At 51.8% G+C, this 70,482-nt stretch overlaps 1 protein-coding gene across 1 annotated transcript; it reads right to left on the minus strand.

The window, feature by feature from the left end:
* Window positions 1–9,391: 9,391 nt before the first annotated feature.
* CYTH4 (cytohesin 4) lies at window positions 9,392–39,180 on the minus strand. The gene is made up of 13 exons (XM_081248119.1): window positions 39,092–39,180; window positions 30,898–30,980; window positions 28,890–28,954; window positions 27,390–27,456; window positions 25,780–25,898; window positions 24,046–24,126; window positions 22,377–22,489; window positions 20,155–20,303; window positions 14,284–14,395; window positions 12,773–12,849; window positions 12,358–12,429; window positions 11,694–11,848; window positions 9,392–10,896 (listed from the first exon to the last, which is right to left on the minus strand). Exons 1-13 carry the CDS (start codon window positions 39,108–39,110, stop codon window positions 10,824–10,826), a joined length of 1,185 nt encoding a protein of 394 aa, XP_081104245.1. The 5' UTR covers window positions 39,111–39,180; the 3' UTR covers window positions 9,392–10,823.
* Window positions 39,181–70,482: the final 31,302 nt, after the last annotated feature.

A 70,482-nucleotide genomic window follows, 5' to 3' on the forward strand; every position in this document is an offset into this window, starting at 1 on the left:
ATTTCATATAATTGTCACATGTCAGGAAATCTTATTCTTCTTTTGATTTTTTTAAATATTAAAACATGTAAAAACCATGCTTAGGTCCTGGCAGCTTGGTGGACAGGATTTGGCCGGTGGGCTGCAGTTTGCTTACCCCTGCTTGGCAGGTGGTAGAGCTGGGGTTCGAACTCGGTTCTGCAAGCCCGGTGGACTTCCAGACCAGATCAGCTCCAGGTGCCGTGCACAGCCTCGGCGTCGTCCCTCCTGCGGGCTCTGCTCAGTCTGTCTCCAAGGTCAGCTCATCTTGGGATGCACACGCGCAGCCCTGCTCTTGGGAGGAGGCCGCGAGCTCTGGGTCTGCTAGCCGGGAAGGGGGTCCCTGCTCAGCCCTCATCAGCTGGGAAGACCCGAAACCTCTCCGGGCCTCAGTTTCCCCCTCTGTTAACTGGGGCTTAGCAGAGAACCCATTCTCAGGGGGGCTGTGAGAACCTGCCTGGAGACGTGCCTCTGCCCTTATCTGCCTCAGTTTCCCTCCTCTGCTCCTGTCTCTGAGGCTGGTCTATATTCGAGCCTCGGCCTCTCCCGGCCTCCCCGCCCCCCGCCAACCCCCTTATTGGCGAGAGCGACGTCCCGGGTGTCTCGCAGCTGCCTCCCAAGCCCACGGTATCTCGAAAGCTTTTAAGAATGAGGCTCCCTCCGTGGTGGCGGGGTTGGTCGGGAGAGGGGCGCCCGCCCGCCGGAGCATCCTTGGCGGGTGGCGGCGGCCGCTCCCCGTCTTTTCGGAAGATCTGCGGCTGATTATTATGGAAATCAGGCCCAGCGGCGCGCCTGGTGGCGGTGACGCGGGAGCGGGGAGGCGCGCGTGGCTCGTCTGCAGGCCGCTCGGCGCGGACTCAGCTGCCCGGGGGAGGTGGGGAGGGGCGCAGCCTCCTCCTCCCTCCCGGCACTACTCTGGCCTCTCCGAGCCCCGGCGCCCGGGCGATGCAGTTCCCGGGCAGGGCTGATGGGCTGAGCTGTCCCTGGAGGGTCTGCGGTCGCGCTCGGAAGCCTGAACGCGCAAGGGCTCTTTGAGGCGTCGAGATTCATTTCTGCGGAGACCTGGGGACTTGGGACCCGCGGTGCTGGGTATTTTCAGTCCAAACAGAGGAAAAGGCTGTGGGGCTCATGCCTCCGCCCTGGGAACAGAATTGGGCAAAACGACAAGACCCATTTATTGAGTGCTTACTTTGCACCCAGCAGTGTGCTCAGCGCGCTGTGGCTGGTGATCTATTTAAAATTTTCCATTCATGCGGGCATTATCACTCCCATTTTGTAGATGAGAAAATAGAGTCTCAGGCGAATTCATAGGACAAACACTTGAGAGATCTGAACCTGAGGCTGTCTAAGGTCTATGGCCAGTTCTTACACCCTTGGTCATCCTGTCCCCTTGCATTTCCAGTGGCCCCATCCAACCCTGAACTGCCCCGTGCCTCTCTGGAGGGGGTCTCTGCAGATGGGGAGACAGACAACATGGCTGTGTCTGGGGCAGAGCTGAGGGTGCAGCGTGGTGGGCAGTGCTGCGAGGCCCTGGGTTTCTGCATGTACCCAATACTCTGAGAGAGGGTTTGAGGTGAGCCAGGAGGGCACCCTCTCCCCACTCCCCACCCCCACCCCCAACTGTCAGGACACACCAAATCCCATCATTTGAAATCCAGTTCCTTTATTTTATTTTTAAAATTAATTAATAAATTAATTAGTTTAATTAATTTATTTTTTAAAGCCCTCCTTTATATTTTTTTTCACATTCTGGGGAAGGGGGACAATCTCAGCTTAAAAGTGATAGAGGGAATAAAAATGGAAAAGTCAGATGGATTTGGCCACTCTGTAAAATGACCAGAAAAATGACCTCAGTAGAAAGGCAGGCAGCAACCCTGGAAAATTTTTGTAGCGAACAAGACCAGCCATGGGGTCTGTCTGTTACCTTTGCTCTCTAACGAGCTTGGGCAGACCACGAGGAAAGACAGGGAAACCCGTGGGCAAAGGACAGGAGCCGACGATTCATATTAAAAAGGAAATACAGGGGCTTCCCTGGTGGCGCAGTGGTTGAGAGTCCACCTGCCGATGCAGGGGACACGAGTTCGTGCCCCGGTCCAGGAAGATCCCACATGCTGCGGAGCAGCTGGGCCTGTGAGCCACGGCCGCTGAGCCTGCGCGTCCGGAGCCTGTGCTCCGCAACGGGAGAGGCCACAACAGTGAGAGGCCCGTGTACCGCAAAAAAAAAAAAAAAAAAAAAAAGAAATACAAATGCTTCATCGCTGCATGGAAAAAAAAATCATTCCCACCCAGAGACATAAAAGGCATGAAAACTGCAATAAATGCAATTCTATTCAGATTAACAAATATTTTAAAACATGAAGTTATTTAATCTACCACTGAATAACTGTAACTATCTTTAACTGAGCTCTTGTGACATGCTTTTAAGAGCTCTCCAGGGCTTCCCTGGTGGCGCAGTGGTTGAGAGTCCACCTGTCGATGCAGAGGACACGGGTTCGTGCCCCGGTCTGGGAAGATCCCACATGCCTCGGAGCGTCTGGGCCCGTGGGCCATGGCCGCTGAGCCTGCGCGTCCGGAGCCTGTGCTCCGCAACGGGAGAGGCCACAGCAGTGAGAGGCCCGTGTACCACAAAAAAAAAAAGAGCTCTCCAAATGTTAGCTGCACTTATCCTCACAATGGCTCCAATTCACAGATGAGGCAACTGAGGCTGAGAGAGATCAGTCACACAGTTTGCCCAAGGTTACACAGCTGGTGAGTAGTTGAGCAGAATCACCTGTCAAATTACAAAGCAGGGGCATTAAACCACTAGGCCAGTGGTTCTCAAAGGGTTGTCCCAGACCAGCATCATCCATCACCTGGGAACTTGTTAGAAACACAAATTCTTGGGCCCACCTTAGGACTACCGAATCAGAAACTCTGGGGGTGGGGCCCAGTAGTTTCTTTCAACAAGCCCTCCAGGGGATTCTGCTGCTAAGACTGGAGAATATTGCTCAGGGCTCCGGGTGAATGTTCAGGAGTGGACCTTGCTTCTGCTGTAGAAGGCAGGTTGTGTTGTTCCAAACTCTTTTGAAATATGAAGGCACGGCGGGTATTCTGAGACTGAAAAATGGCCAGTAATTGCACTTCTGAGAAGCTATATGGACAAGGTTTTATTCATGAAGCTATTAAGACAGTGGATTTATAAACGTGTAAAACTGGAAACAATCTAAGTCTCCAACAGTAGGGGATTAGGGAGGAAAACCATGACTCATCTGCTAGATGGACTGTTGTGCAGTCATTGAGAAATGAGTTTGTGAAGAATATATAACATGGTACAGGGAGGGTGAACAACTCATCCTGGTTTGCCCTGGACTTTCTCAGTTATGGCTCTGAGAGTGCATTCCAGGAAAGCCCTTGGTCCTGACAAGTGAGGACAATTGGTCATCCTAATTACAATGGGCATTAGTGCTGCAGTCCAAGTATTTCTATTCTCCCTTCTTGATAAGCAGGTGGTAGAAGGGTAACTCTCTGGCTCCTTGAAGTTAGGTGGCCATGTGACTTGCTTTGGCCAATGAAATGTGAGCAGAAGTGATAACATGTCCAAGACAGTACTCCCAGTGGCCTGTGTCAGGATGGCACCTCCCCAGCCTGGGTCCCTGCGTGACTGTGATAAACAGAGGCCCCTGTCCAACACCCCACCGGACATACAGTGTGAGCAAGGCGTAAACTCTTATGTGTGAAACTGCTGAGATCTGGGGGTTATTTGTTACCACAGCATAAACTAGCCTGTGCAGACTGGTACACATGGGGAAATATTGATTCCATGGTGTTAAGGACTTGTTACAAACTTGTCTGTGAGTAGAAGCGTTGCAGAGATGTAACATATAGAGTGTATAGGTGTGCTGGAAATAATCTGAAATGTTTATGATATCAGGTAGAAGAACTCTTGATCTAAGTTTATTTCTTCTTCTTTTTTTTTTTTTTTTTTTTGTGGTATGCGGGCCTCTCACTGTTGTGGCCTCTCCCGCTGCGGAGCACAGGCTCCAGACACGCAGGCTCAGTGGCCATGGCTCACGGGCCTTGCCGCTCCGCGGCATGTGGGATCTTCCAAGACTGGGGCACGAACCCACGTCCCCTGCATCGGCAGGCGGACTCTCAACCTCTGCGCCACCAGGGAAGCCCTGTTTTATTCTTTTTTAATAGAGGATATTTTATTCAAAAAATAATTTCTTTGGGTCAAAACCGGGTCCTTTCTGGGCTCTTCCATTTTATTAAATGAAAATCTTTTGGAGGAAACAGGAAGAGAAGAGAGTTAAGCTTCATTTTCAAGAGATCAAGGGGATTGTAAAGGTCATGGATTAATCCGCCACTTCTGCTGGAAACTCCCTGCAGGTTCCTGGCTCCTCCTGGCCTCAACAGCTCAACAAAAACAAGTTGATCAGATGCTGCTTCCTGGCCATGTAACTCTGGGCAAGTCACAGACTCACTGAGCCTCCACATCCTCATCTGTTAAATGGGAATAATCCTGTCTCCCTCGTGGGCTACTGGGAGGATAGATGAGATGAAGGATGCTCAATAAATGTTGGTACCTTCTGCCTCTGTCTTCCTCGCGGAGCCTCCGTGGTGGGTGACCCCTTAGCACATGTCCTTTGACCTCTGTGAGTCTCAGTTTCTGCATGAAGAAGGGGAAGGATGATTTTACAGGCCAAGGAATTCCTGGATGGAGCTGGAGGTCTCTTTGTGGAAGCAGAGAGATGGGGAGAAGGAGGGGGCTTGTGGGCCTTGGAGTCCAGCAGCAGAATCAAATCTCACACCCTCACTTGAGCCTGGCAGCCCCAGGCTACGAAGCCAGAAGGACTACCTGCAAACAGCCTCCAGCCCCGCCTGTCTCCTGCTATGACCTCTTCCCCTTCCCCATCCACATAGAGTCTAACTGCTCGCTGGCCAGCCTGGTCCCAGCTGCTATTCAACTCCAACTGCTGCTGTTTTAGGCACAGGCCCCCTCTGTGCCCAGTGAACAGTTCACCACTCCCCAGCCATGCCATGGTGCTGTGTGAGGGCTCCAGTCTTTTCCCTGCACAGTCCTTGCCATGTCCCCCCAACTGCCTGGCAGATGTCCCTTCTCACCCCTGACAGCCCCTCTTCCACTGGTCCTCCCAGGTGCCGCAGGCCCCCTTCCCACATCCCTACTGCAACCCCCAGCCCTTTGCCCCACAAGGAGATCATTCCTCCCTCCTCTGTCCTGCCTCTGGCCTCTGACTCTGATTCATTCTTGTTTCTCCTGGAACACAGTACCAGCCTGGAACCTGGTACTGGAAGAGCATGTTCTCCGGAAATGAGGCCCTGTGGAATCTGGCTTGTCTCCTGGAGGGAAGTTGGTAGATTTCAGGCAGAGGAGGCTGTGCTCACAGCTGTCTGGAAGAAGCCAAATTAGGTAGGAATGACACTGCCAGACAGGGAGAGGGAGGAAGGGCCCTGGCTTGGTGGGCATCTGTCCTCCCTGGTGAATGTGGGACCAGAGAGGGTCAACTACTTGTCTAAGGTCACGCAGCAATTTGGGGCCAGGCAGGACTTCAACCCAGATCTGTCTCACTCTGAAGCTTCGCTCTTCAGCCATTCTGGGGAGGTTTGGCGGGGTGGGGGGCGGGCAGGGGATGCTGGCTGGAGTGGCTAGGTCTCTGCTGCCCCTTGAGGACCAGGCTCTCAGGACAGTTGGAGTGGTCCTTCCATTGCCAAAGGACAGCTCCAGGCTGGCAGAGCCCGGGTGGGAGGAGGCCTGTCTTTGATTCTTTGATGCTCACATTTTGTGGACCCCTGGGGAGCGCCTGAGTCATCGCTGAGCTGGCAAACATATTTAGCTCCTTTCATCGTCTCTAATAAATCAATTTCTCCAGGTCTCTCACACCTGCCGCTCGACTCCTGGCTGCCTGCCCCCCACTTCCCGGCCCTGGGCACCCTGGCGCAGGGTCCCAGGGCCAGCTCTGCGTTTCCAGGCCAGAAGCGCTCCGACTTCCCAGGCACTGGGCAGGGGTCCCCCTTCCCCCCTCCTGCTCCACCCCAGGCCATCCGGTGCTAAGCTTATTCTCCCTTGTTCTGTGATGGCCTAGTTCAGCAGCCATGTTACTGGATCCCCAGCCAGAGCTTCATGACAAGGGGCACGATGGCCTTGGAGACGCAAGGGACTACAGCATCGTGCACACAGCTCAGCCCCTGGCAGGGCCCAGCTCCCCTCAACCTTTCTTCCTCTTGCTTTGGGGGCTTGTTTCGGGGGCTCAAGGGAGTTCCAGAAATACATTGCCTTATCAAGCATCCTTGTTTTGGTTCCTCCTGGCTGGAAGAGCCAGGCCTCCATTTATCTTACCTTACATGGGCACCTCTGCCAAGAAGTCTACCCAGATCTACGACTCCCCAACCCCCCCTGAATCTTTCCTCCTCCAGTGGTCCAGCCTGTTTTGTATCTCCATAAAAGCATGTACCTAGTTTGCCTTGTGATGGATAATATTAGTAGCATGTAACCCTGAGTAGGTACTCAACACTGTTCTAAGTATTTTGCATATATTCTATCATTACCGTTTTATAGATGGGAAATCTGAGTCTCAGAATGCTTAGGAAACTTGCTTAAGATACAGGGTAGAGTTGGGCCTTGAACCCAGGGCCTCTGGATGGCCTCACTACTGCCCCCCTGTGGCCTATTACAGTATGTGGCTTTTGTGGCACCTTCTCACTTGCCACCCACCCTGCCACACACAACAGTCTCAATTCATCCCAGGGCAGGGGCTGCCTGGTACCCATGTCTGAGACTCCCTTGCACAGGGAAGTCCCCGCTAAAGGTTTTGTGTCCTAGAACTCACCTGTCAGAACCCTTCAAGGAGGAAGATCGCATCTAGAGAGGGCAAGCTACTAGTTCAGGGTCCCACAGCCAGAAAGCCAGAGCCCAGGGTATCCCGACTCCTAGGCTGAGCAGGGCTGACTGTGCCTGGCATGAGGGGAGAGGGGAGGCCCATGCTTATCTGTGCCCATGGGTGTCTGGGCCTGCTCAAGCCCACAGGTCCTAGTTGACCAGGTGCATCCCTCTCCAGGAGGCCCAGTTCAAGGCTCTACCCTGGGCTGAGGCCTCATCCCTGAAAGGGGCAGCCGTCCCATCTCCGGTCTGGCTGCGTCGTGGAACCTCTCATCCACGGGTGGTGGGAGCCCCCTGCTGCCCAGAGTGAAGAGTGGCAGAAGGGTGTGAAGGTGGGCAGAGGCCACGGGAGCAGGGGAGTCCTGGGCCAGCAAGTCAGAGCTGGACCAGATTGCGATGTGGCCCTGCTCGCCTCTCTAGCCACGCCCCCCCGCCCGACACCACCGTTCCCACAGTTCCCTGCGCCTCCATATATTTGCATCTCCTCATGTGGAGCCCCAGAGGGCCTTTTCAGTTGACTTCAGTCTAACCAAGAATTATTGTGCAACCTCCTGTGTGCCAGGCACCGAGCAGTGACAGTCTGGCATGTGAGGAATTTGCAGTCAGTGTGTGTATGGTGGGGAGAAGCAGACATGAGGTGAGCTCACTGCAATATCAAATGTGTGTCCTTTCTCCCACCTGATTGCCAACACCCAAGCACAGCTCCTTTGTGAAGCCCCTTGGATTGCCTCTCCGGCCAGCCCAGCCCAGCCCTCCACCAGCCCCTGTGCTCCACTCTATATAACGGGCAATTGTTGGCGTGGGCTGTCACTGCTCATTTGCACCTGTCTTCCCCAGCAGACTGAGCTCCCTTTGAGGGCAAGGGATTTGCCTTGATCATCTTTGGATCTTTGGTTCTGTGTGTGGAGCCGGGTACATAGTAGGTGCTCCATAAGCCTGGGCCAAATGAAAGCATGTTGATCAGTCCAACACCTTAAGGTCTTCAAGGAGAGACTCAACGGTGGAATTTCAGGCAGGGGGCTGGGTTAAGGTGTAGGGGTCCCCTCAGTGCCTTACACATCCGAGGGTGCTGCCTAGAGTCCTAGAATTCAGGACCATCAAAATGTAAGCTCCATGTGGACAGGGATTCTGTCTTGTTCCACCAGTGCCTGGAACACTGTAGGTACTTAATAAACATCGTGGAAAGTACAAATAAATGAAGATGACCAAATTCAAGTCCCTCTGTAACACCCCAAGTGATCATTGGAGCCAATCTGTACTTGCATCCTTCTGCAGACAGGGAGCTTATTACCTATCTCCTGAGCAGCATTCTTTCTCTCTTTAGACAGTGCAGCCTATTGGAAAGTTCTTTTGCTTTCCCCTGGCCTTGGCAGAACCAGTGCACTCCTGCCCATGCTCTGAGGGACCCCTGACACAAAGGCAGCCCCTGGAGATCTGCCCAGTGTGGTAGCCCCAGTGCCCAGAGGATGAGGGCCCAGGGTCCTTGGAGTGTCCACTTTTCCCTGTCTGGCCCTCCTGCACTCTGGCTGGGAAAGGGATGGTGAAGGGGCAGGGTGGGCTCAAGGATGGGAGATGTAGTCACAGGCAGGACAGAGCCCCACTCACGAGCTGAATCATGAGCTTTATTCTCTATTCTGAGTGATTCCCAGAACAGTCACTCATGCCCAGAAAATCCCCCATTCCATCCTCTCAATGATGTGGGCGGCGTGAAGCTGAGGACCAGAGAGGGGAAGGAAGTGGACTAAGATCACACAGCCAGTGTATAACCAGTGGCAGGAGAGAACCTCAGAGCCCATGATGCCTGGTTGCCCCCTCAGGGGCCAAATGAGGCAGCAGAGGTGGCGCTCAGCTCCCAGGCTGACATGGAGTCTGATTGTGGAGAACCTCAAGCGTCCTGTAAGGCTTCTTCTTGCAGACGCCCAGCCAGATGCTCCTCAGTGCAATATCATTACCAGGTTCTTGCACACCTCCAGAGATAGGGGTCTCACCACTGCAAGGCAGCTACTCTATCCTGACACCCTGGAGAGTGTGCATGTGTGCATGTGGGAGGTGGAGGGGAGGAGAGGTTGCCTCCCTTCCCCGGGGGAATCCACCTTGCTCCGCTTGCCCACGCAGGCTGGGAGTGGGGCAGACGTAACCCCATATCCTGCTTTCCTGCCAGGGAACTTCCCTCCAGGGACTCCCCCAGGGCCTGTGCGATGGGGTGAGAAGTGCTACTGAGCAGAAACCTGTTCGTGGAATCCTCCTCCGGGCTGGAATCTCCCTGGAGAGCTGCCTGCCTGTAGGCTGGGAAGTCAGTTCCACTCTTGATGGTGCTACTCCAGAGGATCTCAGGATGCTGGGACCCTGCTCACCACCACGGGAGCCCTGGGCAGTGGTCCAGCAGGGAAGCTGTAGCTGAGACTCTGCTACAAGCTTCTGTGTCACTCACTGGCATGGCCGCTGCCTCCAGGTAGCCCTCTTGCTAACCACAGCTCACAAAGCTCTCTTCTTGACTTCTTTTTTTTTTTTTAGTATTTTCTTTTTTTTTAAGATTTAATTAATTAATTAATTAATTAATTAATTTTATTGGCTACGTTGGGTCTTCCGTTGCCGTGCGCTGGCTTTCTCCAGTTGCAGCGAGCGGGGGCTACTCTTCGTTACGGTGCGGGGGCTTTTCATTGCAATGGCTTCTCTCGTTGTGGAGCACAGGCTCTAGGCACGCAGGCTTCAGTAGCTGTGGCACACAGGCTTCAGTAGTTGTGGCTCATGGGCTCAAGAGCACAGGCTCAGTAGTTGTGGCACATGGGCTTAGCTACTCCGCGGCATGTGGGATCTTCCCGGACCAGGGCTCGAACCCGTGTTCCCCTGCATTGGCAGGCGGATTCCTAACCACTGCGCCACCAGGGAAGCCCTCTTCTTGACTTCTTGATTGTACCGCCAGTTCCGCCTGAGTACATCTGTCTGGGATGCTGTCTGCCATTTTCTTGAGGAGTCCCACCCGCCTGTTCTCTAAGATGGACATCCTTGAGGATGGAGCCCACTCTGCTCTCTGCCTCCCAGCAGCCTTCAGTCCAGAGTCCCCTCCAGCTCTGGTGCAGACATCTCCAGCCAGAAGCTCCTTGGGAGACCCAGTCCAATCCTGTCCTTCTACCAAGAGGAAGCAGTCTCAGAGGAGGGAGGTGGCCAGCTCACACATTGCTGGGACCTACCTAGGGCCATTGCTGGCAGGTTGGAGGTTGCAGTGGGGAAAGTGCACAAAGCCAGAAGGGCCAAGACATTTCTCACCAAACATCGCACTTTTCCAGGAACCAGAGAAGGAGGGTGACTTGGATGAGGGCACACAACAAACTGGAGACAGAGCTGGGACTGGGACTGAGGCATCAGGGCTTCTAGTCCAGTGCTCTTGGGTCTCCCAGAGATCTTGTCGGTGGGTCTGAGATGTGTATGTGTGTCCCTTGGGCCGGGAAGACCAAGCCCCAGCTGAGGATGGGGGAGGGGCTGGCCGAGAAACCCCCTGAACAGAAGGAGGGGTCATCACCATGGCGGAGGGTAGGAAGCATGCAGGCCCCTTCTGCTCTGAGGGCTGACAGCATTTCAGAGGGCAAGGAGACGTCTGACAGGAGAGGAAACTGAGCCCCAGAGAGAGGGCGGGGTGCCGGGTTCTGGGCTGCCTTCCTCACCCTTTACTGCGGTGGACTTGGGGCTGGGGCGGGGCCTTTCCTGGGTATCCAGGGCCAGCGGCCTCATGGTCAGGCTTTGAGCCCTCGGTGGTTCCCACCCACCCTCTTTCTTGAGCCCTTCCTCCCCTCTGCTGTCAGCTTGAAGTGAAGGGGGTTGAGGGAGGGTGTCTGCGGGCCAGGAAAGGGTGCCCTGGGGTGGGAGGTAGGTCTCCAGGTACCACAGGTCACGGGGTTTCCAGGAAGCCGGGCACCACCTCCCAGGAAGCTCACTGCTTGCTGGCAATCTTCTTCTTCCGAGCAGAGACCAGGTCGTAGAAGGGGACACGGGTGATGCTGGCTCTGGAGTGAGAGTAGGTGAAAAGATTTCAGAGCTGGGCAGGCTGACTTAAAGAGTCTCATATCCCAGGGAGGGGTCGGCCTGCCCCGCCTCAGGGGAAAAGCCAGACGACCCCAGCAAGGACCAAGCCAGGGTGTGTCCAGCTTTGCTGGCCTAACCCAGAGTCCCACGGGCGGGGCCAGAGGGGGTGAGGCTGAGGTCTGAGAGCCTTGGGAATTTTGCCCCCAAATGTCTTTGGACCCCTCCCCAGGCTCCCATCAGACTCTCAGAAGCAGGTGACAAGAGCCCAGGTGGAACCAGCAGAGCTGCTTGCCGGTCCCGGCTCTGCCCCTCACTGGCTGTGTGGCCCTGGGCAAGTCCCTCCCCTCTCTGGGCCTCAGTCCTCATCTGTAAAATGGAGGTGAGCGTGGCTTTGGCCTGACGTGCCCTCTTGTTTTTGCCTGCACTGCTTGTTCCACCTAGAAAGGCCTCCTCTCCACCTCCATCAGGTCTTTCCAGGGCCACTCTGGGTCCTGATGCTAACAGGCGCTGGGCAAAGAGCTTTACATGCAACATCTCCCGTGATGCTCCACCATCCCTATGAAGGCGGTGCCTCTCTCCCCTATGTCCTGGACCTGGCACTGTGCTGGCCCAGAGGGGATGCTCACAGAATATCTGTGGAAGGGATTTGCATGCCAGAAACAGGAGGGAGATTCTAGAGTTAGCCCTCTTTACAGACAAGGAAACAGGGCTCCAAGAGAAGCAGGCGCTTCTGGAAGGTGACAGGAGACACCTCCCCACCAGTCCGGCCACCCATTACCGAATGGCCTTGATCCATTGGTCCCGCTCCTCAGCGCTGGAGGCTGAGATCCGGTAGGACTCGTGCTTGCCCTCGACCACTTTGCCGTCACCATCTGTCTTGCAGGCCTTTATCTTCTGGCCCCGGCAGCTGGGGTTGTAGAGCTCCAGGCAGAACTGTGGGGAAGTGGCCAGGTGAAGGCAGGGCAGGGGTGGGAGGAAAGGGCTGCTATACTGGGCTCTCCGGCAGGCTCAGAGAGGCCTAGACACTTGGGCAAGACCAGCGCTTGGATGAGCGGCAGGACATACCCGACCCCCGGGCCTTCCTGTGAGAGGCAAAGGGGCGGAAGCTGCAGCCCCTCTTGTTGAGAACTTATTACGTGCCTGGCTCGACCTAAATCCATGATTCTTCTGAAAATATCCAGTTGACAGATGGGGAAACTGAGGCTCAGAAATGCGCAGAGGCTTACTGGACGTCCCTGAGCCAGTGTCAGGAGCAAGCTCTGAGAGAGCGAGGCCAGGCCCCCTTGATGCCATCGACCTGCCCCCAGGATCCACGGCCCCAGGAGGGAGACTGAGGCAACCCTGAGCTGCCCGGAAGGTGTGATGGGCACCCCCTCTCCTCCCACCCTGTTTTGGAAATTCCCGCAGCCGCTCTGGCCTCGGGCCTCCATACCGATACCTACTGGCTTCTTGGGGTCATCCACCTCCTGCACGGAGAGGTTCTCAAGGGGTATGATTCCCCGGGGTTCCTTGTCCTGCAGGGGAATGGGAGACAAGGTCAGGACCTGCAAATGGAGCATCAAAGCCAAGGGCAGGGAGTGACCTTGGGGGCTCCCTAGACCCAGAGAGGAGTGTGCCCATCTCTCCCAACTCTGTGCAGCCCTGGAGAGGGCAGGGGAGCAGCACGGGAAGAGCCCCGGCTCTGCCTTGCACCTTGGCCCAGCCCCTTCCCTTCTTTGTAGCTCAGTTTTCCCCATCTGTACAATGGGTATGGAGGAGGTCCGAAAGATCTCAAGGGGCCCCAAGCTCTGTCAATGGACCGCTTAGTGGAAGTCTGGAAAGGGTTTGGGGGGAGTGGCAGGGCAGGGTAAGGCTCACAGTGGTGAACTCAAAGTAGTAGAGGCAGCTGTCTGTCAGGATGAACCAGCGTCGTTTCCACGTCTTCACGCGGCCGCCTGCGAAAGCCAGTGGCGGAGTCAGTCAGCCCTCCTCTGCCCTGGGCCACCAGCACTTCCCTCCACAGAAGAGCAGGGCCTCAGACACTCTCCTCTGGGCCCCCATCTGAGCAGCAAGCCCCCAACCCCTTGCCTGCCTCACCTTCCCCCTTATCTATCCCTTCCTGACTTAAAACCTGAGTGGCTCTATCACCCCTGCACTGCCCCTGAGCTGCCTGACCCAGGGTCCTCCATGATCAGGCCCTGGGGCAGGCTGGTCATTCTCTGCACCTTCCTGCTGCCCTCACCCCTCCGTTCATGCCTTGGCCCGCTCCCTGCTTGGCACTATGCTAAGCCTTTCATCTTTCATTTGCCAGGCAGTGTTCTAGAGGTTTCAAAAAACTTTCACTTACTAATCCGTATAACCACCTATGAGAAGGGGACCATTATTAACCCCATTTTACAGATGAGGAGACCAAGGTGCAGAGAGGCTAAGTCATCTGCTCGAGGTCTGGCTGCAGAGCTGGGATTCGAACCCCAGTGTCCCAGCCCCAGAACCCAAGTGCTTGGCTTCCCACACATTTAACTGTCCCAGGGATGATTATCCCCATTTTGCGGCTGTGGAAACTCAGGCTGAGGGTGGGTGGAGGAGCTGGGATCTGTGACTTAGAGCTTCCCCGGGACTGAGGACAGTCAGCTGGGCAAGAAAGGAGGCTGCAGTCTGCAGGGGGGTAAACTGGGAGGTGGGTCTGGAGAGATAGATGGAGGGCTTGGATGGGCACCCCAGGCCAGGACCCCTGCTCCAGCACGAGGCGTCTGTGCTCCCCTGCCCTGGAAGATCACTGTGCCTGGCTGGGCTGCCCCTGCTGGGGCGGCGCCCAGGAGTGTGTGGGGGTGGCAGAAGCAAATGGCTGGGCCCTGCAGTTCCCCTGCCAGATCCTCCAGCCGCTGCAGCTGTGGCACACGCCACAGCTCCCCTCTGTAGGCCCGAGGCCCTCCGTGTCCCCTAGTCCCATTGAGGGGAGGCTCCCCGAGCCACATCCTGTCACACTCCCTCCCTCTGTCTTTCAAGGGCACCCAACCCTCTGCCCACCAAAATCCGCCACTGGCTGGCTGTGTGGCCCTGGGCAGATGCCCTAACCTCACTGGGTCTGGGCTTCCTCAGAATCGCTTCAGGAAGAATGACCCGCAGTTGAAGCGTTTATCTATGAATCAGTCAGCTTCCCGTCCCCACTTCCTGCTTATCGTTCCCCTCCTGCACTGTCCCCTCATCCCCAGGACAGACAGATGGACGGATGGGATGGGCAGACTGCTGCTCCAGGGGTCAGGAGACCTGGGGCTGACCTGACTGCACCCCCGAGGCTGCATGTCAAGTGCACGTGAGTGGCAGCCGCGTTGCGTGAGTGTGCAGGCACGTTGGTGCATGTCCCCCAGCGCGCGTGAGGACATTCTCACCCAGCTTGAGCAGCCAGCCCTCGCGGTCGGGGTTGAAGAAGGTGTGAGTGAGGTCGTTGCCATCGTCCTCGGGGATGGAGAAGGGCTCACTCTTGATGCTGTCGAAGAGGTTCTGCCCCCAGAGAAGGGAGGGAAAGACCCGCTGTGACATTCATCCCAGTCCAGGGCCTGGGTCCAGCCTGTGTGGCCTCGGGCAGGTCACTGGCCCTCTGGGCAAACTCTTTCCCCTCCTGTTAGCTCCTCTTTGGTCCCTGGCTTTCTTGGGGAAAACCTCCCCGGTCCCCCCAGGCCCAGTGGTGCTCCCCTGGCCCCAACCCCATGTCATGCCTCCCCCTGTGCTATTGTAGAATGGAGCGGGTGGGGTGAGCCCCGCAGAGAGACCGTGCTGGCTGCCTCACCCATGGTCCCCACGCTGCCAGTTATTTTGCTGTCAGTTTGCTTGCTGAGGTTGACTTCCCCAAGTAGATGGGGAGCTCCTCCAGGAAAGGCCTGGGTGTCATAACCCCAGAGCCTCCCCCAGGGCCTGGCCTAAAGCAGGTTAGCAACTGTTTGCTGACCTAGCGCTGATGGTTCCCATCCCCCACCTTCCTGCTGGAATCCCAGCCAGGGGCAGGAGAACACGCGTGGCGGAACAAGAGCACCTGCTCAGTGTCAGGCCACCTGGGTTGAAATCCCAGCTCGGTCACTTGATGACCGTGTGACCCTGGGCACATCCCTCAACCTCTCTGAGCTGCTCCGTCTTCATCTGAAAAATGGACAGTGCTGACCCCCAGTGTTCTAGGGAGAGTAAATGGACTACACTGGGGTCAGAGCCCCTCCCTGCCCCCAAGTCGAGGGGAAGATGATGATGAGGAGAAGCCCCCACCTGCACCCTGACCACCCAGCACTGCTCTTAAGGGTCAGATGAGTGAGTCAGGGTCCATCACCCCCATGTCTGAGAGTGTCGGAGACAGGATGCTTGGCTGGGATGTGTACATGCACACACATGTTCACCAGTGTGCGTGCGTGTGCACGTGTGCACATGCACACACACACACACGCACTCTGGGGCACAGCAGCCAGATTCAGGGCCTCTTTGGACAACATCTAAGGGGGAAGGGGTCTCCTCTTCTTTTAGGTGCAGTAGCTAGACTTCCAGGTGTACCGTGGGTTGGGGGACACAGAGGACATGCTAGGGAGTTGGAGATTGGCTGCCCATGTTGTGACTCAAGGTGGGATGCTGACCTAGGCTCTTAAAGCCCCCTCTTCTAGGCAGAGACCAGAGACCTGTTCTGGGGGGTAGGAATTTCTCAGAATGCAGATTTTAGTTCTCTATGGAGGGCTTTCTAGAAGTTGGAGCTGCTGAAATATGGAAGGAGCAACCTTGTAGGGTAATGAGTTCCTTGTCACTGGAAGTATGCAAGCCAGGGCTAAGACCTCCCTGTGGGAGAGATGTGGATGTTGGCAACAGATCACCCCTGTGTGTTTTGAACCCCCTGCCGTGGGGCACTGCGTTCCATAGACGAGCTGCCCAGATTTCCGAGTGTTTGGAAAAAACATTCTAAATTGTCTAATTCTGCTGACTAAAACCAGACACAATGCTGGGTCTCTATCGTTGAGATAATGACATCATTTCCTTCTGTTGCAGTTGTCTGTGCTGCTGTTCAGATGGTTTCCCTGAAATTTTAAATGAAAATTTTCCCAAGTACTGTTCGATTCCCCAAAGTTTTAGAAATGGTGTTTTCTGGTTTTTAAAGGTGTTTTCTAATCCAGGAGCTTAGGGGTGGAGGAGGGGTAAGAGATGGGGTGAGGAGAGTGCCGGCTGGAAGCAGGTTTTCCTGGGTTTGATGGAGTGGGCTCCGCTGGCTGTGGTGGGGTGAGCAGGGAAGAGCAGGGACCACTTTCTCTGTTTGGAGCCCCTGCATCCCTAAAGCAGCCGGGAAGCCCCGTTTTACCCCTCCTGCCCTGGCCCAGCCTGGCCCTGGGATTCCCCAAGTGGCGGTGGCTGGTTGAACAAGATCTGTGGTAGCAAGGCCTTGTCAGCAAAGCAAGCAGCACAGACAAATATTCTGAAGGCCCAAGGAGGTGAGCAGGGGGACAGAGAGGGCCTCATCCTTCATGACACCCACAGGGAGCACCATTGCAGCTTTGGCAGGCGCCCTACAGCCTACACAATCTGCCCCCACAAGGGAAACAGCTCAGTTCACCCACATTTCCTGTACCTTGTAAACCCCAGGCTCCCCCCGCCCCCACCCCCTGTAATAAAACATCCTTGCACCTGGACTTTCTGTCCAGGTTGCTGGGGGGTGGGGGTTGACACTCACTGCCCACCTGCCACGCCCCCAGGCTTCAGGAGACTGTGAATGACTCCCATCTGGCTAATCAGAGCATTTCATCCTACTGGTCACAGCGACGGGTTCAGAGAGGGACCTGTGACCCATGCCAGTCAATAAGCCTTAATTCAATAAACCTTAATTCTGGGACTCTAGTTTAAAGTATAAAGCAAGATGGAAGCCTGGAGCTGCCCAGGCCATCTTTGCTGCAACTTGGGGAAAGCCTATGTAAGAGGGAAGCCAACTTGGAAGAGGAGGTTGCTCAGAGATGGAGAGACCAGACTGTGCTCTTCTGACCTCACTGAGCAACTGAATCTAGCCGAGCCTGAAGCCAACCATCAATCCCCCATCTTTTCCATGATATGAGCTGAGATTCCTCCAGCCAGGAAGAAACTGGAAGCTGGGAAACATGGCCAAGATCTCCATCCCCTAATCTTGCTTTCTGGTCTCTGCAGAGGGAAGGGCTTTGGAGTCAGACAGACATGGGTTTGAATCTGGACTCCTCACAGACTGAGACCCTTGGCCAGCTACCTCTGTTGGAGCTCAGTTTCCTTCGCTGTAAACTGGGGATGGTACCTGCTGCCTAAGGTTGTCGAGATGACTTAATGGGCCCAGTATATGGTCAGCTCTGATGGAGACTCTTGGACAGGAACCCAGGAGGTCCGGCCTTGCCTGCAGCAGAAGATGCCCTGAACTGGGAGACTGTTCCCTTGCCCGGACCTCGGTTTCTTCACCTGTGACACTGGAGAGTGGACAAGCCCTCCTTCTATCCTCTCTGCTTCTTCCCCTCCTCTACCCTGGCTCCCTCTCTGGGCAACCCTGTCAAGGTGAGCGGTGCCAGGTGCTTGAAGTGCTTTGTCTGCTTCTCAGGAGAACAATGTGAGGTCAGTGTCATCAGCCCACTTTGCAGATGGAGAAACTGAGGCTCACACTCAAGGGCACACAACCATAAGGGCAGAGCTGGGATCTGATCTCCCATCTTCTGAGTCTACACCCTGTACCTTTGGGCTGAGTTTCTTAGGCACTCACCCTGTCCCCATCAGGGTGGCCAGGGCAAGATCCGCTCAACATGCCTGAGCCCCAGCTCCCATCATGCACCTCTTTGAAGCCTTTCCCAGCTGCGCACCCTCATGGTCATGGGGTGACCTCTCTTTAGATGATGTATCTGTGTCAATTTAATTTCATAAATCAGGTCACTTAAAAATGTTATGTGTCCTGGAGAATCCTTCTGCAAAGCTGCAAACTGAATACCTGAAGATGCTTAAAGCCGAGTCCTTGCTTTACACATGGGGAAGATGAGACCCCAAGAGAAAGCAAGAGGACCCCCGGTCCTGAGCAGCTTCCTGTGAAAGCCTTGAAGAGCAAGGACCAGGCCAGTGTGGTTCACTTTGTGTCCTGGGAAGCTTCTGGATTAACTAGCCAGTCCAACGACATAGGTGCTGTGCTAAATACCTTACTAATCCTATAAGCTTACCTACACTAATCCTATAAACCAGGAGCTCAGAGAGGTCAAGCCACTTAACCTAAAGTCACACAACTTGAAACTGGGGGAGCCAGGACTTGGATGTGGCTGTGACTCCAACACTCTGTTCTTTTCCCTGCTCAGTGCCTGCCCCTTTCCACTGCCAAGGAGGATAATAAACCCTTCCCAGACCTCCCAGGAAGAGCTTGAAGCTAAATTGAGATAATAGACCGGAAAGCCCTATGAGAAGAAAGTTACAAGCTCTGTACAAATGCAGTGCATTGTTATTAACAAAAGGCTTGAATTGGGAAAAATACCTAAGGAGGGAGCTGCTGAAGGAGGCTCTTCGGGGGCTGAAGCAATAAAGTGGCACCTGGGAGATCCCACAGGACTGGTGCTGGTATGTCGTTAACTCATTACCTGCTGGACAAGGTGTGCCCAGCTTCCTGCCTCAAGTACCACAATGAGATGCGTGACCAGTTTTCAAATGCTTTTCACGTTTTAGGCATTTTACTAAGGGCTGGGGATTTTAAATTGTTATTAATTACTCTTAATGCTGACCTAAGCTACCATTTAGAGCTTGTGCTATGTACTGGCATGGGCTATGCCCTTTACATTTTTTAAAATTACTACTCACAGCAGCTCTGTGATGCAGACATCATTATCCCTGTTCTCCTGGTTGAGGAAATGGTGGCTCCAAGAGGGTGAGTCATTATTTAAGGTCACCCAGCAGGCAAATGAGGAGATGGGACTTGACCTGAGCTCTAACCTACTCTCAAGCCCTCGTTTTATGTTGTGCCCCCCGCCCACCAGGATAAACTGTCTCTGGGGACCAAGGAGGGGGGTGGGCTAAGGGCGAAGCTGTTCTCAAACACCGAGGGGCACCAGAATCGCTCCAAGACTCAGGCTCTCCCCCCCACCGACCAGACTTCTGCTGTCGGAGGTACACAGGGTGCTAAGCTGCCAGGGTGGGGTTCACACAGTCTCCTCCCCTCCTGCCGCGCTCTGACCTGGAGGGAAGTGAAGCTCTATTGAGTTCTGGGGCGTCTCTGGTCCTAGAAATGAACCGTCAATTCATTTTTGCAGAGCCAGGCTTTGAATCTCACTCCTGTGTTTCTAAAACAGCTCCTGGCTCCGCTTTGCCCATAGGAAGCAGGCTAACTCCTGAGGCTGTCGTTCGAAGCTATGGTCTCTCTGGCCCAACCTCGGTGCCCATCACTGTCTGTATGTACCCAGCTGGCCACTCTGGATGCCCCTCCCTTTCCCAACCAGGTCAGGTGCTGGCCAGTTCCTCTTTCTGGAATGTCCTTTCCCTGCTTCTCCTCTGGGCAAACTCCCACTCAACGTTCAAGGCCCAGTTCAAAAGTCACCTCCTCTGTGGAGTCTTCCAGGATGGCACCCTTCCCCTGCTCCCAGGAGAGTGATAATAGTGTCCTCTGTGTCTCCATAGCTGTGTCTCCTACGGTCAGTGCAGCATGAATCACGCAGGGTTATAATTCACATGTATATCATCCTCCCACCAGACCCTGAACGTGGGTTTACTCATCCCTGGGTGCCCCGTGCCAGGCACAGGGCTCGGTGCAGTGTAGCAGGGGTGGAGCTGTTTGAGGAGGGGATGGGAGACCTGGGTTCTGCTCGACTCTCGAGCTGATGTGTAGCCTGCGGAAGACCTGTTCCTTCCTCTCTGAAAGAGGGAGGGGTTTGAGCAGAGTCTGGGGATTTTCAGCCCTGACCCACTGAGAGTCTAAGAATCTGGGATTCCAAAAAATAGACCTAGGCAGCGTGAGGCACCCTTTCTGGAAGGTGTGAATGATGGGTGCCCAGAGTTCCCCAAAGGCTGAGGTCTGGGAGGACCTCCTGGGTGTTCAGTCTTGGACCTCCTTCTTAAGATGGGCCCACTTGGGAAAGCCCTTCTCGGGATCAACCTCTTTTGTGATGGTCCCTCTCAAGACAGTTACCAACCTGGGAGGGCCGTCTCAGCAGCGCCCTCTCCTGGAGCGGCCTATCTTAGAGGAGCCCCTCTTGGGCCATGGACCTAAGGACGGGCTCCTCCTGGATGCCTGGGGACGGGGCTGGGTGAGGCCACACTCCTCTTACCCGCAGCTGCTCCTCAGGCAGGTCACTGCCATCATTGATGCCACGGTTCATGGACACAAAGCGCTCGAAGGGCGGCCTGTCCCGGACATTGGGGTTGTGGAGGCTGGTGTTGAGCATGATGATGGAGAAGGACAGGACGTAGCACGTGTCTGCAGGACGGGACAGCGGTCACAGTCTTGGCCCTGGCCACTCCCCCCTCCCTGCCCCAATCCCTTCTAGGGGCCAAGAATGGGCCGTTTCAATGTCCTGAAGGTCCACTCTGCCCTCCCGGCTTGGCATTTGAGGCCTGGCCATGCCTCCCACTCTTATGGGGCTCCCTGCTCCAAACAAGCTTCAGTTGTCAGTTCCCGAGCCCCTGTGTGCCTTCCCACCCTGGTACTTCTGCTCCTGCTGGGGCCCCTGCCAGGCACTCCCTCCTCTTCCCTTTCTACCCACTTAAACCCTCCCCCTCTTTGGGCTCCAGCTCCAGCCCTCCTCCCCACGGAGCCCTCCCAGCTCCCCTGCCCACTCTGTTCTCTGCCTTCTCGGAACTCAGAGGATGCTTATTATTGGCAACACTGTTCAGGGCTTCGTCACGTGCCACTTGGTAATCTAATTAGCATTGTGGGGCTCCCGGAGCCGCGCTCCTGTTCCATTACTCAGACTTCCATGTGCTTGGGAGCGAGGCTGGGCTGAGCATTTGGGAAGGAGGGGATCGCTACTTTATGATTTTTTTTTTTTTTCTTTATGATGTTTTAAAGCCCTGGGTCCAGAGCCAGGGAAGTCCAGCTGTGTCCCCAACTCTCTGGTTGACCTTGGAAAGTACCTGAGTTCCCAGAGCCTCAGCTTCCCCATCTGCAATATTAGGAGGTTTAACTTTGAAGTAGCTTCATGTTCTAGAACATCAATGATTCTGCCTCTGGTAGCAGTGGCACTAATGTTGGTGCTTGCCCTGTGCTAAGCTCTTTTTTTTTTTTTTTTTTTTTTTTTGCGGTACGCGGGCCTCTCACTGTTGCGGAGCACAGGCTCCGGACGTGCAGGCTCAGCGGCCATGGCTCACGGGCCCAGCCGCTCCGCGGCATGTGGGATCTTCCCGGACCGGGGCATGAACCCGTGTCCCCTGCATCGGCAGGCGGACTCTCAACCACTGCGCCACCCGGGAAGCCCCTGTGCTAAGCTCTTTACAGCCCTTGACAGCACTATGGGGTAGGCACTGTTACCACCACTGTTTTACAGATTAGGAAACTGAGACACAGGGAGAGTGAGTTTACATGTCCAAGGTCACAAAATTAAGTAGTGAGACTGTGATTCAAATCTGGTGCTTTAAAATTCCTTCCTTCCTACAAATATTTATTGTGTACCTCCTAAGTGCTACAGAATGGGGATTCACTGGTGAAAAAATCTGTATGGTCCCCATCCTTGTGAGACATTTAGACTTGTGGGGCTGACAGATAACAAACAAGCAAATCCCTAATTTATATATAACTACAAGGTAGGCAAATGCTCTGTAGGACTTGCCCATGGATATACTGCTGAAAAGCTCCCGTCACTTCTCGGAGTCTGTGTTCTGCAGGGATGAGAACACTGATGAGCTTGTAGAGTGGATGTAAGGATTACATGACTTTGCATGGGTAAAGCACTTAGCACCTGAGGAGTGCTCAGTATGTGGACTTGGTTATTGCTATGGTATCTTCAGACCCAGAGAAGAGGCCAGGACAAGCCTTCCATGATGACTTTTCGCCCACCATATTGGGGGATGTGGACGACTGAGCTTTGCTGATATCTTTCTATACCCCTTTGCGCCCTGCATCCTGCTCAGGCTGTTCCATGCTTCTGTGCCTTTGCTCAAACTAGAACTCCTGCCCAAAAGGCCATTTCTCCCCTTGACCTCCTGGAGAACTCCTATTCATCCTTCAAAACCCCATTCAGACCTCAGGACCTCTGGGAAGCCAGCCTGGACACGCTGAGTCCCCCATCCCTGCCCTCAGATGAGGCACTGATGCCTTAGCACCCTGTGCCATTATTTCCTCCCTTCTCTCCCAAGGATCATGCCCTGAGGCAGCTCTGCCTGACAAGCACCCAGCAGAGGGTCTGGCACAGAGTTGACACTCAGTAGTGAGTGTTCATGAGGGGATCTGGGCTCCCAGGGTCTGGGTGCTTGGGAGAGACCTGAGGGGGTAGAGAGGCCGAGGTGCCTCGGAAGGCAGATTTGTGTCTGGCAGGGTCCCCTCCCACACTGGCACCTGTGGATTGGAAGACACCTGGGTTGCAGAGGCAGTATCGGGTGGCAAAGGTCTCCATCATGCGGTCAATCTTCTGGGCCTCGCCTGGCAGTCGGAAGCTCCACAGGAATTGTCTGGGGGAAGAACAAAACCATGGGCAGTGGAGGTGGGGGAGGCTCTCAGAGGGGGCTTAGGGGGTACCCCATCCCCCCACACCATAAGCTGCTCTGTGTTTCCCAGGCTTAGTCTCTTTATCCTGTAAATGAGAGACTCTGCACCTGTCATCTAGGCTCATAGGGTGGGGGGGTGGTCAGTGGAATCTGTTATTCTGAGCACCAAGACTGCAGGGGGGATCCAAGAAATGCTTTTTCTTCTAGAATACAGGAGCTGAGCGGGCATACCCCACTGCCCATCTGAGACCCAGCACCATTTGCGGCCCAGTCCACCTTAGCCCTGTGGATTCCCGGGTTCTGAGGCCCCTCCCCGCCTGGCCACTGGGCCCTGGGATTTGACTGTGGGACCCTGGGGGAGTGTCTTCCCTTGGCTGGGCATCCCTTTCTTAGAAGTGAGTGATTTCCACAGCTTCCAACTAAGTTCCCCAAGGGCAAGGGCAGTGCCTGCTCCTCTCACATCTCCTGGTGAGCTGGGACAGCCAGTAACTGCTCAGTAAAGGCTAGCTGAATGAGTGAAAGAATGAACAGGTGAATAAATGAACGAATGAATGTTGGAGACTCCCAACCTACCCCTCTCCTTTAAAAAGCATGGGAGTTAGAGGGAAGGCCACATTGCTTAGATGGTGGTGGCTTCTTCCTTCTCTGCCTAGCAAACTCCTAATCATCCATCAAAGCCCAGAACAAATGCCCCCACTCAGGAGCTGATTTTCCAGGCATCATCTGCAGCAGCAAGACTTAACTAAGCACTTACAGTGGACCAATTCTAAACATTTTCTCATTTAGTCCTCACCACCCTATGAGGTTGGTACTGATAGTATCCACATTTTACAGATGAAGAAACTGAGGCACGAGAGGTTTTTTTTTGTGTGTGTGTGTGTGTGAGACTTTCCCAAGGGCTGAGTAGCAGAGATAGGATATGAACTGAGCAGTCTGGCTCCAGAGCTTGTGTTCCTAATGCATATACTGTAACGCCTCCCATTGTTGTAAAAATGAGTAGCAACAATAATATCCTAATTAGAAAATAATAAGTAATAATAAATGCAGTACACACTAAGCTGCATTAATAAAATAAGTAAAACAAGCACTAATCCAAAGAGCAGTGGGATGGGAATGGCATCATAATAGTAATAATGATTATGATTAAGTATTATTATAATAATGATGTAATATAATAATTAGGAGTAGTAACGAGCCAGGTGCTGATCCAGGCAGTCCACACCTATTATCTCATCTAACCTCAGCTCTATGTGGGGGATAATGTCATGAATTAAGTTTATTTATTTATTTATTAAAAAATTTTTTTTGGCCACACCACGCAGCTTGCAGGATTTTAGTTCCCGGGCCCTCAGCAATGAAAGTGCTGAGTCCTAACCACTGGACCGCCAGGGAGTTCCCTCATTTATTCATTCTTTCTCCTGATGCTTTGTTTGTGCTGTTATCCATGTGGATGGTGATGCCCCAACCCTTCCTGCCGTGCCACCCTCGAGGGTCAGGCCCCTGCCCCCTGCACCACTCACCTGAGGGCCTGGACAAGGTTGAGGTTGGCGAACTCGTGGCAGTCTACGAAGGCCTGGAGGACCTGCAGGTTGATGGGGTCCCTGGCGAGGAGGCAGAAGGGAGGGCGGGACACACTCGGGCATTTGCTGGCACCCACCTCCTGGGGACGGTTGAGGTGGGGTAGGCCAAGGAGGGGAGAGATGTCCTCCTTCTGAATCCAGCCACCATCTGGTCTGTTCACATCTGTCTGAGCCCACATCACTGTCCCCCCGCCCCCGTGTGCACGTCCATGCCCTCCCACACACAGCAGACGCCCCGCCCCCCGACGGCTCACCAGCACTGTCCTCACCCAGGAGGGGGGCTCTGGTTTCAGAATGGCCGGCCCTGAGCCAAATCCTTCCTCTGTCACTTCCTTCATGGGTGACCCCACACAAGCCACTTGACCTCCCCAAACCCCAGTGTCCACATCTGTAAAATCAAGAGAAAATGCCTACCCCCGTTTCCTTCCCCTTCCCTTCTTGCCACCTGGGTTCCCTGCTTGCTTAGAAAGAGAGTGTCCTCTGGGGAGCCTGGGGGAAGGGTTCCTGGCTTGCTGGCCCAGCTCCACGCCTGTCCCCTATAGTCTATCTGCCACCCAGCAGCCAGAAGGGTCCCCTCAGACCACTTCTCTGCCCAGAACCCTCTCAGGGATCCCCACCTTGTCACCTACAACTTTCTCCCTTCCTCTCTCTCTTCCAGTCTCACTAGCCTGCTGTTCTTTAAGCAGGCTTCTGCCCCAGGGCCTTTGCACGCACTGTTCCCTCTGCCTGAAATGCTCTTCCCCCAGAGCTACAATGCTCACCTCCTTTAAATTTCAGTCAACGTTCACCTTCTCTGTGAGACCCTTTGTGTCCACACTATTTGAAGTCACAGCCTTCGAAGCATGGTTCCCAGAACTTTCTCATCTCCCTTCCCTGCTTTATTTGTATTCCAAAGAATTTATAATTGTCTAACTTATTTTACATATTTTGGGATCTGTCTTCCCCATTAGAATGTACCTCCTTGAGGGCAGGAGTTTTTTGATTTTGTTTTTGGCCGGGCTGCGTGACTTGAGGGCTCTTAGTTCCCCGACAAGGATTGAACCCAGGCCCATGGAAGTGAAAGTGCCGAGTTCTAACCACTGGATATCCAGGGAATTCCCAGTAGTTTTTTTTTTTTTTTTTAAACTGAAGTATAGTTGACTTACAACAGTGTTATTTTCAGGTGCACAGCAAAGTGATTTGGTTATACATATATATGTATATATCTGTATTCTTTTTTTCAATTCTTTTCCATTATAGTCTATTACAGGATATTGAATATAGTTCCCTGTACTACACAGTAAATCCTTGTTGTTTATCTATTATATATGGTAGTGTGCATCTGTTAATTCCATACTCCCAATTTAACCCCCCTGCCTGCCCCCCCGACCAGGAGTTTTGTCTATCTTGTTCACTGGTGTAAATCCAGGGCTTGGAACACTGCCTGGTACACGGTAGATACTAAAAGTATCTACTTGTTTTCTAAATGAGTGAAGGAAGGAAAGAAGGCAGGCAGGCAGCCCTGGGTTCAGGGTCTGGAGGGGTGTGATCAGTTAGGCCGCTGAACCCCAGGAGTTATGACTTTCCTAACATGACTCATTCCCTTACTTACCTGCACACACAATCCCCTCACCCACGCCTGTGCACACCTGCACACCCTCATTCTCTGCCTCCCTAAGGCCCCGCCCTCCTTACCTCTCCCCCAAGTAGGTGCCGATGGCCGTCTTGTTGAGGCCCTCGCCCTTGTACAAGAACTGGGCGATATCCTGGACATCAGGGGTCAGCAGCTTGTGCTCAGTGAGATACTGGATGCCCTGGAGGTGGTACACAGAGCCCGTGAGTAGCCCCGCCCAGCAGCTGACCTGGGAGGAGGGAGCAAGGGAGCCCCTGTGGCCAGAGCCCTGGGCCTGGCATTCTAGCATTGGCACAGCTTGTTCTGGGAAGTTGTGTCCCCTCCTTAATAGAAGTTGCCTTTGTAAGGTGGTGAGTTCTCCGTCAGCAGAGACGTGCAAAGAGAGATGGGGTTCCTGCCATGAACCAGGCTCATGCCAGGTGCTCCCCAGGGTGCCCTTCAGTCTGACACTCTGATGATATGCTTCGATGATTCTATGAATTTATAATTTTAAGATTGAATGATTCAGCCCTTCCTTTTGTCCCACTTAAAATTCATATTATTTAAACATAGTGTTTCATTTTTTCTTACAAGTAATCTATGTCCATTGTATAAAAATTAGAAAAAAACTGCTCAGTCAAAAAGAGAGGAAATTGCTCAGTCCTACCACTCGGAGGTAGACAGTTTCCCTTGTGGTCCTTTCCTCCCTTTTCTGTGTGAAAATGGGAGTGTGCCTCGCCCGATTTTCTGATTTGACAATATCTCAGACATCTCTCCCCACAATCCAGGCACTCGAAGTCTGTCATCTAATTTTAGGAGTTTGAGGGGTTGGTGTCTGGTTTTCCATGATGATGCCTTCGAGTCCCTATTTCTTTTGGAGAAGAGGGAAGACGGGGGACAGGTTGTGGAGGGCTCTGAGTGACAGGCAGATGGCCCAGGGGACCCCTCAGTGGCCCCTCCCTGAGGGGCGCTCAGGCAGGATCAGGTAGGAAGTGAGTTAGCGCATGTGCACACGCCTGTGTGCACGAGTGTGTGTGGTCTGTGTGGTCCGTGTGGATGGGGGGCAGGGGTTGATTGCTGTGCCACTGGGACACGGGAGGCCTGTGATGGGGAAGAGGCAGCCTTCTAAGCGAGAGCAGTAAATTTCCAGGGACCCTTTGGCTTCCCTGGCCCCACCTCCGTGTGTCAACTTGTGGCTTCCTCCTGTCCTGGCTCCTACAGGAAAGGAGCCCACGGCCACCTGGCTGGGCGAGGGGTGGGGACTGGGGCTGCTCTGAGGCCAGTGGGGGTGGGGTTAGAGCGTAGCTGAGCCCTGAGCGCTCAGGGCTCCACGCCAGCGTCCCAGGACTGGCTCCCCCAGCCGAGGGGCTGGTAGACACTTCCGGAGACTGAGCCCCAGAGTTTAAGGGCCCCATTGCCCAAAGTCCAACTCACAGAGCGGGGGACAGACATCACAGACCCCACCCCATCCTCCTGGCTCCCACCTCATGCCCCAGGGCTACTACGCTGTGGGGTGGCGGAGCCCCCAGCCATAACCGGCGTGGGGCGCAGGATAAGATGCTGAGCCCGGCGGGGCTTGTTTCCTCATCTGTAAAGTGGGTAATTGTGTCAGTTGAGGGGAAGAAGAGGACATTGGGGAGGGACCCAGCATGCAGCTCTCACGGCCCCCTGACTCGGCCCCCGCACTGCCTACCTTCACGGGATCCATGTTGAATTTCTTGCGCCCGATGCCCAGCTCCTTCTCTTTCTGGGCCATGCGGCTGTAGACAGGAAGACATCAGCCTGGATGCCCCCGGACCCCAGGACACCCCTCCAATCCCCGAGGACGCTTCCCTCAGCTAGAGCCAGTATTCCCTAAGGGCCTCCAAGTGGGGCTGGAATCACCGGGGAGAATGTGAGAAATGCAGGGTCTGGGCCCCTTCTTGAGCTACAAGACCATATTTCCAATGGGCCCAGCTCTGGAGCTGTGGCCTCAGGAGCCAGAGATGCTCCTGAGGGGGATTTAGAGGGGCCCCGTGCTTAGAGGGGAAGCAAGATAACAGGGAGGTTGTGGGTGAGAGCACAGGCTTTGGAGCCAGGCTTCTGGTGCAAGTCCCACTCATCTCTCTGGGACTCAGTTTCCTCATCTATAGCATGCGGTGACTCTACCACCTGCCCCCCAAGCATTGTTGAGAGGTCAAAGCATTGAAAATAGCTAGTGTTAGGTGCCGTGTAAATGTTATGTTGTTGGGCTTCCCTGGTGGCGCAGTGGTTGAGAGTCCGTCTGCCGATGCAGGGGACACGGGTTCGTGCCCCGGTCCGGGAAGATCCCACAGGCCGCGGAGCAGCTGGGCCCGTGAGCCATGGCTGCTGAGCCTGCGCGTCTGGAGCCTGTGCTCCACAACGGGAGAGGCCACAACAGTGAGAGGCCCGTGTACCGCAAAAAAAAAAAAAAGTTATGTTGTTGTCATTGTTGGGGCTGGAGGCACGGGGGCAGTTCATGTGTGTATGCGGGCGTGAGTGCGGGCAGGTGTCCGGGCTAGGAAGGTGGAGATCAGAGGCATCAGAGAACTAAAGGCTGGTAGGGGCAGGGTGGGGATCTCCAGGGACACCGTATGGAGGAGTCAGTGCCCTGGGGCCCTAGGGGATTATGTAGGGACCAACCTTCTCATTGTACAAGTGGGGAAACTGAGGCCCAGTGAGGGGAGGACCAACCGCAGGTCACAGAGCCAGGGGCAGTCTTCCTATAGAAGGGGTGGGGTGATGACACCTTATGGGTGGAGTGAGGTGGACCAGCCTTGGCCTTGCCACAGGCCAGGCTCCTGTCCCCGTAAGGCCCCTGGCTTCCTTGTCCTCATCCTTGGGGCTGAAATTCCCCTCTCCCTGGCCCAACCCAGGATGCTCCTGGCCAGCGATTGGTCAGGGGCTGGGTCAGGGGCTGGGTCAGGGTGAGTTGGGAGAGACTTTGGGTGGAGGAGGTGGGAGAACGGGGTTGCTGCTGAAGAGAGGGGTTGCTGGAAGTAAGGACCAGACCAGACCATGGGATGGAGTGTCAGGGCCGCCCTGTTCCTATTTCACCCCCCTATGCCTCCCCTCTGGGGGTCCGACCCCTGATTTCACCAGGGCCTGGGCTCATTCACTCTCACTCATGGCATGTGACATCCTCAGGAAGCCACTGTGGCAGCTTCCCAGGGTCCCCTACCGGGCCCCTCACCTCTCCTCTGCTGTCTCGAAGCAGTCGATTTGAGCAAACACATCTGCGATCTCGTCCTTCAGCTTCTGTGGGGTGGCGGGGGTAGGGTGGGGAGGTAGAGTCAGGGGGCGGAGACTGGGACAGAAAGGGGTTCACGACCCACCCCCCAACCCCAAACACAACCATTCCCACTTCCAGGCATGATTCCCAAACCTCTGTCTTGAGCTGCCACTAAGGGACCCTCCCCCTGGTGGATCCCTTTCCCGAATATCTCATATCCTCAAAATCCCAAGGCAAACTTCTTGCCTCTGTTTATACCTAGTTCTCCCGGGGCTCCTCTCTTGGGGTGAGGGAGTCCCCAGTCCCTAGCCTTTCACCCACTCTATTTCTGGTCTCCCCATCTCTCACCTCTGCAGCTGAAAAGTGTCCTACCCTTGAGGCAAAACTTCCCGACAAGCCCTCCTCCACCCAGCTGCCATCTTTCTGAAGCACAGCTTGGTGTCGGCCCTTCTTCCACTCAAACTCCATCCACGGCTCCTTACTGCCTTGCCAGGCAGGAGGTACAAACTCTCACCCAATGATCAGGCCCCAGCTCCTCTCTGGTTTTCCTCCATCCATCCATTTACCCTGTCCCGCTCCCTAGACTCTGTGGCCACTACGAGCCAGGTGCTATGGGTCAACAGGGTACAAGATGGCACAGGACCTCTTCTCAGGGACTTTGCAATTCCAGTGAAATTTACAGAAGAGGACACTGAGGCCCAGAGAGGTGAAGGGACATGTCCAACATCTGACTCCAAGCCTGTGCTTTCCCTGACACCCCCCAAGCCTTTTCCATCTTGACCCGGCAGGAGATGCCCAGTGGCAGAGGAGTCCCCCTAACTCAGTGGCAGCAGAAAGGGCCCCCAAAGGCACCCCAGCCTTCCCTCACCTCCCTCAAGATCTTTGGGATGGGGGTAGTCCTAATAGGGGTTTGTCCTGGGGCCCAGGAGCAGCATGGGGCCTGGAGCATCTTTCTGAGCCCAGTCAGCTCCTGTCCACGTGAACTTGGCCAAGTCACTGAATGGCTTCCCCACAAATAAAATGAAGGTTCACTCGTAAGTATTAACTGAGCACCTACTATGCTCTGACTATTGGACTTGGGATATAGTGGTGGGAAACAGACCCAGGCTCTCCTTACATGGAGCTCGCCCCACTGGACTTTGGATCATGGGGCAAATGAAATGACCATGCAGAAAATGGTCAGAGTAATGGTCTAGAAAGAGCCTGGCACATGGTAAGTACTTGCTGAGGGAGTTATCTTGTGCCTTCGTCTTTCTCTGGAATCTTAGGTGTACACGTGTTGGGATGGGAAGTGGGGTCCCACACCAACTACAGCCAGAGTGGACAGGGCGACCCCTAGAAGGAGAGGCATTTGGGCTGAGAATGAACTAGGAGAAGAAGGAGCCATGAGGAGGGATTAGGAGAGTCTCAGGCAGAGGGAACTGTGAGTGCAAAGGCCCAGGGGCAGGACCGAGCATGGTGGCACATTCCAGGAGCAGAAGCAGGGCCTGTTTCACAAGGTTGCTGAGAATCAGATGAGCTAATGTCTGAGAAACTGGTGAACTGACAAGTGCTGGGCAGATAATGGTGTTATCTTGACCAAATGGTCTACATTTTCGGGGGGATGAATCTGAGGTCTGGGTTGGAGATGAGACCAGACTGAGGCCATGCAGGTGGGGCTCTGCACATAGTAGGTGCTGAACTGATGGTTCCCTTTCTCTCCCCTGCTCTCCTGGCTCTCTCTGAGCCCTGGCAGCTGAACCCAGGAGTGGGGACTCCCCTGAGAATTCTGTTCTCCCCACTCCTGGGGGCTGGGGCTGAGGCTACACGTGGGCTGGAATCTGGCCCTGCTCTTGGCCCAGGCTGGGTCAGGAGGTGTGCGAACGTGAATGACTGCTTGCTTGTGGGTATGTGTGGTTTGAGGGTGTGTCAGCACGAACATGTGGGTGGACAAGAGCATGTGTATTTGTGAGCGTGAGTGTGAGCACACCTGGATGTCCTCCAGAAGCTGTTTCCGATGCCATTTGATCCGCTGCAGCTCCTCCGCCTCCCTGCTGCTCAGCTCCCCTGGGTCTGGAGAGAGAAGAACTGGTGGTCCCTGGCTCATTCCCCACCCTCCCCTCCATCACTCAGCTCCAGCCACCCCAGCTAGCTCTCACTTCCCCAGGGTGCTCTTCCTTCTAGAAACCATGACTTGCTTGCCCTCTTCATCCAGGCCTTGGCTCAGATGTCACCTCCTCCAAGAAGCCTTCCCTGACTGCCCTGTCTAAAGCAGTCGCTCCCCACACTCCCCTCCTACAAGCTTTATGTTTCTTCTGCCCCTCTGGGTACAGACTCCCTAAGCCATCTTGTTTACTTGCATCTTTTGTGTTCTGCTCATTCCACTCAGCCCCATGAGAATAGACACTTCAACAATTTTGCTCACTGCTGTATCCTCAGCACCTAGAAAGAGCCTGACACATAGCAGGTGCTCAGTGCAATACTTGCTGAAGGCATTCATCCTTTGCTGCAACTTTACTTCTTCACTGGATCACGCATCTGTCATTTATTCATTTGTTTGTATGACCAGGAAGTGGTGATCATTTTGCCTCGCATCCCATTGGCCAGATGTAGCCACACGGATACAGCTACCTTCAAGGGAGGCTGGGTAATGAGCCTTTAAGAGGGTGGTCCTGATATCCTTACTATGTAAGATGGGGAAACTGAATTTGGGGGGACATTTCACAGTGCCTGCCTCAGACACTCAGGCTCAGAGAAGTGAGGTGACCTGGCCAGGGTCCCAAAGGGACAAGTTGCTGAGTCAGGGTGGGACTTGGGTTGGGATGACGACAAAGTCTGAGTTCTTTCCTCATCACCTGGAACTGAATTAAAGGAGACACAGGTGTGCCAATGTTCTGGCAACGTGCTATGACCCCACCTGGGTCATATGACCCCACCTGGGTCAGCTGACCTACCTCTACCCGCCCCCCGCTTCCTGTCCCATCCATAACACTCTCTTGGTCAAAATCTCCATGGAATCCTTATTCCACAGGGGGAAAAGTCCTCATCCAGCCAGGCTTATTCCCCACCATGCTCAACAAGAGCCTGCCAGTCCAGCCTGCCTGCTCCTCACTGCCCCCAAATGGTCTAACTCTCAGTCTTACTTCTCCACCTTTGCCTCTACAGCTCCTCCACCCTGTGATGCCTTTTCCTGCCCATTCAAATCCTCTCGACTCTCAAGTCCTAGCTTTGGGAAGCGCCTGGTCACGTTTCTTAAAGGTTTTGCAAGGACAGATATGATCTCTTCCAAATAAAAGCAGAGAATATCAAGAGGTCCCTTTCCCTACTTCCCCTCCTGTTGACTGAGCAGTCATCTTGGACTTTGAGATGTTAGCTGGGTATTGAGGTGGCAGAGCGCCAAGCTGGAAGGAGGCTGGGCCCTGGGCAGCCATGTGGAGAAGAGGCATCACGGTCACCCCCACCAGCTACCCACTTGGACTTTTCAATGAGAGAGAAATAAGTTTTGAGAATGTCTCAGTCACTGTTATTCTGAGTCTTTTTGTTACATCTGCCACACCCGAAACTCAACTTGCACAGTGTCCTTGTCTCTGAAGCATGAACCATAACCTAGACGGTGGTGGTCAGGATTAAAAAAATCTGAATTTTGTCAAACACTCAGTGAGGATCTGACATACGGGAAGGGTAAAACACACGTATAATGGGAGCCATGTTGTGTCACCCAGTTCTCCCCCTCAGGACCAAGGCACCCACTCCCTCAGCTGCTGTGTGTGTGTGTGTGTGTGTGTGTGTGTGTGTGTGTAGCCTCCTGATGACTCACAGCTGAGTCCCTCCTCAAGAACTTACCTCAGCCCAAATGGAGCTGCCTTGTCCAAGGATACGCCCCTCCCAAAGGGCAGTCACTACATGAAAATCCAAGAGCCCTTGCCTGGTTTGTGGACCTGAGCAGGTTTTAGATTCCAGGCCCCACTGACAGAAGAAGAGGTCAGGCCCCCGGAAGGAAGGCTCCTGCAACACTGTGTCAAGTGTAAATGGTAATGATTCCCCTGTCAAGCAGCCAGGATGGGTCTGACCCACCTAGTCATAAAGTCAAGTGAGCCCAACAGCAATCCTTCGTAAGTGGTTCACCCAGGAACAGGTATGAGCAGAGACAGAAGGCTCCAGGAAGCCCCAGGGACCGGTGACCCAGACCCTCATGTCATCCACTTGTTGTCATTCTGTTGTACCAGGTCCCTCAGCTCATACTATGTCTTTATGGATGGGTCCCTTGTGATCTCATGACAAAGGAGAAAAATGCCTGAATTCGGTTCCAGGATGGGTGGCTCAGTGTTTGTGTACAACTAAAACTGGACAGCTATTGAACTACAGACCTGCTCAAGGTGTTCCAGAAAGAGAGTGGTGAGAAGTCCTCCCAGTGAGCAGAGCTTTGGGTAGGGCACCTGGTCATCTATTTCATGTGGAAAGAGAAGTGGCATGAAGTAAGAATATACATGCATTCATGGGCAGTAGAAGATGCCTTGACTTCTCGGTCAGAAGGAAGGAAAAAAGGAAGTTTGGGAACAGAGAGGTCTGGGGAAGAGTCAAGTGGGTGGCCCTATGGGAGTGGGCACAGAGTATGAAGATTTTTGTAAAGCACACTAATGTTCCCCAGGAAGCAGCCACCACAGGAGAGGCACTAAATCACCAGGCAGATAGAATGACTCAGCCAGTTGACATCAGCCAGTTTCTGACTGGCTAGCCCAGTGCTGGTACAACGGTACACGAATGAATGTGGCCTCTGTGGAGAGTCTGTGTGGACCCACTCACCCAGGCTCTCCACCACTGCTGAATATCAGACCTGCCAGCAACAGAGACCCATTGTTTCTTGAGAAGACCAAACAGCAACTTGGTGGCAAACCGATTACATTGGATCCCTTGTTCTGGATATGGTGGCCTTTCCTGCCCACAGAGCCTTGGCCAGCACCACTATCCAAGGGCTTGATCTGCTGACCCAGAACCCTGCAACACATCATGTTAGACTAAAGGATGACCCTCTTTACAGTAAAGGAGGTGTGGGAGGAGCATGTGGCCATGGGATCCAATGGTCCTCTTACACATTTCACCACCAGAGGATGCTGGCCTGATGGAACGATGGAGCAGCCTATGGAAGGTGCTGCTGAGGTGTCAGCTTGGAGATGATATACTGCTTGGATGGAGCATCATCCTCCAAGATGTACTATACACCGTACATCAATGACCATTAGATGGTGCTCTTTCCCCAAGAGGTAATCTCCTGGGATTCAGGAACAAGGAAGGAATAGGAGTGGTACCATCCTTCTAGTGACCCACTTGGGAGTTTTCCTTTCCGTCCCTGCAACTATGAGGTCTAGAGATCCTGGTTTCCTGGGGGATGAAGGGAGGTGGCACTTACACCAGGGGACAAAGCAAGAGTCTCATCAACCTCTAAATTCAAACACCCCTACTCCATGCCAGCAGCTCCATGTAAATTATGTCATTTAATCCTCACAACTCTTTCAAGTGGATCTTTCTCAGTTTAAGACACTGAGGGTCAGAGAGGTGAAGAGACTTGCCCTGGGTCACATAGCCAAGAAGTGGCAGTGCTGGGATCAAAACATTAGTTTGCCAACACCTAAGCCTCCATCCCAGGCGAGGTGGATTCTGCATGCCTTTGGGGACATGCAGGGACAGGAGTGAGGGGCCATCCCCTCACACGGAGACAGGAGCAGGGCCATAGCAAGGGAGGCAGCGTTAGAGGCTGGGACCTGGAACTCCTCTGTCAGGAGTGAAGGGAGGCTGAGCTCCACGGTGGAAAAACCCAATCACCTCTAGTTGACTTTGGGGTGAAAGATCAGACTTTTGTGTTTTGTTTGTTTGCTTTTCGTTGTTTTCCTGTTGGCTGGGGCTTGTGTCCTGAAAGCCTGTTTCTGGCCCAGGGCACACCTGCTGCTGGAGGCCACATGGATTCCAGACAGGCTGCTTGTTGGAGAGAAGCTGGGTGGGAATTCCGTGTTTCTATTGATAATCCCCAATGTAGATCCCATGGCTGGGTCCCAGGCCGACTTCTCTTCTCTCCCCATGGGGTCTCATCAATCCCCCTCTCCCCTCCTGGGCCAAGGAATCACACACATACCCTCAGCTCCAACCCCCTCCCCGAGCTTCAGACCCTTCCATCCCCCTGTGTCCTGACCAACAGCTCATTTGTCACTGTGACTGAAACGGAACTCCTAGAATTTCCCGTCAACCTGGCCTTCTTCCTGAGTTCTCAAGTTCTGGGAATGGCCCCCCAGATACCCTAGCCAGAACCCCAGGAGGCACCTTGTGTCTCCTGGGGTTCCCAACCACCTTGTGTCTCCTGGGCTTCCCTGGTGGCGCAGTGGTTGGGAATCTGCCTGCCAATGCAGGGGACACGGGTTCGAGCCTTTCCCTGGTCTGGGAAGATCCCATATGCCGCGGAGCAACTAGGCCCATGAGCCACAATTACTGAGCCTGCGCGTCTGGAGCCTGTGCTCCACAACAAGAGAGGCCGTGGTAGTGAGAGGCCCTTGCACCGCGATGAAGAGTGGCCCCCGCTTGCCACAACTAGAGAAAGCCCTCGCACAGAAATGAAGACGCAACACAGCCAAAAACAAACAAACAAACAAACAAACAAAAACAAGGCCAACATGGTAGAGCTGGGGAAAGTGCTTTTTTCTTTTTCCTGGGAGAGTGGGTTGGCATGAGGGTAGAGAGGGGTTATTTGTCATTTTTTTTCTTTTAAGGTACGGGTTAGGGTTATGGTACAGTTGAGGCTATGGCTACAGTTTAGGGTTAGGGTACGGTTTTTTTATTTGCCTTTTGTGTGTGTGTGTGTGTGATACACGGGCCTCTCACTGTTGTGGCCTCTCCCGTTGCGGAGCACAGGCTCCGGACGCGCAGGCTCAGCGGCCGTGGCTCACGGGCCCAGCCTCTCTGCGGCATGTGGGATCTTCCCGGACCGGGGCACGAACCCATGTCCCCTGCATCGGCAGGTGGACTCTCAACCACTGGGCCACCAGGGAAGCCCTTGCCTTTTTTTTTTCATGCAGCTCTTTTCGTGGTTTGACAGGCGCATTCCTGAACCCTCTCAGTCCACTGTCCCCTTCTGTCAGGTCCTGACCCCAACAGGTGGCAGCTGGCTGAGTACATCTGAACCCTGAAACAGTGCTGACAGCCCCAAGCCTGTGGCACTCATCCCGTGGTGCATGGGGGGTCTTCCAACCCTTCACCTATTTGTTTAAAAGTGGGGATTTCTCTCCATTTCAGAGCTGACGACACTGAGGTGCAGGGACGGTGACAAGGACACAGCCTGAGGGGGGTCACTACTGACTCCAAGCCTAGTGATGATGGAGTTTCAGGCACTGGTGCAGCTCATGGGAGATGGATTTTAATGATAATAATAGTGACAATAATGATAAAAAACACAAAGGTATTAAAATGATGTTAACAACCGCCACCACCGTGAGCTCTGTTTACTCCTCACTGGGCTGTGCTTCCCACACCTCGTGAAGGCTGCCCTTGGACACCGACCCATACACTCCGCGGCTGGGCTGCCCTCCGCACCCCGTGCCCAGCCAGCTGAGTGTGCCCAGGTGCCGCCCCGGCCATCACCCCAGCTCCTCTCTACTTCCCCTTTGTCCTTCCTCTTTCCCATCATATTTTTAGAAATCTGCTCGCAGCCTGGCTTCCAGGACAGCTGGCTCCTCTTCCCCTTTCCAGGGCAGGAGGAGGGTGCGATTCTGGGGTCCTGAAGGCGGAGGCTTCTCAGAGTCTGGGTGCGAGGGGGTCTGAGATGGGGGGGCGGCTAGCAGAGCTGCACCCCGCCCCAGCCCCAGAGGGCCTGCAGGCGCATCAAATCGTGTGGCTTCCTCCCCCAAGCCATCTGCCTCTATTTTTAATCTGCAGTCTTGTTGCACCAGCCCCACGGCTGTCTTTGGTCACATTGGGGCTTTGTTACCTGGACCTCTCAGCTTTTCAGCAGACCTAGGGGGAGGGGACCTGCTTCTGGGTGTCAGACACCCATAGCTGGAGGAGGAGGGCAGGCAGCCCCTTTGCCACCATCCTGTCCATTGTACGAGCAGGGAAACTGAAACCCACAGAAGGAAGAGGCCCATCATGACCACTGGCAGGTTGGTGCACAGCTGAGATCTGAGCCAGGTCGGGCTGACTCCAAATCCTTGTTCTTTCCCCACTTCCCCGGGGTGAGGCCAGGATGATGGTGCCCACTTAGAGAGGACAAGTCAGAGTTCAGAGAGGGAAAGTCACCAGCCTGTGAAGGAGCTCCAAGTAAGACCCAGTCTGGGTAGCAGAGAAATGACCTTCCTTCCCTCCACTTCCTCCAGGAAGTCTTCCCAGATCTCCCTTGCCCCGGGTAGAGAGAGTCACTCCCTCCCAGGCTGCAGGTCTGTGCCCATTTGCACATCTGTCCTGGGTCACTGTCCTATAGGGTTTTCTCCCCCTTCCCCCCTTTCCTGAGCCAGCAGCTCCCTCAGGGCTGGGCTTGTGGCTGGGTCATTGCTGTCTCTAGCATTGCACAGCCCAGGACCTGCACACCAGAGGACTACTTATTGAATGAATGAATGAATGAATGAGTAGATGAATTGATCAGTGGAGTCCTCACATCTCCCAAGAGACTGCCTGCAGTGACTCCATTCAATCCCTGTCGTCCCAGGACCAGCCTGAAGCAAAGCAGTGACTCATCTCTTGGCCTCCCTGGGGGAGCCTCGCCCCTCCCCTCCCTGACAGCCCAGGCTCAACTGGGGCTCTTGCTCTTCTCAGGTCTTGTCTTTATTCGGCCTCTTATTGGCCACCCGACTTTGGGCAATTCCGTCCTCTCCTCCAGTTCACCTCTGTGAGCCTCAGTTTCCTCTTTGCATTATGGGGACAAACATCCTAAGGACTTCTGTACACGAAGACCCCAAGAATAATGGTGGAAAGACAGGCAGTGTGAGGGGGATTACTTCACTGTTTCTTGTCACCCTCGCATCTGCTGAGTGACCTCGAGCCAGGCACTGTTCCTCCTGGGTCTCTGCTTGCGCCCCTACTTGCCCCTAAGATGTGTTCACTGAGCCATACAGTCCGCAAGCCACCTGCCCCCAAAAGCCCCCAGGAGAAGCATGGGGTTCGGGGAGAGAGCACTGGACAGGGAGCTTGGAGGTGGGGAGTCATTCTGCCTCAGCAAGACTGTCCCTCTCCTGGCCTCCTTTGTTCCAGCTGTAAATGGGGGCTGTTGAAATGGATCAGTGGTTCTCTGTGTTCCCCAGAACACTTGGGGTGAGGGGAGGCCCAGTGAGTGGACTCAGACTGCTTTGTCTTAGGTTTTGTTTGAAGAAAGGGGTCTGTTGCTAACAGGGTTCACGTCATCTGGACCTGGGGGACTGGACAGCTCCTGGCAACCCTTGTCTTCTGAAGTTCCAGGCCATGCTGGAACATTCTGAGATGCAGGGTGCAGAGACTTGGCCGCTCTCCTCTCGGCCTCACAGAAACACACCACAACACAGTCCTGTCCTCTTCCTGTACCAACTGACAGCCTCCTCTCCTGCTTACCAGGTAGGGTCTCAGCCATGGTCCCCTGCTGGCCGCTCCACTGGCAAAAGTGGTGCCCTCAGCCTCACAAAGGCCACTGTCACCCACCAGAGGCCAAACGGGCTGCAGGGCCCTTGTGCCACCCAAACAGTTATCATTCTCACAGACATCATCATCTTCAACACAAGCAACCTTTCTCAGTCCCACCTCAGGGCTTTTGCACTGGCTGTTCCTTTGCCTGGAATATTCTTTCCCCAGAAACCCACATGGATCACTCCCTTCCCTTCTACAAGTCTCTGCTCAAACGGTGTCTCCTCTTGAGGACTTCCAGCCACCCATCTTCCTTATCTCACTTTACTGGTCTTCAGCCTGCTTGTCACCACCTGACATGGTACATTCATATATTTACTGTCTGTCTCCCCCTCCAGAGCGTAAGCTCATGAGGGCAGGGGCCATGCCTGCTTTGTTCGCGGGACTCCCAGCATATGCAACACAGCTTGGCACGTAGCCTAAGCTCATAAATATCTGTTGCCTGCTTCTGCATGTCCCATCTGTGTTATATCTATTTACACACCGATTCCTGTGAGGCAGGCACTATTACCCCATTCTACAGAACAGGAAATTGACAGGTCGGCCCAGGTTCTTACCTGGGTGGCACAAGTCCATTCTGAAGCCCCCGGGGAAAGGTGGCCTGTGCTCCTGTGGCCCACTGACCCAGCTGCTGCTCGGGCTGCTCAGGCAGGGATGCGTCATCTCAGCTACAACAGGCCCCTTCCCGTTTGCCCCGCCCAGCACAGTGTGGGGAGGAAGTCCTGTCCTGCTGGGGTCTGGTGCGTAGTCTCTTGGTGTAGCAGCACTTCCTAAAAACCAGCAGAGTTTTGAGTAGCGGGGACTCTTTGCATTTTGGGTGTGGGCAAGGGAGGGATAGAGGCAAAAGAGACAGAGAGGGATAAAAAGAGAAAGATGGTGACACAGAGAAAAACACACACACACAGATACACACACACACACACACACACACCCAGAGGAAGATGATTACTGGAGGACAGAACCTCTCTGCATATAAGCTTAAGTATCATTCAACATGGAGCCCCATCAGTTCCACCCCACAAGCTCTCTTTCATCAACTCTCCCTTGAGCAAAGAAAAATTAATTGAGTGCTAGGAAGGGCTTTGCTTCCCCTCAATGAAATGCCTGGCTTTTTCCTGCCTAGTGATCAGTCAGGCATTATGTTCAGTTTCCCTTTTCCCCCAGGCTGCTAGGAAGCTCAGTCAAATCTGAAGCTCTTTTACAGCTGTTCTGTTGTAGCATACGGACTTTAAGGCCAGACTCAGCAGTGTGATTCAGCTCTGCCACTCAGGACCTGTGTGAACTTGGGTGAGTCACTTATCTGCCATGAGCCTCAGTTTGCTTAACTACGAAACGGGAATAATAATCCTTACCTCAGGGTTGTGGAAAAGATGGAGGGAGATAATGTGTGTAAGATGCTTGGCTATTCAATAAACACTACCTTCTTTACCCTTTTGGTTTAAATTTTCTTTGGGGGTTAAAATTTATAATTTTATTGCTTGTGCCTTTTTTTGGCAGGCTGATTCCATACTTTATGGAAAAAGGTGCATTGTAAATAAAGATCTATAAAGTAAATGCTCATTCCTTGTAACTTCGTGGCACATATCGGTTTATTCGTCTGTTTCCCCACCAGTCTCGAGGCCCCATGAGGACAAGTTCACCTCTGTGTCCCATGTCTGGTAAATGCTGGGAACCTAGGGCGTGTTCAAGCGTGCAATGAATGAATGGATGAATGAATGAATGAATGAAGGGCACACAGGGGAGATGGTGTGGTTGATGCAAAAGTTGGCTACAATTTCCACCACTTCCTGTCTCCATACCCCTTTGCACTGTGATGCAGTCATTCTTCCCATCAAGAGGTGGTGTCTATTTCTCTTCCCCTTGAATCTGGACTGGGCTGTGTCTTTCTTTGACCACTAGAATGTGACAGAAGTGAATGTTATATGACTTCCGAGGCGAGGCCTTATGAAACCTTGTAGCCCAGCTGCCCCGGGTGGCCTGCTGAGGATGGAGACACATGGAGAAGAGAAAACTGAGGCCCCTTTAGGGGACACGCTTGACCAAGTTGGAACTTGAGTGAGTAGCCGGCTGAGGACCAGCAGCTGGGCCTACTCACTGCTGGTCTAGAGCTGTCAGGCTCTTCAAACCTGCCCCCACGCCAGCACCCCCTGCCTGCCAGTTCTTGCCTAGCTCAAGGTTATTTCCTAGGAAACTTGTTGAAATTATCTTCATGGTAAACTAGAATTTTCTCAACACATCAGGGCCTCAGGCACAAGAAAACCATTTCCTGGGTCACTTCAAAAAGAGAATTGGAGGGCTTCCCTGGTGGCGCAGTGGTTGAGAATCTGCCTGCCAATGCAGAGGACACGGGTTCGAGCCCTGGTCTGGGAGGATCCCACATGCCACGGAGCAACTAGGCCCGTGAACCACACTACTGAGCCTGCGCGTCTGGAGCTTGTGCTCTGCAACAAGAGAGGCCGCGACAGTGAGAGGCCCACGCACCAGGCCCCCGCTCGCCGCAACTAGAGAAAGCCCTCCCACAGAAACTAAGACCCAACACAGCCAAAAATAAATAAATAAAATTAAAAAAAAAAAAAAAAGAGAATTGGAGAGAAAAGTGTCATTCCCTGTGCAGAAAAGTGGTAACAGTGGGTCTGAGACCGTTATTCTTTAAAAGGACTGCTTGCACTGTTTACAATAGTCAAGACAGGGAAGCAACCTAAGTGTCCATCGACAGATGAATGGATAAAGAAGATGTGATACACACACACACACACACACACATGCACACACAATAGAATAGTACTCAGCCATAAAAAAAGACATGAAATAACACGGATGGACCTAGAGATGATCATACTAAGTGGAGTCAGACAAAGAAAGTATCATATGATATCACTTATAGGTGGAACCCAAAAAAAAAAGGATGCAAATGAACTCATTTACAAAACAGAAGCAGACTCACCAACATAGAAAACAAACATACGGCTACCAAAGGGGAAAGGGTGGAGGGGGAGGGATAAATTAGGAGTTTGGGATTAGCAGATACATACTACTATATAAAAAAGAGATAAACAACAAGGTCCTACAGTACAGCACAGGAACTATGTTCAATATCTTGTAATAACCTATAATGGAAAAGAATCTGAAATCTGAAAAAGTATATATCTATATCTATATCTGAATCACTTTGCTGTACACCAGAAGCTAACACACACTGTAAAACAATAATACTTCAATTAAAAAAAACCCCATATATACATATATAGAAAAGGCCAACTTGCATTTTGGCCCCCCGCTGGCATCTGGGAACTTGGATTTCAGGAGGGTTCCTGCTGTTTCCTGGTCAGAGTGACCCAAACTGTTTGCGCAAACAGTGTGGTTTCTGCTGAACACCCGTTTCCTCCCGGGACTCTGGGATCTGGGTATGTGCCAGGCAGAGGGTGCCTGTGCGAGCAGCCCCCAGTAAAAACCTGGGCAGTGGGATCTCTACTGAGCTTCCCTGGTTGACAACACCTCTCGTGTGTTTTCACACGTTTTTGCTGGAGGAATGAAGCACCTCCTGTGTGACTCCACTGGGAGAGGAGGCTTGAAAGCTCATGCCTGGTTTCCCCTGGACGTCACTCCACGTGCTTTCACTGATTTTGCTTTGTATCCTTTTGCTGTAATAGAGCACAGCTGCAGGTAAGACTATATGCCGAGTTCTGTGAATCTCCCTGGTGAATCACTGAAACTGGGGATGGCTTTGGGGACCGCTGACACATATTCTAATGCTACAGCCAGGCCCAGTAGGTGTCCCTTGCCCAGGGCCACAGTTTGGCATCTGGGACTTCCCTTTTTGTCTGAAGGACTGGTTGAATGGTTCAGTATTATTACTATCTCTTTCTCTAAGACTCAACTCAAATACCACCTCCTCTGTGAAGCCTTCGGTGATTACACCTTCCTTTGCTCTTCCCCTATAGCCCCGATCATGTCTAACAGCTTGTATGCAGGTAGCCTGGGAGGGAGGGTACTCTCACTGTGGGTGGCAAAGGGTTCGGTAGAGTCAGCAGTAGGGGAGCCATGGAGACCTGGATTCAAATCCTGACTCAGCATCTGCCAGTTGTGTGGGCTTCTAACCGCTGAGCCTTGTTTTTTGTCATCTGCAAAATGGGGACAGATAAGATTAAGTTTGCTTGGGCTCCCTCGGTGGCGCAGTGGTTAAGAATCTACCTGCCTATGCAGGGAACACGGGGTCGAGCCCTGGTCCAGGAAGATCCCACATGCCGTGGAGCAACTAAGCCTGTGCGCCACGCCTACTGAGCCTGCGCTCTAGAGCCTGCAAGCCACAGCTACTGAGCCCATGCACCGCAACTACTGAAGCCCACACGCCTAGAGCCCGTGCTCCACAACGAAGAGAAGCCACCACTCAACGCAACTAGAGAAAGCCTGCGCGCTGCAACAAAGACCCAACACAGCCAAAAATAAATAAATAAAACAAATAACTTCAAAACAATAAACTTGCTAAGAAAAAAAAAGATTAAGTTTGCTTACATGAAAAAGAAAACCCGAATAACAATGGCTTAAAGAAATTAGAGGTATATTTATCTCCTACGAGAAAGAAGCCTGAGGTAGGTAATATAGGACTGCCCTCATGGAAGCCTGGTAATCAGGGATCCAGGCTCCTTCTAACTTGCCACTTCTGTCCTTAAGGTCTCCTCATGGTCCAAAGTGGCTACCTGATCTCCAGCCGTTATGCCTGAATTTGAAGTAGGAAGAAGGATGAAGATGGGAAGGGCTCCCCTTAAAGGGCTCTTCCTCTAGTTCTTTCTGGGCTGAGGTCAGAGTCTCTGCTTCCTTCATGTACATGAGGTGGAGGTCCATAACTGGTTATGGGACAACACACAACAGTCCCCAACCATGGGGCCTGGGAGGTCTCCAAACAATCACCACAACCATTTATGGAGTGCTCACTACCTGCCAGGTGTTGTGCTAAGTGCACATCTCACTTAGTCCTTTGCACAACCCAATGAAGTGTATTACAATCCCTATTTTGTAGATGGGAAACTGAGTTCAGAGAGGTTAAGTCACTTGCCCAAGGTCACACAGCCAGGAAGAGGCAAAGCTCAGATTCAAGCCCTGTGCTCACTTCATTCTCGTTCTGAATTTGTGCAAGCATCATTTTAAACATTTAGAAAGAAACTCAGCGGCCTGCCCACCCCTCAGGGGAGAGATAAAAAGGTCCAGCACTTGAATTGAATTGTAGCAAAACTACATGAGTGACACTCTCTGTTTGCCCCAAAGCTCAGAATTCTTCACCTTGACACCAATGGCTCTAAGGAAAGAGATCTAGAAGGAGCTTTGAGGTGGTCTAATACAATGACCTCATTTTACATGTAAGGTAACTTAGACCTGGAGAAGGAGGAGACATAGAGTGGGTAAGGGCTGAATCACTGAACCCTTTTGGGCTGCAGAGAGTACTCCATCCATCCATCCATCCATCCACTCATCCATCCATCCATTTGTCCATTCATTCAGTTGGTGTTTACTGAAGACCTACTATGTGCCATGTGCCGTTTTTGGCATTGGCACATGACAGACAAAAATCCCAGCCTTCATGGGACACATGGTTAAGTCAGCTGGACTGGGTGGGACATGGTAGGTGGTGGGCAGGGTGAGTGTCTGGGATGAATCATTTCTGAAATCCTCCCATTTCATAATTTTCTCTGATTTCTCATTTTATCTCATGACTCAGAACTGTAGATAGCCTCTGTCTGGTGGGTGGTGCATCCCTACATCCTGGGGCTGCTGAGGGTCTTGCCTATAAGGCCCAAGTGGTAAGCAGGTCTCCAGAAGCCCACGGGCTCTCCAAATGTTCCTGATTTCCATCATACCTGTCACTCCTCATCTGGGTTTGGCCACAAGACTTACTGGGAACCTGCAGGACAGAAGGATAGAGGGAAGCTAGACCTGTGGGAGGGTTCACGACTCAGCCAAAGACAGGGGTGGGGGTTAAGGGCAGTGAAGCACACTTTCATGTACAAGTTCATGTCTAGAAATGGCCCCTAATGAGATAATTGCACGTATGTGGGAAGGGGTGAGCAAGCACACAGCATCACTGATAACTGGGGAATATGGGAAGAGTCAAAATGTACATAAGGGACTAGACGGTTAATAAATTATTTGGGGTCCAGATGATGGGCCAGTGTGAGTCATTAAAGAGAATGGTGATATTCCAGAATTCAAGCATCTTTTGTTTTTAAGGAAACATAACTCAGTCTGGCTTAAACTGGAATTTACTGGCTCAGTTCCTGGAGGGTCAGGGATGGGGTTGGCCTGGGTGATATGGATACCAGAGACTCAAAATGTCCTTGTTCTCTCCCCCTCTCTCTCTTCTCTGTCTCTCTCCCTCATTCTCTGTCTGCCTTAGCTGTTTCTGTCTCTGGTTACAGATGGGTTTTCTCCATGGGGCCGTCAACCTAGCCACAGAAGGCTCCAGGCTCACATCAAAGTACCTTTGACTTCAGAAAGGGGGCCTACCCAAAAAGATTCTCAGGGAAAGACTTTGACTGGCTAGGCCTAGGTCATGGGCCCATCTCTGGACCAGTCACTGCCACATCACTTAGCAAGGGCTTCACAGAGCAGGGATGCTTGTCTGGAGTCTTGGATATCTGTACAAGGAAGAAAAGAATCCTCTGGAAGATCAAGCAGGAGTTTGTGCCTCAGAGAAGGTGAGGGAAGGGTGTTCCAGGTTGGAGGAACAGCATGAGCAAAGGCTCAGAGGCTTGAGATGGAATGGAGGGTGGGACTTGGCATGAATCCAGGCCTGGATCTGGTTTTGCCTGGGGTCTGTCCCTTCCCTGCACCTCCTCCTCCTCCTAGGCCTCTGCCCTCCACTCAGGGGCTCCCTGACTCCCACTTCCCCTTTCCAACCCTTCGTAATTTTCTCTGATTTCTGATTTGGGGGGGGGCAGTAGTTTGGGGACAGTAGTTTCTGCAGGGCACAGGAGCACACACTTGCACATCAAGTGCAGGTGTGCATATCACATACACACAGGACGTGGCCCAGGCTCTACCCTCCTCCCAAGCTCACAGAAGTGGGGGCCTGGAGGAAGCAGAAGGTCTCCAGTAGGCCCGAGTGGCCAGAGGCCACGTCTCCCTGTGTCCTGCCTCCCTCGTTGTCACCAGATGGCTGCAGCAGCTCCAGGCATCTCATATCTATTTGACCATGCCCACCAGGGCTCTGCTCATCCCATTTGGCCAAGGTGGACCCATGCTCACACCTCGATGCAAGGGATCCCAGGAAACAGAGCAGCTGGTATTTGCAGCATCTAGGTGGGTGGTGGACGCCCCCGGCTAGAGAGGTGGCTGCTGGTGGGAACCAAGGCGTTAACCCGTGGGGCCCTGGAGAGAGATGTCACCACAGAGAGGGAAGGGGAGCAGTCGGAGAGACAGGAGGAAACCCAGGAGTGGTCAGAGACCCCAAGATGAGGGCTTAAAAAAAATAAATTTATTTTTATTTATTTTACTTTTGGCTGTGTTGGGTCTTCATTGCTGCATGGGCTTTTCTCTAGTTGCAGCAAGCGGGGGCTACTCTTCGTTGCAGTGCACAGTCTTCTCATCGTGGTGGCTTCTCTTGTTGTGGAGCATGGGCTCTTGGCGCGCGGGCTCAGCAGTTGTGGCTCACGGGCTCTAGAGCACAGGTTCAGTAGTTGTGGCGCACGGGCTTAATTGTTCCGTGGCATGTGGGATCTTCCCGGATCAGGGCTCAAACCCATGTCCCCTGCATTGGCAGGCGGATTCTTAACCACTGTGCCACCAGGGAAGCCCAAGAGATGATGGCCTTTTAAGAGTTGGTCATCAGTGTCCCCGGCAGGGTCAGGGGGTGGGGGGAGGTGAAGGTCCCTGAATGTTCACTGCGTTATAGCCGGGTGACTGGGGTGGGAGGTGGCCAGGCAGGGGCCACAGGCCGGGAAGCTGAGGAAGCGGAGGCAGTGAACGGGGGCGTCGAGAAGGGATATGTTATACGCACAGATTCCCAAGAGAAGGGGGCGTGGCAGGCCACGCAGAGCCACACAGAGAAGTAGCAGGGCCAGTCAAGGGGGCAGAAAAGTGAGAGGAAAGCATGGACAAAAGCCTTTACTGTGGTTTTCCAGGGAAGAAATGGGTGAGGCAAGGTAAGCATGGAGCAGGGTTAGGATTGGCTAGTTGGAATAATTTTGGCAGGCTCTGGCCAATCGGGGTGGTTCCTAGTTGTCTAGGAAAGACTATTACGTCCTGGAATGTAAAGCCAGACAGAGGAAGCAGATGGGGATATGGACCCAAGATGGTTGGTTTGCATCTGAAATTCATGCTGGCATGCCCCTTCACTTACTAGCTCTAGAAATTAGCTAACCCTGGTGCCGTGGAGGTCGCTTCCCAGAAGTGAGGCCCCAGATGCCAGAGCCTCAAGAATGTAGAAAATAAGGAAATATGGTTAGTATATAAGTTAATACACTGGGTTGGTTTGGTTCCCTGCTGCTTCCGAGGGACTTAGAACAGACTGGGCACACAGTAGGTGTGCAGTGCATGCTTCTTGAAGGAATGAATGTGACCCTGTCACTGGTGAAACTCAGGCTGTTTATGAAGGATTGATGTGTGTTTCAGCTGGGAAACTGGCCTCTTCCTGGCGTCAGCCTCTAGCTCAGTGGGTCCTGGCTTTGAACCTCAGTGCCTCCACCTATGAGCTGTGGCAGTATCCTCTGGGACTCAGCATTCTCATCTGTAAAATGGGGATACTGCAGAGCGTCACTCTGGCTTGTAAAGATTGGAGGGCGTGGTTGTACAGTGGAACGGGCCTCAGTGGAGGCAGCCACTGGCCCTTGTCCATCTCCCCATGGCTCGTCTAATTTCCAGAGTGCTCCTGGGCCCCAGTGGACAGTAGGCCCTGTTTTACTGTCTGTTTTCCTGAGATTTAGGAAAGATTCTCTTTGGCAGGGGACCCCTGGATATGTCCCCCTGGGAGTCTATTAATGTACAAACTGCCAGGCCACTGACTCCTGGGTCCATCCTCTGATGGAGGGGGCTGAAATCATTATTTTAAATATATGCTCAGATGCTTGCAACCCCGGCAAGGGACATGTTGTCCTTCCCTCTGTAATGATGTCAGGATACACTCCGGGCTTCAGAGCTCTGGGGTCAGCCTTTAGCAAAGAAGTTATTACAGGAAATAAGGAGACCACTCCTGTATTTGCTGTTGAAGGCATGATGTCACTCAGTGCTCCTTACATCAAGAGCACACAGAGCTTTCTTCTAGCAGGGTGTTAGGAAAATGCAACTCACCAGAGCACTGGCCTGTTTCCCCTTTTCCAGTAAGGAGAACTGAGTAACTTGCCCTGTTCTCTTTTTACTCCAGCTGCCCAGGAACTCAAGCAAATCTGAAGCTCAACTGCAGCATCATTTGGCACATTTGCCTTCTTTTCTCCTGGACCTGATTGTATACTTTCATATTCCTAGTTTTTTGTATATATGGGTGATAGTCTGGGAGATACAAATTCTCATCATAAAAGAAAGGAAAGAAGGAAGGAAGATAACATAAAAATCTCGGGCCAAACCCAAGTATAGTGGTCAGAGGAGACCAGACTTAAAGTTTCAGCCACCAGTCTGCTGTGTGCCCTTGGGCCGCTCACTCACTCGCTGATTCCTTCTCACCTCCTAACCGCTTCCCAGACTCCTCTGCACGCTCCCCTTTCCCTATGTGTCCTGAAATGTCTGTTCAACACATTTATGAAGTGCCCATTGTTCTGCTACGTACCAAGCCACTCCCAAACTTCCTGGTGGATCTAAATGACATTTATTCTGCTCATGAATCTGCAATGTAGGCAGGGCTCAGTGGGGACAGCTGGTCTGGGCTCTACTTCGCGTCAACTGGGGCAGCCCAAGAATGGGCCTGGGGTACCTGAAGGCTCACTGTCTTGCGTAGCTGGCGGTGGGTCTGTGGGCTTGAACATCTAGAACTACTTGGCATCTCTCTCTTGCCCTCTGTGGACTCTCCACGTGGCCCCTCCAGCATGGCGGTTCCAGGTAGCCAGTAGCCTTGGGAGCCATGAGAGAGCCAGGTGGAAACAGTCGCCTTTTATGACCTGGCCTTGGAAGTCTCTCAGCGTCACTTCCACCATAGTCACGGGGTCACATTATGAGATTATGTGGATGGGAGATGCTGGTGCCGCCATCTTTGGAAAATACCACTTGCCACTCTTCCTCACACCAAGCAATGTGCCGGTCCCTGGGGACATGGACACAGTGGTGTGTAGGATGCTGGGGTTCCTTCGGGGCTTGTCCCAGCACCTCTTTCTTTGTCATTCAAGGTCCGAGAGTGCGCACCGACACTCCCGCCCCGTGCTCTGTTCTGACTCTTACATTTCCAGTTTCCCACCTGACAACTCCATTTGGGTGTTTCCTCCACTCAGTGGGTCCCAAACTGGCCCCTTGTATGTTTTCCAGCTCAGCAAACGACAGCACTGCTCCCCCGCCCCGCCCCAGTCACCCAGGGGGGACCCCAGGCATCGATTTAGACCCCTCTTTTCCCTCCTCCCTGCCTGCATAATCAATATTCCCTGGAGTCTGGTGTCCCAAATGACTCTCGGAGCCATGGACTCCTCAGGCTCCCTCATTGCCACCTCCCTATTCAGGCCACCATCACATCATCTTTCCTCTTGTGACAGCTTGAGTAGGTCTTTTGGCCTCAAGCCTTGCCCCACCCCCACCCCGAATCTTTGCCCTCATAGTACCCAGACTGATTTTTCTAAGACATGTCTGGTCACGTCATTCTTCTGCCTAAAAACCTTCAGTGGCTCCCTATTGCCTTCAGGATGGCATTGAGACTCCATAGCATGACCCACAAGACCCTCTGGAGTCTGGCTTCTGCCTGCTGCTCTGCCCTCTTCTCCCATCCACTCTATGCTACTGCTCTGTAGGCCATCTTTCTTTACCTTGATCAGACCGTGTACTCTCATGCCCCAGGGCCTTTGCACATGCCACTCCTGCCACCAGATGTGCTCTTTCTCCTTGCCTTCTCTGGTCAATTCCTACTCAAGCTTCAGGTTTTGGCTTAATCTGTTTTCTCTGGGCAGTTTTCCCGGACCCACATGCTCATGGCTCTCAGCGCACCCTACCAGAATCCTAGGACCCATCACTATAATTACTTGCTCGATATTTGTTTTCATCACTGGATTATAAACGCTAGGAGGGATGGGGCTGGTTCTATCTAGTTAGTCTGTGGCACATGGTGATGCTAAGTAAGTATTTGTTGTATGAATAAGTGGCTGGGGTGACTGTCAGGGTTTGACCAAATCAGCTCTAAGGACCTTTTGATCCCTGACCTTCTACGTCCTACAACTGTAAAGTTCCATCTAACCAGAAGGCAGGTGGCCAGCTGGCACCTCTTCTCCACCTGCAAACCACGGTTTTGGAGGTGGTAACACTCCCAACAGGGCCCTGGGATGAAATGAGAGTCACTTCTAGAGTCACTCTGAGATTGGTCATCACCATACGAGCATGGCAACTCTGTTGACCAGAACCTTCAGTTATCAGGAAGCCAGGTCCCTGGGCCAGGCTGGGCTGTACGAGTCATGTCCAGGAATGGTGACATAGACCAGCTTGTGATGGCAATGAGCTTGCAGTCCTGGAATCCCAGAATGTTCTGCTGGAAGGCCCCTTAGTGTGTCTGAGATCTCTCTCCTTGTGCTTATGGAAGAGAGAACCGCGGAGGTAGGGAGGTGCTCCCAAGCGCCCTGAGTCCTGGTTTTTATTCTTTCCCTCCTGTTCGTCCTGTCCCCTCGGCTGCCCCTCACCCTCTGCCCTCCTGCCCACACCAGGCTGTCGATATGCTGGGAGGAGGCCCCATCTGGTTTCTGTGACCCCCAGGCCCACAGGGTCCTGAGATGACCCTGGGACCGATGGAGCACATGATCTGGCCAAAGTCAGCACGGAGGGGGAGGGACAAAGGCTCCTGACTCCCACCTGCTAGAACTTTCTCTCTGGGCACGGCTGAATCTACAGGCCAGGACACAGGGCCTCACAAGCAGGGGTCACGCGGGTGGGGTCAGGGCATGGGATGGTGCTGGGCAGTCCCAGGCTTCCCCTGCTTCCTCCGTCCCTTCCGGCTGTATGACGGGAGCTAAGGGACTCAGCCACGCGAGTCTCGGTCTCCAACTCTGCAAAATGGGCCTGTTTGCCCATTTATTCCCAAGACTGCCCAGAGTGCCCTCTGTGAGGCATGGGGCCTCTGGGCTCCCGGTGAGTGGTTGGCGCAGGTCGAGGAGCCCTGCAGACACGGCCAGGTCCCCACCAGGTGCCGTCCACTTTCCCTTTCTGGGCCTCTTTTTCCTTCTCTGTAAAAACGGGGATAATGACAGCACCTCCCACGAGGGAAGGTGTGAGGGATTTCATGAAAGAATCCACGTCAAGCAGCCAGCACCCAGCGCGGCCTTGGGAGATCCAGGAGGCCCCGACCCTCTTCCCTTGTCCCCTTCCGCTGGTTCCTCGGAGACCAAAATCAGCCCACGGGCGCCACCCTGTGGTGGCCAGGGGAACGCCACCCAGAGGAGCCGTCAAGGCCTGTGTTTGGGTCTATGGGCGGTGACTGTATTGGGGGTGGGGGGGAGGCCGGCAGGGCTGGGAGCTGGGAAGAGCGTGGCAGCCCCCTCTCTCTGCCTTCTCTTTCATTCTCCATCACTTCCTTCCCCGACTCTCCATTGCTGGCCTCAGGGTGGCGATGGGGGTGGTGGTGAAGTGATGGGCTGGGGGTGATGGGTCCGGGTTGGGAGGGGAGGTGCTGGGATGGTAGGTAAGGCCTGGACCAGGAGGAGGTCGTATAAACGCTGGGGCAGATTTGATCTTTATTTAAATTTAAAAATATTAACATTATTTTTGATATTTTGTTCATTATGGGTTTTTATTGCATTGATATTGATTTCTGAAGATATCACCTAAAGGATTATTTATCTTGATTAGTGACTTTAGCTTCCCTTTAGATTCTGCACCCGAAGTGAGTGCCTCACCCTATCCCAGCTCTCTTTGAGGGCTAAGTGGGGAGTGCCTGGGCTTCAGCTGGGAAAGCCTCACATGGAAGCCTCCTGATTCTATCCAGTGACTGGTCCACCCCGCCCCCCGCAGCCTCCTTCCATCATCCACTATCCGTTCTTCCCTCCATCCCGGTACCACCTGTCCATCTATCCATCTTCCATAGTGGTTAAGAACTTGCATTCTGCATTTAGATGACCTGAGTTTGCATCCTGGCTGCCCATCCTGGGTGAGCTATAATGTCCATTCAACACCCACACTTCCCATTTGATACAATTTTACATTTAAAATTATTCATATAATACTCGAATACATTGTTAAAAAATCCGTTGGCCTCTGATCTTCACAAACATTCTGTGAAATAGATATGATTATCCCCATTTTACAGATGAAAAACTGAGGCCCAGAGGGTGAAGTGTCTTATCCAGGGTCCCAGGGTCTCTGAATGGTAGAGATATGAGATCCCATGAGTCTAAGTCACAAGGCCACGTCCATCTTTTCACATCACTGCCTCTCCTCAGGACAAAGTGAGATCCAACCAAGCCCTGGGGAGCCAGTCCAGTGGGGCAGATCATCCTCTGATGATTCTACAGGTACGTGATGAGTTCTTGGAACAGATACATAGGTAATGATGGATTCCCAGTGGGGACCACAGAGGAGGAGGTTATGTGAACTGGCTTGGAGGAGAGAAGGCAGAAGAAGGAAGGGCATCAGGTGGTGGGAACAGCGTGTGCGGACTGAGGAGGTGAGGCTGAGCAGGTGACCTCTAGGTGCATCCATGGGCCAGAGCTCATGCTGGTAAGTGAGTGAATCTGTGCGTGTGGCTTTTGTGGGGAGCGGGGAGATGATCCCCAAAAGAAAAATGGGCACCAGACTCTGAGAGGCTTTGCATGCCAGAATATAGTGTACATTTCTTTTTTTTTTTTTTTTTTTTTTTTTTGCGGTACGTGGGCCTCTCACTGCTGTGGTCTCTCCCGTTGCGGAGCACAGGCTCCGGAAGCACAGGCTCAGCGGCCATGGCTCACGGGCCCAGCCGCTCCGCGGCATGTGGGATCTTCCCGGACCGGGGCACGAACCCACATCCCCTGCATTGGCAGGTGGACTCTCAACCACTACGCCACCAGGGAAGCCCGAGTGTACATTTCCTATCTTACCTGACTGGTAATAAGGAAATTAAGAAAGGAACCACCCTTGATAGGAAATCTCTCTTGTGCCAGACACCGCAGAGGGTGTTCAAGTCTTTTGTCTCAAGCACTCCTCACCACATCCCTTTGAGATGGCCATTGTGATCCTGTTTTGTAGATGAGTGAGGCTCAGCCTCAGAGAGTTTCTGTAACCCCACCCCCCGGGTCACACAGCCAGATGTGGGGAGCTGGCAGCCAATCCTACCACTGATTTGCAGTTTAGAAAGGTTGCTCTGATGATTATGTGAAAAAAGGACTTGATAAGACAGATTAAAAGCAGACAAAGGGGCTAAGACCATTCAGTGGGGAAAAGAATATTTTCAACAAAAGGGGCTGGGAAAACTGGAGAGCCACATGCAAAAGAATGAAGTTGGTCCCTTACTTAACACCACATACAAAAATTAACTCAGAATGGATCAAGGACCTAAATGTAAGGCCTAAGACAAGAAAATTCTTTGAAGAAAGCATAGGACAAAATCTTCATGGCACTGAATTTAACAATGATTTCTTGGATAAGCCACCAAAGGCACAGGTAACAAAAGAAAAAAATACACAAATTGGAGTTCATGAAAATTAACAAGTTTTGGGCATTAAAGAAAAAACACTATCAACAGAGTAAAAAGGCAACCCACAGAATGGGAGAAAATAGTTGCAAATCATATATCTGATAAGAGATTAATATCCAGAATATACAGATAACTCCTAAAACTTGACAACAGAAAAACATACAACCGGACTCAAAAATGGGCAAATGACTTGAATAAACATTTTTCCAAAGAAGATATACAAATGGCCAGTAAGCACATGAAAAGATGCTCAACATCACTGATCATTAGAGAAATGCAAAACTACAATGAGATACCATTTCACGTCCATTAGGATGACTATTATTTTAAAAAGCATACAAACAGAAAATTACAAGTGTTGGCAAGGATGTGAAGAAATTGGAACCCTTGTGCGCCGTTGGTGGGAAAGGAAAATGGTACAACTGCTGTGGAAAACCATATGGTGGTTCCTCAAAAAATTAAAAACAGAATTACTGTATGACACAGAGATTCCACTTGTGGGTATAGACCCCAAAGAACTGAAAATAGAGTCTCAAAGAGACATTTGTATACCCACGTTTACAGCAGCATTATTCACAATAGCTAAAATATGGAAGCAACCCAAGTATCCATTAATGGCTGAATGGCTAAACAAACTGTGGTCTATACATGCAGTGGAATATGATTCAGCCTTAAAAAAAAAGAAGGAAATTCTGCAATCTGCTACAACATGGATGAATCTTGAGGACATGATGCTAAGTGAAAAAAGTCCCCCCCCCAAAAAAAATACTATATGATTCCACTTATATGAGGTACTTTGAGTAGTCAAAATCAGAGACAAAAAGAACTGTGGTTGCTAGGGGTTGGGGGAGGGGGAAGGGGGGTCATTGTTTAATGGGGACAGAGTTTCAGTTTTACAAGATGAAAAGAGCTATGAGTGGTGGTGCTGGCTGCACATTATGAATGTATTTAATACCACGGAACTGTACACTTTAAAATGGCTAAGAGTGAATTTTATGTTATGTGTATTTGTAGTATGTATTTACATATTACAAATGTATGTGTATGTTATATGTGTTTATACATGACATAGTGTAGTCGATTGATACATTTGGAGCTCCATAGCAAGATCTGCTTTGGAGACACGCATCTGGGTGCCATCACCATGTAGAAGTCCACGAGGTTACGGGACTGCGTGAGTTCATGGTGGCTTTGGACTGAGAAAAGGATTGAGCTCAGATCTCTGTGGAGCACAGTGTTACGAGGTCCAAGCTGGAAGAAGGGCCCGGAGATGAGGATGAAGTTAGACAGGTAGAAGAACTGGAGGAGGGAGGTCAGGGAAGGTGAGGTCAGGATCTAGAGACATCTGCAGTTTGTGCTTACCAGGCATCTCCTCTACCTTATCCAGAGAGGGTCTTTGCTTTCTTCTGGGACTAGCACACCTCCACTTTCAGTCCAGGTGATTTATAAGGCTGACCTCATCCTTAGCTCTAGGAAGGGGGTGGAGAAGGCATGACCTAGGTCCAGCTAATAATATCCCATCCCCTGACTGTGGTGATTGGTTCAACAGTGGTCCTGTGACCAAAGCAGGGCCAATGAGATTCAATCCTGGGAATTTTGCTGGAACAATGAGGAAAACAAAACTTTCAGGTGTGATTTCTAGCTGTGAAGATGATGCAAATCTGGAGCTGCCTGTGCCTGTGCCACCAGAAGGAGCCTGAGAATTAAGCCAAAGCAGAAGACAGTGAGTGGAGAGATGGAGAGCAAGGGAGAGTGAGTCTGGATGACATCATATGAGATTCTGGATCCATCAATGCTTGAAGACCGGACAACTAATTCCCTTTATGGCTATGGCAACCATTAAAAATTCATTAAAATCATGAAAAACATTAAAAATTCCCAATCCATCTCCTCTTTTCCTTCTTCTACTACAGAGTCTGAAAAGCGAAATCATTATTTTCCAGCTTCCCTTACTGCCAAGGGTGGCCATGTGACTCTTTCTGACCAATGAGGAAGTCCCTGGGGGGGTACCCCTTCCTTAATAAAAGGAAATTCTCATTAGGAGAATGAGTTTGGGCCCCCTCACCCTTTCCTTTCCTTGCCACTCGGAATGTGATTGTGAGGCTGGGAGGTGCGGCCACCATCTTGCAACAAGCACAAGATGTAGGACAAGTGCTAAGGATGATGGGACCAAAACACAGGATGGGCCCAGGCTTTTGAAAGCATCGCGGGGCTGCTGCTCCAGACCTGGGCTGCCTCCTCCTGACGTTTTGCTGAATGAGGCAATAAGGCCCTGCCTGTTCTAACCCCTGCTGCTGGGTTTCTGTTACCTGCGCTGGAGTGGAGTCTGTTGACACACAGAGCCGGGGCAAAGGAGGGCAAGCCAATGCAAGGCAAGTGTTTAAAAAGTACTTAAGGGAATTCCCTGGCGGTCCATTGGTTAGGACTCTGTGCTTTCACTGCCGAGGGCCCCGGTTTGATCCCTGGTCGGGGAACTAAGATCCCACAAGCTGCACTGTGGGGCCAAAAAAAAAACTTAAAAGGGGAGGGAGTGGCCCACAGCCCCATGATGCAGAGAGGCTGGGATAATGGGGCCTGTGATGGAGCCATTGGAGGGCTTGCTTGCTTTTTGTTTTACCCTCCCTGCACTGTGCTTCCCTGTGACATGCAGCCTGGAAAGTTTCCTGCTCGTGGCCTTGGCAGCAGTTCCCCTTGGTCAGTTCTGCAGTTCTGGGAGTTGTTCCTGGAGACCCACCCACTCAGAGAGTACCTCCTGTGATTTTTAAGCACCCAATTCCCCAACTTAAATCCCTTTCGGCTGAAAATACCTAGAGTGTTTTTTAGTTCCTGCACCAAAACATGACTGATCCAGGATCAAGAAGTGGCCTTTGGGTTTAGGAATCTGGAAGTCCCAGGTGACCTTTGAGAGAGTGGTTTCAACGGAGGGGTGGCGAGGGGCGATCAGTTTTGGAGCTCTGTTGGTGCCTTTGGAGAGCATGGCCTAATCCATAGAAGTGGGCCAGTCTCCAGAAGGACGGTACTGTGGAAGGACCTGAGTATGTCGACTTAGCTCCCAAATGTGTCCTTGGCTCACTGGGGTCTCTGGTCCCCCAGCCCTTCTTGGCCCAGTCCCTGGACCCCTCATCATTGTGTATGAACATCTGGGGCTGGTCTCACTCCAGCTATGCCACAGAGGAAACCAGATTGCAGTGGGTGAGGGGTTTCTTAAGAGGTAAGGTGAGGAGATGACTTGGATGGGTGGGTGGCAGCTGGGGGGGACGTGGAAACAAAGCCTCAGGACTATTTCCTTGTAAGATGTAGGATGTGGGAATGAGTGAATGTGGGAAAGCAGTTGGAGAAGCTGGAGAAAGAGCAAGCAGCATCCTAGAGGAGACAAGAGGGATAGACTATGAAAAGGGAAAGCGGGCCCCGTGGCCACAGCCTCCCCGATATTGACGAGTGTTTGTGGCTTGCACAGCACTGACTTTGTGCTCACGGCTCTCCAGCAAGTGGAGGAGGTGGGTGTGATCACACAGCTGGTTCCAGGCCCGTGAGAGGGTGAGGGGGAAGCTGGAGGAGAACTCATCTCTGGCCGGGTTTGAGTGGGATGGAAGCTGAGGTCACCTCCTGAAGGAGAGGGTTTATGATTACTGAATAAGTGGTGGTCAGAGGGCCAGGGGCGTGTGGGAAAGAGCGCCTTCTAGGGCTCAGCAAGGGGATGGCTGAGAGCTCAGGGCCTTGCTGAGGCTGAAGGTGGAGTCTGCCCCAGTGGACTGTCTCCATTCACTGGGTGCAGCCCGTGGGTGGGCTGGGTGGGTCTGGAGGTCTAGGTCCCTGGAAGGGGCCCAGCCAGTGTGTGGTTGGAAAGACAAAGAAGGAAGAAATTAAGGGTGCTTTGGGTAACTTGGGCAGGAAGAGTGGTCTGAGAATGGGCTGCTGGCTGGGGTGTGGAGGGAGGGAGGGGAAGGTGGGCCTGGGCAGGAGGCCAAAGTGAGTGCCCCGAAGCTGGGTGAGGGCAGGGCTGGGAAAGCCCAGAAGGGGGATGGATATGCCCCCTAGATATTTCATACTCAGTGACAAGTGTGTGGTAGGAAAGGGTTTCCTTGCCTCCTGCCCCCCTCCCGGTTCCCCGGGTCATGCAGCTCAAGGCAGAGAAGGAGGCAGCCCGTGGAGACTGCAGGGCTCCGGCTCAGTCCTGCCTGTTCGAGCGGCGCCCCTTCACCGGCGGACCTCCTGCTTTTAAATACCATCTGCATCTGGACAACTCCACGCTTATGTCTCTCGTCTGGATTCTTTCCTTGCTCCAGATACATCATCCAGCCCCACACTTGACATCCCAATGTCCAACAGGCTTCTCAACCGAAATCTGCAGAATGGAAGCTTCAATTCCTGATCGTGCAAACCCTCTCCTCCCACAGTCACCCCCTCCTGGTTAAATGGCACTTCCACCTGCCGAGTTACTAAGAATGAAACTGGCACCCTCCTTGACTCCATTAGCAAACCCTGTAGACTCCACAGAATATATCCTGGGTCCAGCCAGTTTGCACATTCTCCACCACCACCTCGGTGGTCCAAGCCTCCCTCCCCTCTTGCTTGGACACCTCAGTGACGACCGGCTCTCCAACTTCTGCCCTTGTCCCACTACGGTCTATTCCTCACATGGCCACCAGAGGGCGCCATCTAGATGCGGATCCCGTGGTTTCCCTGATCACAGATTGAATGCACAGCAGTTCCTGGCGCCTCCAGGCCTGCGGGCCACTCTGCCTGGTGCGCTTCATTCAAGCCCCATAGGCCTTCTTGCTGCCCCTGAGAACACTCCGAGCCCCTCCTCCCCTTTGCCCTTGGCAGGTCCCTCCTGCAGTGCTCTTCCCCGGATCTCTGAGAGCTCAGCCAGGTTTCTAATCAGGTCTGCCTCTTCCCTTCTGTGTCATTCTCTTCTCCCCGGCCTCTTTTATTATTTTTTCACGGCACTTTCATCACTGGTATTATCTTTTTATTTATTACCTTGTTTATAGTCTGTGTCCCTGCCAGCTGTGAGCTCTCCCAGGCAGGGACTTGTCTTTGTCCACTGCATGTCCCCAGGGCCCAGCACCCAGGATGAGTTATTAAAAATGTGTTGAGCAGCGCATGTCAGCCTGGCGTGGCACTGGAGACCTGCGGGCAGGGAGCATCCTCCCCACCCCCCAGGCCAGGCCCTGTTGAAGGTGTCTTCCCCTCCCCTTTCCTGTTTAGTGTCAGAGCCTCTGGCCCACCCAGGACACCCATGGGAACAGGCAGAGCTGGAGGACAAGGAGACACGCAAGAACAGAGGGCTTGAATGGCCTGGGGGTCCATGTGGGAGGGAAGGGATTTTGAGAGTCAAAAGGAGATGGGGGCACGCATTGGATGGAGTGGAGAAGCTGCCCCAAGACTCCTGGCCTCTGTCCTCTGGAGCAAAGCCCTGTCTGTACCTTGGCTTGTGCTGTGCAGTTTGTGTGGGTGCCTGAAGGCCGACAGGCAGGCTGGCTGGGTGTCTCTGCTCCTATCTGTCCATGGTAAGTGTAGGGGGCTGTGCTGAGGAGGGGGAGGTGAGTGGTGGGAACTTGGGGTCCAGGGGGGACACTCACTGTGGAGTCTTGGGGAGAAATAGGATCTGGCCAGGCAGGAAGAGGAGCACAGGTTTTTGGCAGAAAGAATGGCGGGTGTGAGACCACACTGAATGGGTAGTGGAAGACCTCAGCGGATCTGGCCTGGCTGTGATAGAGGAGGAAGGTGCGTGGGGACCAGCATGGAGACTCTCCTGCCCTAAACAGATGGGAGAGGGCCTTTGCCGGGGAAAACAGGGTTCCATCGAGATGTTGGAAGACTCCCTTCAGCACTGACACTGACATATCTGAACACTCCTGGGGAGAAAAGCTGAGTTCGGAGCCAAGCTGCGAGGTGGACAGTGAGAGAGGAAGGTGGATTCAGGAACTGTTCAGGAGGGAGGACACCAGGCCCTGGATGCTGGGACTGAGAGGAGGGAAAGCCCAGGGCTGCTGCCTGGTCCAAGGCTAACTAAACACATGGGAGAACATAGCACGAGATGAAGACCGCTTTCAGTCAGTGGGGAGAAAATACACTCTTGGGGTAGATGACGTTGGTCAAGGGGTAGCCATCTGGAAAAGCATAAGGTAGGATCCGTACCTCACATGGTGCAGCAGGATAGTCAAGCATAAAAAGCTAGACAAGGACTTCCCTGGTGGCACAGTTGTTAAGAATCCGCCTTGCCAATGCAGAAGACTCGGGTTTGAGCCCTGGTCCGGGAAGATCCCACATGCCGCGGAGCAACTAAGCCCGTGCGCCACAACTACTGAGCCTGTGCTCTAGAGCCCGCGAGCCACAACTACTGAGCCTGCGTGCCACAACTACTGAAGCCCACACGCCTAGAGCCCATGCTCTGCAACAAAGAGAAGCCACTGCAATGAGAAGCCTGTGCACCGCAATGAAGAGTAACCCCTGCTCACTACAACTAGAGAAAACCCGCACACAGCAACGAAGACCCAATGCAGTCAAAAAAAAAAAAAAAAAAAAAAAGCTAGACAACGGCAGCAAGAAGAAATCATAGAAGAAGGTTCTAGGAATGCAATTTTAGGGTAGCAAAGGCCTTTCTAAGAATTACAAAGAACCTAGAAGCCAGACAAGAAAAGACTGGATGGACCGAATGACAAGAATATGAAGAAGTCTGCGTGGTTCAAGCCACTGTTAGTAACATAGTGACAATCTGGGGAAACATGGTTGTAACTCATGTGACAAAGAGCTAATTTCCCTAAAATGGAAATCAATGAAAAAGACCAACCCGGAATAAGAAAATGGGCAAAGGGTATGAAAACACAGTTCACAGAAAAGGGAAATGCAAATGGCTTTCAACGCTCTGAAAAAATGCTCACTCGGATTAAAAGAAATGCAAATTAAGACGCCATTGCTGTATCCTTTTTGGCTCCATGGAATATCAAACATAAGAAAGTGACCTAAAAGACTGCTGATGAGAACGTGGAGAAACAAGCTTTCATTCATTGCTGGTGGGAGGATGGATGGGCACAGCCGAGGAGGGGATTTGACACAGACACACTCTATCACCCAGCAGCCTCCAGACACTCGCACCTGGCAAAACGGTGTACGCACATCGTTATACACGGCAGCACAGTTGGAGGAGCAAAAGGTGGGGGGAAACCCCAGCCATCCTTGAGTAGGAACTAATCAGATCACTTCCAGCAGCCGAAACAATGGAATTCTGTTCAGCTGCAAAAATGAATGAGGAAGCTCTTTATAAGCAAACACGGAACAAACTTGAAGTTAAATAGTAAATGGAAATCAGCAATGTATGGGACTCTGGGCATCGTGTGCTTCCTTTTGGGGTGAGATAAAGGAAATAAAGAACGCTTTTTAGGGCTTCCCTGGTGGCGCAGTGGTTGAGAATCTGCCGGCTAATGCAGGGGACACGGGTTCGAGCCCTGGTCTGGGAAGATCCCACATGCCGCGGAGCAACTAGGCCCGTGAGCCACAGCTACTGAGCCTGCGCGTCTGGAGCCTGTGCTCCACAACAAGAGAGGCCGCGATAGTGAGAGGCCCGCGCACTGTGATGAAGAGTGGCCCCCGCTTGCCACAGCTAGAGAAAGCCCTCGCACAGACACGAAGACCCAACATAGCCAAAAATAAATAAATAAATTAAAGTACCCTTAATTAAAAAAAATGTATTTCACACCAGGGTCAAATTAAAAAAAAAAAAAAAAGAACGCTTTTTTTCTGCTGGGATATCTCTGGAAGGACACATAAGAAAATGGCAACAGAGGTGGCCTCCTAGGAGGGGACTGGGTGGCTGGGCTGGAAGATAGGCTTATTCATGATTTGTCATGGTCAGTTCTTGTGTGCCTTTTGGAACATGTGAATGTGTTACTCATTCAAAGGTAATATGAAAATATTAAAATAATGAAAAACTTTAAAAGCTTTAAAACAATGCTGTCTAGGCCCCCGTTTAGGGGACTGGGATGGTTGTGTTGCACTGGGATGGGAGATGGGGAAGACTGTTGAGTTGGAGGGACCAGTGGGCCATCTGGGGTGGGGGTGGGGTATCTCTGGCAGGCAGTGAAGCGAGACCCAGGAGCCATACTTTGGGGACGGCGATGGAACCCACGGCGTGGGGCCCCAGGGGGTGTAAGAGAAAGGCCAAGACAGCACCCTGAGGAGCAGGTGTGTGAGGAGGAGGAGGGTGCACCAGCATGGGCGCCAGGAGAAGCGGCTCTCCCTAATCCATCAGTCGGAGAGTGGCCTTGGGGGCATGCAGGGAGGGCTCCGGGGCTCTGAGGGCTGGGGAGCAATAGCAGCCTGGCTGTGCTTGATCTCTGGGTGTGTCTGGGACACAGAACCTGATCCAGGGGCAGAAGGAGAGCCCCTGATGAAGAAAGGGGTCCGCACTCCTGATCCAGGGCTTCATGGAGAATCTCCTGGGAGAAAATCCCCTCCCTGTGCCCTGGACTTGCCCTCATGGAGCCTTCTGGGCCTGAACTTGACTCCTCCAGCAGGAAGGAGGGAGGTGACTAAACTGAAGAGTAGCTTGAGGCGGTTAGCAGAGGGAGCTGCTTTGAGGCCCAGGGGTGGGGAAAGCATCTGTTTGAACCAGCCCCTGAGGAATTTGACCCCTGGAATTGTGGGAGGACCGTACCAGGCTGGGGACCAGACTCCAGTCACTGGGGACTGCCCGGAGCTGGCCACTCCTCTTCTTTTTATTTTTTAAATTTAGCTTTTGGCCACGCCCCGTGGCATGTGCGATCTTAGTTCCCCAACCAGGGATTGAACTTGTGCCCCCTGCAGTGGAAGCACAGAGTCCTAACCACTGAACTGCCAGGGAGTCCCTGGTCACCCCTCTTCTGACACCTCCCTGCTGTGATGCTGAGCCTGGGACTGACCAAGGCTGAGTGAGCCTCAACCCAGACCAGTTCCCAGTGCTGCCGCCAGGGGGCCTGCCAGAGACACCCAGGCCACCCCCCACCCCATGGGTTTTCTTTTTTTTTTAATTAAAAAAATCTTATTTCTATAACAATTCACTGAGTGCCAGATCTGCGCCAGAATACAGTGAAGACTTAGAAAATGTTGGCTGCTATTTTAATAAAAGGTTAAAATTTTTATGAAGATTTAATAATTTTAAAGTTGTAAGCATTTGATGATATAGCCTAAAGATTTATAAAGCAAAAATAAAATAAAATAAAAGTGATAGAACTACAAGGAGAATTGACAGATTCACTCTCATAGTGGGAGAGTTAACATATCTTTCTCAAGAGCTGATAGATCAAGTGAGACAAATGGAAGCAATGATTTGTAACGATATAAAAGATTTAAGCAGCACAGTTAACATCTCTGATTCATTAGGCACATATAGAACACTGACTGTCTACACATTTATGAAAAAAGAACCTCACACTAAGTCATACATAAAGCAAGCTCAACAAATTTAAGCAAATCAGTGTGATACAGTCCATGTTCTTTGACCACAATACCATTAGGAAGACAAAACAAAACAGAACAAAATCCCTTTCCCCAACATTTGAAGATTAATAACACACTTTGAAATAACTCATTGATCAAAAAATAATAAGGAAAATCTTAAGATACTTAGAACTAAAACACAATAAAATATTACCTATCAAAATTGTAAGTTGTGGTAAATGTTATGTATATTTTACCACAATTAAAAAAAAAACTATAGGTTGCAGCTAAAGTAGTATTTGAGGAAAATTTATAGGCTCAAGAGCTTATATGAGGAACAAAACAAGGCTGAAAATTGGTGAACTAAGCATTCAAAACTGAGAAGTAAAATAAAAACAGTAGAATAAACCCAAAGGAAAAAAAGAAAGGAAATAAATATAAGACCAGAAATTAAGTGGAAAAAATTGTATAGTAGAAAGGATATACAAGGCCAAAACTTGGTTCTTTGAAAAGACGAATAAAATTAACAAATTTGGGGAGGAATTAAGAGCAAAGGTTGGAGGCAAAAATAATATTAGCATGAAAAGAAGGGATATAACAGAAATTGAAAAGTGGAGATTAAAAAGATATAAAGTAATACTATGAATAGCTTTATATCAGTGAATTTGAAAACCCAAGCAAAATAGAAAAATATATTAAATATTTCTAGAAAAATAGATAAAAGATGACTCAAGAAATAATATAAATTCCAAATAATCTTATATCCATTAAAGAAATTGAATTAGTAGCTTAAAATTTACCACTCTCTCCTCCCACATCATCCCAAATCAGGCCCAGATGGCTTTACAAATATTACAAAATATTCAAGGAAGAGATAATTCAACATTATCCAAACTTCTCTAAAAATAGAAAAAAAGATATCACCAACTTGCTTCATGAAACTAGTTTAACTTTGACACCGCTCCCCTCATACACACAAAAAAGACAAAGACAATGTGAAAAAGGAAAATAACTGGCCAACCTCACTGATGAACTTGGGGATCCCCCACCAATATTGGCATTATGAAGCCAGCAACATATAAAAGACAATCATCATGACTGAATTTGTTAAGGTATAGTTTAAGCTGCTATAACAAAATGACCCCGAAACACAGTGGCTTAAAGAAGACAGCCACTCACATCCAGAGGTGAGTGGTTCTGATCGATCATCCCCCACACATCCAGGATTTGCACCAGTGTTTCTACTTCCTGGCCAGTGAGGAGGGAAGAAAGATGTACAGGACATGAGGCATAGCCTTCAAGGAGATGGTAACAGAAGTTGCACTCACCACTTCCACACATACCCTTTCCCCCCCAAATGTAATCATGGGGCCACACCTTGCTGCCGGGGACACTGAGTGTTGTGGTCTTCAGCTGGGTGAGCCTGAGGCTGGCTACAAGTCTTGGAGCTCTGTTCTTTTTTTTTTTTTTCTTTTTTTTATTGTGTTCCTGTCATGAATACCGAATTTTAAAGGCTTGGTCTACCAGATGGACTGCATTTTTTGAGCCTGTGTGTGTGTGCATGTGTGTGTGCGTGCATGCGTGTGTGTCTGTGTGTGTGTGTGTGTAGGGGGTAAAGTAACAGAGAGAGACTTTTATGATGTACCTAATCACTTGACCAGAAGAGGATTCTCCCCATTTGTCGGGTGAGGAGAATGCAGTTATGAAACGTTCAGATCCTCACCCAAGGCCCCAGGAAATAAGTAGTGGGGTAGAGATTGAACCCAGGACTCTCCCCTTACACCACCAGCCCTTAACTATTTTTTATTAATTAATTAATTAATTTTATTTTTGGCTGCGTTGGGTCTTCATTGCTGCACGCAGGCTTTCTCCAGTTGCCGCGAAGGGGGGTTACTCTTCGTTGCGGTGCGTGGACTTCTCATTACGGTGGCTTCTCTTGTTGCGGAGCACATGCTCTAGGCACGCGGGCTCAGTAGTTGTGGCTCGTGGGCTCTAGAGCGCAGGCTCAGTAGTTGTGGTGCACGGGCTTAGTTGCTCCGCGGCATGTGGGATCTTCCCGGACCAGGGCTCGAACCCGTGTCCCCTGCACTGTCAGGTGGATTCTTAACCACTGCGCCACCAGGGAAGCCCCGGAGCTCTGTTCTTATAAAGAAGAAGTGGAGAATGGCTGTTGGGAGCCAGCAGTATTCCCCAGAGCGACTAAGTCAGGTTTATGCAAGAATTCACGGGTAAGTGTGTATTAATGTATCCACATCATCTCCATAGATACAGAAAAAAAAAGCACTCAATAAAATTAAACACATATGATCAAAACAAAACTGTTGTTACTAAGAATAGCAGAATTATCAGCAGAATAGCAGAATTAAAGAATTAAATAGCAGAATTAAAGAATTATCTTTAACTGATAATAATGTATACTGGTAATATCTGCCAAGAGCCTCAGTGGTGAAACACTAGAAACATTCTTTTAAAAATCAGAAATAAGCAAAGATGCCTGCCATCAATGATTCTATTCAACCTAAGGAATTATGTTACAAAAATTGGGAAGGAAGAAATAAAACTGTCATTTTCCACAGATAAGACTGTCTACAAAGACGGTCTTAGACTTGTTAGTAACTCTCCAACAGGTAAACTCTAGATAAATTATAATAAGAATTTCCATCCAAGTTGCCATATACATAAATTCAATCTGAAACATCTGACATTCTCCTACATATAAGCAACAAACAGAAAATGCAATTTTAAAAAGTTTTAGTTACAATGACACTGAAAGTAATAAGGTATCAATGAATAAATCTAATGAAAAAAAAAGTGCATGACCTTTCTGGGGGAAATTATAAAACTTTATTGAAAGCTGTAAAGAAGAAATATGACATGTTAGTGGGTAGGAAGATTGAATGTTACAAAGATGTCAATTCTCCCCCACGTTCCTCTATAAATTGAATAAAATTCTAATCAAAATCCTGACATAGTTTTTCTTGGAACTTGACCAGCTGATTCTAAAATTTCTATGAAAGAGCAAACGGTCAGTGACAATTTATAACAATTTTGAAAAAGTTCAAGAGAGGAGAATTTGCCCTGCTGGATATAAAGACCTGACATAGAATTTCAGTAATTAAAGCAGTGTGATGCTGACTCCAGGGCGGACAGATAGGCCAAGAACGGACTCACACACCTACAGACATATTTGCCATGAGATAGCTTGGCTGCAGCTCACTAGGGACAAGGCAGGCAGCTCTCCTCATTAAGTGGTGCTGGAACAACTGGTCATGGAGATGAGGAAATTAAATCCTTAATCTCACAAAAATTGAAGAAATCCTATCTTACCACACCCTAAAATCCATCCCAAGTGTGTAAGGACCTGAATATGGGAAACAAAACTTTAGAAGTTTTAGAAGAAAATGCGGTAGAACGTCTTTATGAAATTGGGAGTAGGGAAGGACTTCGTAAGCAAGACACTCCACAAGCACAAGTCTCTAGGGAAGTAATTTAAATTAGACTACATCCAAGTGAAAATTTGTGCATTAAAAGTCACAGTTGATTAAAAGACATCCCAAAGACTGGAAAAAAAAGATTTGTAATGCATATAGCAAATTTAAGTTTGAAAATCAGAATATACAGGGACTTCCCTGGTGGCGCAGTGGTTAAGAATCTCCCTGCCAATGCAGGGGACATGGGTTTGATCCCTGTTTCGGGAAGATCTCCCAGGCTGCAGAACTACAAAGCCCGTGCACCACAACTACTGAGCCTGCACTCTAGAGCCTGTAAGCCACAATTACTGAGCCCGCATGCCACAACTACTGGAGCCCGCGTGCCTAGAGCCCGTGCTCTGCAACAAGAGAAGCCACTGCAATGAGAAGCCCATGCACCGCAACAAAGGGTAGCCCCTGCTCGCTGCAACTAGAGAAAGCCTGCATCCAGCAGCGAAGACCCAACGCAGCCAAAAATAAATAAATAGAAGCAGTGGGATAATATATTAAATAAAAAAAAAAGAAAATCAGAATATACAAAGAACTTCTCCAAATAAGTATCAGAAAGTAGAGAAATGGACAAGAGATACGAAAAGATAATTTATGGAACAGGAAACACCAGCGTCCAATAAATACCTGCAAAGATGCACAACATCACCAGAAAAACGTTAATATAAATTAAAACTGCAGTGAGATGCCAATTCACACCCATAGGTTGGCAAAAAGTGTAAAGTCTTACAAGGCCAGATGTGGCCGAAGGTGTGTACCATGAGGACCCCTGAAAAATGGCTTCTCACTCTGTATTAGGGTGAAAGATGTAGGTGCCCTACAGCTCTGCTGTCCCACTTCTGGAGAAACCTCACCCACTAGCTCCAGGAGTCCACATATATCCGCAGCAGAACTGGTTGTAAAGCAAACATCGCAAGCCTCATGCATATGCATTAACAGGAGATTGGATAAATGCATTCTGATATAGTCATATCATGCAGTGTTACACACAAGCAGAGATATCTGAACTAGGGCTCTAGGTTAAACATTTACCAACACACCGCTGGGTGGAGGTTGTACTTCGGGAAACCTAAGGCCTGTGGTGGGGAGGAGGGAGGTGACTGGTCTGAGCAGCCCCTGGATAAGTCCTAGGATCTCTGTGGACACAATCTAGGGGGTGGATTGGGCTGAAAATGAGGAAGGGTTTTCTAACAGGCCCGGCTGCCCAAGGGTGAAAAAGACTCTCTCCTAAGGGAATGAGTTTCCTGTCACTGGAGGTATGTGAACGGGACTGCTTAGTGAGCAATGAACCAAGCAATGGATACCAGAAGTGCAGAGGTGGGGTTGGATGAAGATGGCCTTTATGATGCCTCTACGCACGCCCAGAGGCCCCGTGCTTCTGTGATTCAGTGAGTTTGCAAAGTGTGGTTAGAAGAGGACTGACTGGATGAATAACCAAAGGGTGACACATCCCAGATGGAAGGCTGCTCGCTAATGAAAGGGGACGGACCACGGTTCATGCAGCAGCAAGCGGATGGATCTCAGAAACACGCCGTGTGAAAGAAACCCTGTGCGAGAGGCCGAACGCCGTGATTCCATTTATGTGAAACGCTAGAAAATGCAAAGTAATCCGTAATGACAGAAAGCAGCTCAGAGCTTCCATGCGAGGGTGCAGGGGGTGGGGGGATGGACAGCTCAGGGGTGCGAGGAAACCTTCCACGGAAATGAGAATGTTCTCTGATGTTTGGCGTCTTGACTGTGGTGGAGATATCATGGGTGTATGTATCTGTGAAAATGAGTGGAATTGTACACTTTAAATGGATTCATTTATTTTATGCAAACTACGTCTCAATATAGATATTTAAAAACAAAAAAGAAAAAGAAAAAGAAAAGGTGAAGAGGCCTGGACAGGAGGCCAGGGCTGCTGCACTGCCTGGACAGGAGACCGGGGCTGCTGAATCTTGGCCTTGGTCTCATGCACAAGAGCCTCAGTTTCCCCATCTGTAAAATGAGAGTATTGGACAAGGAGACCTACGTTCACTTCCAGTGTAGTGGTTACAAGCGTGCCGCGTCATCTGGGGCAGATTCATGAACTTCTCTGGGACTTGGTTTTCTCATCTGTAAAGTGGGGGCACAATAGAGCCACCACCAGCCTGGGCTTAGAGCAGTAGTCGCTGAGCTGGAAGCACGCAGAGACTGCCACTGCCCTTCTAGCCTCGCAGACACCTGGTGGCTGTGGTCCAGGCTGCCTCACTCCCTATCTTGTTCCCCTGCCAACCCTGGCCTATCCTCACAGCCCCAGAGCCACCAGCAGATCGGGGCCATCTCAAGGTCCCTGGGTCACTTTCAGTACAGGTCACAAGTTCTTCAGGGGCAACTTCTTGTCTTCCTTGTTTTGTATCCACAGCAGTACCAAGACCAGAGCCAGGTATTCAAGTGGTGTATAATGGGTGCACGTGGAATGAAGGAGGGAGTCGAGTGGACCTAATTTCGGGAGAATTTTGCTTGGGTTTTCCTGGAGAAGCGGCTTTCTCAGGGTGGAGGGCAGGTGCAATTTTAGTACTGTCATGGCCATGTATGGTTGAGCAGGTTGTTTACTGCACAAGGAAGCTCCACCCCAGGGGACAAATGGGGGATAAAACCCAGTACATATAGCTCTTTCCGAGTCACGTGACCATACTCATTGGCTGTGTCTTCCCAAAGAGGTGCATTATTCTTTTTTCTTTTCTTTTCTTCTTTTTAAAATAAACATTTTATTTTGGAATAATTTTAGATGTACAGAAAAATTGCAGGGACAGTAAGAGAATTCACCATATCCTTCACCCAGTTTCCCCTTACGTTCACAGCATTTACATAACCACAGTGCAGTTGTCGAAACTAAGAAATTAACCTTGGTACAATAGTATTATCTAATTTCAGACTTGTCTTATATTTTACTACTTTTTCCATTAATTTTTTTTTCTTGTTCCAGGATCCAATTCAGGATCCCACATTGCACTTAGTACATTGTTTTTATTAGATTAACACAGAGGTTTTCCTATGGAATCGGGATTGCAGTGGTTGGGAAAAGAATGTGGATTTGGGGGAGTAGTCAGAACAAAGTCCTTAGGTGGCCTGTGAGGTGCCCAGGGTGGGTCATGGGGGGATGCTTGGCCTTCCTGACCCCGGCTGGGTGCCGTGAAGTGCTTTCCACTGTCTCAGCTCAGCCCATGCAAAGCACAGAGCGAAGACATCAAAGTTTGTTGGCAGATTTTACTCATTGGCTGGCCAAGTTTTTGGAGCAGGTCCTTGGGGAGGTAGCATTTCCATTTCGGCAGAAGCTGTCTTTGGGAACCCTGTAACTTGTGTGGAAGGTCTGGGAAGGTTCAGATCCAGATGCTGGAGTGATGGGGGTGGAGTGGGGGGAGGTGGGGGGGATAGAGTGGGAGTGGCGCTGGCTGCCCAGCACCCGGCGCTCCAAATTCTCTGGCTGGTTTCCCGGTTTGACCTGAGTGACCCACCCGGGGTGGGTGACGAGCGGCTTTGCCCATCCCCTCCTGTCCCTCGTCCCTGCAGCCGGAGGGGTGCTGGGCATGGGGAGCGGTAGCAAAGAAGAGTGAACTTGAAGCCCGCTGCGGAGATCCAGTGCTGCTCAGATCCCGAGGCTCCTCGAGGCTGAGGGGGCGCACTCGCCCTCCCCACCCACTGTAGAACTCAGGCTTTGTCCCCCAGACAGCAGCCGGGGTGACAGAAGAGTTTGGAGTCACCTGGCCCTGGGTTTGAGTTCAGGCTGGGTGATCCTAGTGAATCAACTGGCTTCTAAGACCTTCTGTTTCAGCATCATTCAAATGGGCCACGGCTCCTGAGCCAGGGTGCACGGTCCTCCAGGGCTGCCTCCAGCACAGGGCCTGGCTGGCATGGGGCACTGCCCATCATTTCCCTTGACGTTTCCCCTTCTCTGTCAGCTGATCCCCACCTCCTTTCCTGCCCCATCATATCCCCCCACCATATCTCTCCCATCGTTTCACACTCAGGGGGTCCCACAATGGCCCCCACTTGGGGAGCATCCATGTCTTCCCCTCTGGAGAGCCCTATCTCTGACACTAGCTTTCAAGTGCCAGCTTCAAGGCCACCTGAAAGGCCCTAGCTCGCCCTCTGTGTAACTCTGAGGTCCCCTCCCTGTCAATCCTCCGTGGCCCCATCACTTCCTGCCTTGTTTTATGAACACCTGTGATGAAGTCGTATCTTCCCGCTCACATCCTAGACTCACCAGTACCCGATCCTGTGCCTGGCACACAGTAGGTGCTCATTAAATGCTTAT

Source organism: Mesoplodon bidens, assembly GCF_964165515.1.
Source record: "Mesoplodon bidens genome assembly, chromosome: 11".
NCBI lineage: Eukaryota > Metazoa > Chordata > Mammalia > Artiodactyla > Ziphiidae > Mesoplodon > Mesoplodon bidens.

Coding starts and splice junctions, on each gene's coding strand:
- CYTH4 (XM_081248119.1), bottom strand. Junction 25,899..27,389: donor TCAACATGGATCCCGTGAAG/GTAGGCAGTGCG, acceptor TACCACCTCCAG/GGCATCCAGTATCTCACTGA. Junction 11,849..12,357: donor TGGATGACCCCAAGAAGCCA/GTAGGTATCGGT, acceptor ACTTCCCCACAG/TTCTGCCTGGAGCTCTACAA.